Source organism: Coenobita brevimanus, chromosome 53 (assembly GCF_032717465.1).
Source record: "Coenobita brevimanus isolate Jiangsu-jjx chromosome 53, ASM3271746v2, whole genome shotgun sequence".
NCBI classification, from domain to species: Eukaryota; Metazoa; Arthropoda; class Malacostraca; order Decapoda; family Coenobitidae; genus Coenobita; species Coenobita brevimanus.
This window is the reverse complement of record NC_137006.1, coordinates 28819208-28891296: the sequence shown is the minus strand read 5'-3', so window position 1 is coordinate 28891296 and position 72089 is coordinate 28819208.

Genomic DNA, 72089 nt, shown 5'->3' with positions numbered 1-72089 from the left:
ACTCCACCCTTCACCTTTCCATTTGCTTCCCACAGCATCCATCTCAGCATTTACTTCAGCAAACAAAGGATCAGGCTATGGCACACCTAAAATCTGACTTGGCTTATACCTCTGACTGGAGTAAAAGTAATCTTGTTGTTTTTACTGCATCAAACACTTAGTTTTTACTTCTTTCAACCCGACAAAATATTCTGTAGGTGTACAACAATATCCAACTAAATCCTGTATCATATTTAATAATACTTGGGGTTTTAGTCTCTCGGGCTTTATCTTAGAGAGATCATGTTACCTCTCCTGTAAAATCTGCTTCTTCACCCCTGTACAATTGTTGACTTTATACGTGGGTTTTATTCGCCCATGTGTACAGTACAACTCTCATGTATGGGGAAGCTCCCCATATACAGCTCGTTTCAAAAAGGTGGTGTCAAAGGCTTTCTGTCTCAATAACTTTCCTCCTATTACTGCCTCCCTTCAACCTCTGTCTCTTCGCCACATAATTGCATCTTTATCTCTTTTCTATTGCAGTTTCATTGGTCACTGCTTCCCTTAACTGTCTGCTTGCATCCCTTCACCTTTACGGCCGGCGTGTAGCACCCATCTAGCAACAAACTCTTATCCCCTTCCCGTCCAGTTGTCTAATGCATGAGTTATCCGTTACTCACAATCCTTCATGTATGCAACAGGTTATTTCTGGAACTGTCTTCCTCTGTATTTCCTACTGCCTATGATCTCCAGTCTTTCGAACACAATGTGTCCAGGCATCTCGAAATGAATGGATCTTGAATTTGGCTCTCTGTTAACCTATTTTTTTTTTTCTTGGTGGGAACAATTTGCAAGCTCCTGGCCTTTGGTTCCTTCCTCCTTGCAGAAAAAAATGGTCAAGGATACATAATGATACAAAATAACTGTGATTATTTTGTGAAGACGAATAACTCTGAAGCAGCTTCATAAAACCTAATAGTATTAAAAAATTTCCATCAACTTTGAAAATCCTACTGACTGAAACACAGTACTTACAGTTCCACATGCATACATATAGGTGTACGAAGCAAGTTCATTCACACAGGGAGAAGCGGGACAATTTAGAAGCGGAGGAGGAACCCATTATCATCCATCCTTATGGCCACCCACATAAGATAGTACATGCTCGTCCTTGCCTTGTACCCACCGAGGTAGCCCACCATCCTTTAACCTTCCCGTAAATCACGCGCAGTTTGGCCGTACCATAAGATGGGGATGGGTGGTGCAGCAGAGTGGGACGACTGCATCGTGTGAACTAGAGGGGTTGTGTTGGTGATGGGAAGGCATATGTTGCAGATTTCTCCAAGAAGCTTCGCATCAGGAGGAGGAGCAGGAAAAAGGGTAAGGTGGTTGGAGGGATATGTGCAAAACAGGCTGGGATGATGGTAAGGGGGGTGAACAGGACGGGAATATTACACCTTGTGAAATGGACATTGTAGGTTGACAGGTATGAGTGTGACAGTTATATTTTTCAGTATTATCTCTCAGTAAAAAACAAGACAAACAACAACAGAAATTAGAATGGATGCTCAGATGGCATCACGACCCTGCACCCAAACCGTCACTATTATCCATGGTTTTGACCTTTGATCGACGGCATCAAAATACAATTACTTCTCATCCCTACACACAACGTATGTGGCAGGTTTGATCCAAGTCGAATCAGGCATTCAAGAGATGATGCCACACCTTAAAATTTTGGCCTTGACTCATGGCCCTGACGTTAGATCGATCTGCACAAACGTACCCACATTCCTCCAGGCCCAACGTGGTGTATATGATGGTTTAGTTTCAAAATACTCTGGTTTTGGCGAAATATTTTCTTTCCATACACACATTCAGAGATACAGAAACCGACTCCATCACAGTAGGCACACTCCACTCTCATACACCTGGGATCTCACTCCTTGCACAAAGACAGGACCTCAGTTTTGCTGAAACTCTAATTGAGTTTTATGGGGGTAATATATCAGAGTGATCAATGGAAAGTTGTTAACACGACCCCATTTTTATTGTCATTTTATGAGGCATTAGCAAGGTGGTGCCCGGGCGTTGTGAGCCTAGGGTCATCATCATCATCATCATCATCATCATGAAGATCATCATTATCCTTATCTTTTGGTGTCTGTTCATCATCATGATCATGGACATCACCATCATTACTTTACTATTCTGTTTTCCCACATCTCTGGAAGGAGCTGACTACTTAGCACTGCTACCTTCGAAACTCTCATTCCGGTAACGGTATGGATCGAATCATGGGGCAGGTTGCTGGTGACACTTCAGTAATGTGTCCATCCACCTACTGAGGGTTGGCAGGTGATATGAGAGTCTAGGGTACCACATAGGTGGGGTAATAGTAGTAATCTGCATGATGCAGTGAACTTGTATTACAGGGTAGCGGTTAAATAACCAGCCGCAAGGTTAAAAGCCAAATATACTGTATGTTGATGAACACTGCCATTAAGCTTCCTGCGTTGCCTTTACTTGGCGGTAGAATGAATAACATGAATGAGAGATAACTGTGCTCAAGTTCTTGGGCATCATCTATACTGACTCTGTCGATATGGATGAGGTAGAAATAACATGCATAAAATCTAAAGGGAATATAGGCTATGCAAAACCAGAAGATGCTCTCAGTGAGTGCAAAATTCTCACCCACCAATCGGTGCAATTGTCCTGCAACCGTGACTTTCGACACATTATTTTCAACATAGACTTGCTTCATTTTCCCCAAATTCTTAATCATTCCATCATTCATGATCAAATCGGATAAAAACTGTATGTCTTGCTTTGGCCAGTAACCCAGACGTTTGAGTTTTCCCTGTGATCTTGGCCAGTGAATGACGATTTTCAAAATCAGATTCCTGTATAATTATTTTAACCCGAATCCTTCCAGTGTTAAGTCTACATCAGATAAAAGTGTTTAGGTTGTCTTGTCGTGCGACCGCGACCTTCTACCTATTGACCTGAGAAACAGTAAGTCAGCCTCGTGGGTGATCTTCAACTCATCCACTATTTTTTATTAAATCAAAGCAAAACAGAAACACTGGTAGAAATTGGCCCCTGTTCTGTGACATCAACATTCGATTAATTATACTTAAAAGTAAATAATTTAATTCTTGTCATTCTCTTAATCATTCCTCCTAGTTTGGTTCAGATAAAATCAAAAGTGTAGCTGAACTTGCCCTTTGAGCTCGACCTTAAGCGTTTTCCCTTGACCTTGATCTCTGGCTGATGGGTTTCAAAATTGATTCCCTTCCTATTTGCTTTGTCCTAACCCTTCCACAGATTGGTTTAAATTAAGTAAAACCTGTTGAAGCAAAATCTTGTTTTGTGATCTTGACCTTTTACATGTTGTTCTCAAGATCAGTAGGTTTACTTCTTGGCTTATCCTTAAACCTTTCACCAAGTTGCCTAAATCAGGTAAAAATTATATGCGCCATTTTATTAATAAACACACATACGGCTGACCTTTATTCTTGCCCAGTGAGCTTGACCTCTGGCTGATCTTCCTGTTTAGAATAAATTAATTCTTGCCATGCTTTGAACTGTTCCTCCAAGTATGCACTCAGATGGAAAGAAACCCTTTAAGCCGATTTTCCTAAACCAAATTTTGACCCTCCCATGACGTTGACCTATAGCCTACAGTATCGTTCGAAAAAAACATTAGTTTTATTTACTGGTTGACACTCACGCTTCCAATAAGAGAACTTGAAGTCGGATACAGATTATTTGAGTTATTTTGTTAACAAACAGACTAACAGAAACAGAACCCCGAACAAAATATAACACCAGCTCTAGCATCGCGAGCGCTGGTATAATAAACTGCATAAGAAAATGTGCTGGAAGCCCCTCTAGACGGCCGAGCAGACGGTTCGCCCCCTAACCTCAACCTGTGTGTGTGTGTGTGTGTGTGTGTGTGTGTGTGTGTATGTGTGTGTGTGTGTGTGTGTGTGTGTGTGTGTGTGTGTGTGTGTGTGCTGGTATGGCTTACCTGACAACATTTACCCAAATCCCCCCCCCCCTTTTTTTTTCTTTCTCCCAGCAAATACTCCTACATACGACCCTCTGTCCCCACTCCCCCTTTCTTTTTCTTCTTTTCTTTACCAAGCTCTATGATCCGTGGGATCTGAATACACAAGCCACACACTTGTTGCTCAAAGGTGGAGGGAAAACACTCACACAAAAACAAACCTGGTGTTGTCGGAAAGGTAACTATTCATCCGATATGAGAGTCCTATTCATCCGCTGACTCCAGTTAATCCCAGTTCCTTTCGCATTTTATCTTCATTATTACCCTTGTTTTTGTGAATTATTTTTAACAAATATTCTTGCAGCTATTCTTATTTCCAGTTAATTCCTCCTTGATCTTTATATATATTCTGTCTCCATTCATCAACATTGTCCCCCTCTCCAGGAAATCATCCCTTTCCTGTGTGTGTGTGTGTGTGTGTGTGTGTGTGTGTGTGTGTGTGTGTGTGTGTGTGTGTGTGTTATTGTTAGTGCTGTTGTTGCTGTCCTATATCCTACCTATTCAATCGTTCTCCTCCTCCTCAACATTCTCATAAAAACTCAATTCGTTTAGATAACGATTTCTTTTGGTTTTGCTAAAGGGTGTATCCGAGTTTCATTATTTGTTATTGTTGTTACTATTGTTATGTTCTTGTTATTGCTGTTGTTGTTATTATATTTGTTGCTGTTGCTGTAGTTGTATTAGTAGTTGTTTCAGTTATCATTATTTTTGTTGTTTTCGTCTGAAATGTTGTTCATCCTCACATCCTTACTGTCCTGAAAAAGTGCTTAGTCGTCCGATACGAGAGTTCTCTGTTGATTACCAGTTATCTGTTTCTCTAAAGCTTTCAAAAAAAAAAAAAAGGGTTGAATGGTTCTGGAATTCTGACGCTGTAACTTGACGAAACACCTGTGTTTAGTCTGTTGCGACACACACACACACACACACACACACACACACACACACACACACACACACACACACACATTCATAACTTTTCCGTTTGACTCTGTGACAAGAATAACACGTCGTTGGCTAGCACAGAAGGATCTGGGACGTATTTCCAGACGACGCTAGATCGATTAACACCAACAGTGGTTACTTATTTTGTTCACGGTTTTTAAATTTAATGGAGTTTTGGCTGAATTTTAAAACTGTTGTTCTTTCTGATTTCTATAATTGTGGTAAAGTGGTTTTCTTCGGTGTATTGTCTAGGCTTACCTCGCTATGTGGATATGGGCCAAATGCATGTAAAATAAAATTAATAAAACTTGCTAATGACACTCGCAGACCAGATTGCTCTCTACACCTTAATATTCCATAATTTCCCTCTTGTTAGATCGCAAGAGAGTCGAAAGAGTTGCATCAAATGTCACTGAGTGTTACTGCACACAAATGCGGCACAACCAGCCATTAATAAGGGCAAAAACGCACCAGTAAAAGAACACATCACCCCTTATTTTGCGGCTATGAACAATTTGGTTTGTCAGCATTATGCTTCAGCAGTTATCCCGGTCTTTACTTGTACTCTGAAGTAAAATCCAGATGTAGAGATGATGATTGAAATGAAAATCATCAGTATCTCAAATAGCAAACTATGTTACAGTTAAACTGACATTTTATTCAACAGCCCATCATGTATCACAACAGGTGATATAAAGACGAATCTGCAGTCAGCCAGCATCCGAGCTGCGTGGTGTTTGCACAAAAATGGCGCCATGTCAGCCAACCAATCAGCAGCTGAAAATAATGGCTGTCCAGTCTCTTTCTATAGGGTCTCCAATGGCGGGTGTTGTGAGACCTCATTATTTGGGGGATGCCGACATGTGATGTCACCTGATAAGTCGGCCAAGAGTGCGCGATGAAATATGTGTGGCTATCTCATTGATGGAATGCGTTGGCTCAATGAGTTTGTGATCATTTGCGTGTTGGAAGGACTTGCAAATCTTCCATTTGTGAGTTAATTGTAGGTTTCAGTTCGGAAATATAAAGTGTTTTCCAGAAACATGAGTCTATGTGGGTCTTTTTCACGGTCAATTATTCCAGTACCTTTTTCAAGGTGCTGACGGGTGAGGGAGGGGTTATGATTCCTGTATTTCTGTAGTGACTTTTTATTGATCCGTTCTGTTGGCGATATGTGAAACGCCTAGACAGTTTAGTCTTCGTCATTTCTACGTAGGTATGATGCCCACAGTCCTCACCTGTGCAAGTATGTCGGCAGATGACGTGATCTTCTTGCATGGACATACTTTTTATGGCAGGGCTGTTCTTGAGTAGTAGATGAGAGATTTTGCAGGTTTTATAGTAAATGACTAGTGTGATACATTTGTTAGGATTTGTGCATTTGATATTTTCATGAATGATATTTTTCCCATTATTCTCTCCTCAGTTTTATACTCTGTAAACATGTAATTTCGATAGTACAAGGTGATTTTTTTTCGTTACTGAGAGAAGGGACGCTGTAGCTCGATTTTTTTTTTTTTTTTTTTTTAATGTGTCCGACTCTGAGCATAGGTTTCACAGCCTGCTCCCAAGGCCCAGTAGTCCTCCTACATACCATACACCTCTACATGTCACCACTTCAGCGCTAACAACCACCGTCCATATTGAGTATATGCTAGGGCTGTCTCATACAGGACTGGTGTACTGGTATTAGCGGTGGTATTTTTATGACATGTTCGCGGGTCTCCTGGTAGATTAGTAAAGCTTGTTAATATGAAATTCAAATCCTTCAATTGTTCCCTGCCCCAGCAGGGATTTGAACCTGGGTCTGGTAGGACTGCAGGCCACCTCTCTACCGACTGAGCCACCGCCTCCCCCGAGTACCATTTGTTCACTGCCTTCTTCACTACGTCTTCCACTTCGCTATGCCGCAATTCTGATATCCACTGTTGACGAGAACTTGCGATGTCTTTTCAACTCTGAACAGTTCATTAAGGAACAGTGGGTGAGGGCACAGCTACACGTAGGCACTGATGGTAGAGCATAAATATTACTAAGAGCATTCGCTTTTGCCGTTGAGACAAAGCCCTTTATTGGATGAATTTATGTAAACTACCGCGCCTGTGGGTAGGGTTTTTTTTTTCAAGAATACTCCCTCAGTATCCCTGCTTGTCGTACAGGCGACTAAAAGGGTTGGTGGAGGGTTAGTGCCCCTCCCTGGAAAACAACTAACTAAAAAGGCGAACAAGAAGCCTCGGACAAGGCCTGACCAAAAGATGACGACCAAGGACCGAACAAAGGACATGGTAATCGGAACATGGAATGTAAGAGGTGCGAATGATGAGGTGAAAGAGAGAGAGATTGTCCAGGTGCTTGAGGGTGCGAAAGTTGATGTATGTGGAGTAACTGAAACTAAATGAAGAGGTGAGAGGGTGAGAGAATGGGACTATGGATGGGGTATATGTGCAGGAGTAGGTGAGAATCAGAGGGCAAAAGAAGGAGTGTGTATAGTTGTGAGTAAAAGATGGAAGAAGAACGTAAGAGAGTATGGATCAGTTGGGTCAAGGATTGTGTGGGTAAGATTGAAAGTTGGAATACAAATGTGGGTGATTGTGTGCGTGTATGCGCCAATGCAAGATCATGAAAGCAGACTGAGAGAAGAGTTCTGGACAAATGTGAAAGTGTGCATGGAAAAGTTTGGAAGGAATGAGAGAGTGTTTTTGATCGGTGATATGAATGGAAAAGTAGGGAATGTGAAGGTCCATGGAATAGTTGGTGAGTGGGGTGTGCCTGCTGAGATAGATGAGAATGGCAGTGTGTTAGTGGACATTTATGCTGGGAGGGGATTGGTGATACCCAATACCCTCTTCAGGCATAAAATGATCCACAGGTATACATGGTGAGTGATGAGAAGGGTGGGTGGTGAACTGAATGAAAGGAAGCAATGATTGATTTTTTTATTTTATGCGAGGAAGAAGGAATCAAAGGCCATGAGCCCGCAGTAACAGTTCCCTCCAAGAGAAAAACAAAATACAATAGAGAGCCAAATTCAAGATCCGATCATTTTGAGATGCCTGGACACACTGCGTTTGAAAGACTGGAGATTATAGGCAGCAGGAAATCCAGACAGAGGGAGACAGTTCCAGAGCTGACCTGTTGCATAAATGAAAGACTGGGAGTAACGGTTAACTCTTGCATTAGAGAGTTGGACAGAAAAGGGATGAGAGTTTGCTGCCAGACGGGTGCTACGCGCCCGTCGTAGAGATGGAGGAATGCAAGCAGACAGTTCAGAGGAGCAGTGACCATTAAAGTAGCGATAGAAAAGAGATAAAGATGCAACAGTGAGGTGAAGAGACAGAGGTTGAAGGGAGTCAGTAAGAGGAGGAGAGTTAATGAGACGAAAAGCCTTTGACTCCACCCTATTGAGAAGAGCTGTATGTGGGGAGCCTCCCCACACATGAGAGTTGTACTCCACACAGGGGCGGATAAAACCCCTGTATAGAGTCAACAATTGTGCAGGGGTAAAGAAAGAGCGGAGTCGGCTTAGCACACCCAATCTCTTGGAAGCAGATTTTACAATAGATGTAATATGATCTTTCCAAGATAAGTCCCGAGTAAATGAAACCCCAAGCATGTTCAAGGATGATGCAGGATTAAGCTGAATATTATTAAACATTAGTGGGTATACCTGTGGAAGATTTTGTTGGGTTGATAGGTGTAGGAACTGAGTCTTAGATGCATTAAAAACAACCATATTATTTTTACCCCAGTCAGAGATACGAGCCAAGTCAGACATTAGGTGTGCCATAGCCTCATCCCTTGTTTGTTGAAGTAACTGTTGAGATGGGCGTTGCGGGAACCGAATGGAAAGGTGAAGGGTGGAGTCATCAGCATATGAATGGATAGAGTTAGATGTACAGTACAGCTTAGAAGATCATTGATGAATAAAAGGAAGAGAGTTGGTGATAGGACAGAGCCCTGAAGAACACCACTGTTGATAGATCTAGGAGAAGAACGATGGCCGTCTACAACAGCGGCTATAGAACGACCAGAAAGGAAGCTAGCGATGAAGGCACAGATAGAAGGATAGAAACCATAGGAGGGCAGTTTGGAAATTAAAGATTTATGCCAGACTCGATCGAAAGCCTTTGAGATGTCAAGTGCAATGGCAAAGCTTTCACCAAAGTCCCGAAAGGAGGATGACCAGGAGTCTGAAAGGTAGGTGAGAAGATTGCCAGTAGAGCGTCCCTGACGGAATCCGTACTGACGATCAGAAGGAAGGTTGTGATAGGAAAGATGCCTTAAAATTTTTCTATTCAGAATTGACTCAAAAACTTTTGAAATACAGGACGTTAAAGCAATTAGACGATAGTTGGAGGGTTGGGAGTGGTCACCCTTCCTTGGGACTGGCAGAATGAGAGCAAACTTCCAGCAAGAATGAAAGGTACAAGTTGACAGACAAAGGCAAAAGAGTTTGCCTAGGCAGGGTGTAAGCAGAGAAGCACAGTTCTTGAGAACAACAGGATGGACCCCATCAAGCCCATATGCCTTGTTAGTACTGAGGCCAGTGACGGCAGAAAATACATCAACTGAAGATATTTTAATGTCAGCCATGAAGAAGTCAGAGGGGGGAAGTGATGGAGGAACAGCACCGGAATCGTCTAAGGTGGAATTGGAGGAGAAAGTCTGTGCGAAGAGATCTGCTTTATCAGTAGAAGAAATAGCTACAGAACCATCAGAGTAGAAAAGAGGAGAGAAGGATGATGAGGTAAAGTTGTTAGAAAGATTTTTGGCAAGGTGCCAGAAGGAGCGGGAAGAATTCGAGTTGGAGAGTTGAGAGCATTTAGTATGAATGAAATTATTTTTAGTAGAGCAAAGAACAGACTTAGCACGATTCCGGGCAGAAACGTAAAGATGATGTGATTCAGGGGTGGGTTGGCTCCGGTACCTTTTGTAGGCCCTCTCCTTGTTGCGGACAGCATTAGATCAAACGTGATTTAACCAAGGCTTTCTTGCGTTAGTCAAAGGATATGAGAAAGGAATGTATGCTTCCATGCCCGAGAGAATAACCTCCGTAATGCGCAAGACACACTCAGATGGCTCACGGCCATGGAAGCAATAATCATTCCAGGGAAAATCAAAGAAGTACTGCCTGAGGGCCTCCCAGTCCGCGGCTCCAAAATGCCACAGACGACGTTTCCCTGGAGGGTCCACAGGCCGTACCAGAGTGATAGGACAGGTTAAGGTAATAAGGTTGTGATTGGAGGAGCCCAACGGAGAGAAAAGATTAACAGAGTAAGCAGAAGGATTAGTTGTGAGGAAGAGGTCAAGTATGTTGGAGCTCTCTCCAAGGCGGTCAGGGATACGGGTAGGGTGCTGTACAAGCTGCTCTAGGTCATTAAGGATAGAAAAGATGTAGGCTTGTTCACCAGGTGGATCCGTGAAAGGAGAGGAGAGCCAAAGGTGGTGGTGAACATTGAAATCTCCTAGAATGGAGATTTCAGAGAAAGGAGAAATGGATAGAATGTGTTCCATCGTAGAAGTAAGATAGTCAAAGAATTTTTGATAGTCAGTAGAATTAGGAGATAAGTAAACAGCACAGATATATTTAGTCAGAGAATGACAGGAAAGCCAAAGCCAGAGTGTAGAGAATTCAGAAGAATCGAGTTCAGGAACACGAGAGCAAGATAAGTCATTGCGTATATAAACACAACAGCCACCTTTGGTTTTAAAATGAGTATAGAGAAAGTAGGAGGATACAGAAAAGGGTTTGCTGTCAGTTGCCTCAGACAGCTGAGTCTCCGTTAGAAAAAGGTGAGGTTTAGAGGAGGAGAGGTGGTGCTCAACAGAGCGAAAGTTAGAGGAAAGGCTGCAAATGTTGCAGAAATGAAGAAGAAGAGAGTCAGACAGTGGTTCCAGGCACCTCGAGTCATCACCGGGAGAGGGGCGGATGGTGGGGGCATTTATGGTCCCCCCTCCTGGGAACTCCGAGGCTTGGTAAAGGGAAGCCATTTTAGTTAAATTTTGAATAGGAAGTGTAGTGTGTACTGTGCATGTAGTTTGGTGTAGATAGTTAGAGAAATTTGTACTGGAGAGCATGCTGGCCTACTCTCTGTGTAACTGAGACACTGAAAAAGTTCAGCAAAGGGGGATGGTCAGGAACTAGTCCTGAGGGCTGATGAAACGGGAGCTCCAGCACTCCCTGTCATCAGCTTTCCATCCAACTCGGGAGTACTGCCCTGCTCGACTGGTGCTACAGTCTACTCCTCACATCACAGTATGTGTGTGTGGATGAAAGGATGCGAAGATGTGCAATGGATGCAAGAGCTTATAGAGGTTGGGGGAGTGGACTTTCTGACCACTACTTAGTGGTGGCCAGAATCAAGATCCAAATAAGATGGAGAAATAGAAGAAGGGAAGGACGGGAAGAAGGAGTATTTGCAAAGAGAGTGGAAAGGTTACAAGAGGATGAGAAAACGGCAGAATATAAGAGAGAAGTGGAGGAATGATTGGGCAAATATGAACTGGAGCAGATGGGGGACGTGGAAGGTGTGTGTAGGACATTCACAGAAGAAATATGTGCAGCATGTGATGTGGTGTGTGGAAGGAAGAGAAGACGGAGGGGGGTGCAAGGAACAGCGTGGTGGAATGAAGAGGTGAGACAGGCTGTGGCACAAAAGAAGAAAGCATACAATGAATGGATGAGAAATAGGGGCGTGGAAGAAGTTGAGAGGCAGAAGAGAGAGTTATATGTAGAAAGAATGAGAGAGGTGAAAAGATTAGTAAGAGAGGAAGAAGAGAGTGGATGAGGAATTTGGAAGGAATTGGAGTGTAAAGTGGAGGGACTGTAAGAAAATGTTCTGGAAAGAGATGAAGAGAGTAAGACAGGGTGGAAGTGAAGTTAGCAGGGGAGTGAAAGAAAACAATGGTAGATTACTAGTGGAGCGGGGAGAAAAAGTGAGCAGATGGAGAGAACACTTTAAGGAATTGTTGAACATAGAGGATGGAAGTGATGCGAGTATAAGTGGCTGGGGAATGGCTGGGAGAAGGAGGGAGGTGAGAAGACAGGAAGAAATCAGTAGGACAGAAGTTGTAGAAGCAATGAAGAAAGTTAAATCGGGGAAAGCCCCAGGAATTGATGAAGTGTGTGGTGAAATGTTGAAGCATGGGGGAAAGATAGTAGTAGAATGGATGTGGAAGATGTGCAGATTGGCCTGGGAGGAATGTAGAGTCCCGGAGGATTGGAAGTCAGGTATAATTATTCCCTTGTACAGAGGAAAAGGGGAAAAAGAAGTGTGTGGCAATCATCGGGGCATTTGTCTTCTTATTATGATAGGAAAAGTGTATGGTAGGATATTTATTGACAGAGTTAGGGAAATAACAGAGGAATTAGTTGGAGAAGAACAGGGAGGCTTTAGGAAAGGAAGAGGTTGTGTAGATCAGATATTAATTTTTAGATATTTAGTGGAAAAGTTTCTAGAGAAGGGAAAGAAGTTGTATGGAGCTTTCATGGATTTGGAGAAAGCATATGACAGGGTCGATAGACAAGGATTGTGGAAAGTATTAAAAATATATTGAGTAGAAGGGAAGTTGATGAATTCTGTGAAGAGTATGTATAACGGTGCTAAGGCTGCAGTGCATGTGGATGGTGAACTGAGTGAGTTTTTCTCTTTGAAGGTTGGGTTGAAACAGGGATGTCATGTCTCCATGGTTGTTCAATCTGTACATGGATGGGGTAATAAAAGAGGTACAAGGTAGGGTAGTGGATGTTGGAGTGGCCCTGGTGAGAGAGGGTAGTGTTTGGAAACTCCCTGTACTGTTGTTTGCAGATGATACTGTGTTGTTGAGTGAAGACGAAGGGGAGCTGCAAGGATTGGTGGATGAGTTTGGGAGAGTGTGTAGGAAACGGAATCTAAAAGTGAATGTAGGGAAGAGTAAAGTGATGGTCTTTGAGAGACGTGAAGTCAGTGAATGTACAGTGAGGTTGGATGGTGAGGAATTGGAAAATGTGAGTACGTTTAAGTACTTGGGTAGTGTGATGAGTAAGGATGGAGGATTGAGGGTGAAGTCCTTGAAAGGGTGCAGCGGGGAAAAAAGGTTGCTGGTTCCTTGAAAGCAGTGATAAAAAACAGGGAAGTGAGCATGGAAGTGAAAAAGTTACTATCCATCCATCCATCATGCAGTCCTACATTGTCCCATGAGGAGCGTAGGAGCCCGGGGCTTTGCAGTTGGTCCCGACATTTAAGATGAGAGTGACCAGCCTCACTCATCCCTGAGTGCCATTACATGAGCAATAAACCCCAACCACCCCTTGGATATAAACCTTCACCGGCTCAATCCGATTGGAGCGCAATAGTTACTCACTAAACCACCAGGCGCCAAAATTAGGTTATATGGTTACCACCCAGCGTAGTAAATGGTTTCCTGGTGTACAGGAAACCATTTGGCTTGCCACTCAGTGTACAGTCACCCACAGGCAGAAGGAAGAGGGAAGAATGAAGGAAAGAAAGACAGAAAAAGTGTAAAGTCACCGGTAGGCAGAAGGACAAGGAAAGAATGAAGTAAAGGAAGACAGATTACTACATGACAGTATTGTGATACCAACTCTAACGTATGGAAGTGAAGTTTGGACGTTGTTGGATGGGCACAAGTCAAGAGTGAGAGCAGTAGAAATTAGTTATTTAAGAGGAGCCTGTGGAGTCACAAGGAGAGACAGGCTGACAAATGAGGATATAAAGGAGCGTTGTGGTGTGGATGTGGATGTGAGAGGAAGCGTTAGGAGGAATACAGTGAGGTGGTTTGGCCATGTGGAGAGGATGGAGGGTGAAAGCCTGACGAAGAGAGTGAATGTGAGTGAGGTGGAGGAGAGGAGAGGGAGGGGGAGGCCGAGGATGAGATGGAGGGATGGGAAGGAGAGATATATGAGAGAGGGGGATGTGAGTTGGGAGCATGACGGTGAAATGGCAGGGGACAGGGCTACGTGGAGGCGATTTGTTTGTGGCCACCGAGAATGGGATTGAGGCGTCTTTCAATAGATAGATAGATAGTTGTGAACCCAGAGTTGCGGGCAGTCACTAGGACATCGAGGAAGGGGAAGCGGCCTTGGAGACTCTTCGGAAATGAAAGTTAGGCCGCATGAGTCGATGTGGCGAGGTTCTGAAGGTTCTGAAGTTCTTGGATGTCCTCTATTCTAACGAAAATATCGTCGACATATCGGCAGTAGATTGAAGGACGGTCGTTGGTCAAAACTGTAGCCTCAATTGTACCCATAAAGAAGTTTGCAAAGAGGACTCCTAGCGGGCTGCTCATGGCAACACCATCTATCTGGCGATATATCTTTCCACGGGGATACCGAAACTGACCGTGAAAAAACCCCACATAGATTCATGTTTCTGGAACCACTTCATATTTTCTAACTGAAACTTAGAATCATCTTACAAGTGGAAGACTTGCAAGTCCTTCCAACAGACAGAAGACGTCAAACACCTGCGGGCAAACTCATTCCACCAATGAGATAGCCTGACACTTTCCACCGTGCGCTCTTGGCCGACCCATCACGTGGTAGCACGTGTTGGCATCCCCTATATAATGAGGCCTCGTTCCACGTGCCATCAGTTTGGTCTGAAGGTGTTCCCTAGAAGGAACGAAAAGTCGCCAAGTACACTAACATTTGGACAGCTACTCGGATTTCTAAGTGAAAATCGACGTAGCTTAGCCCGATGCATGAAAAGCAACGAGCAGATATTAAATAATGAAGAAATGACAGTTGCATTCAGCCTCGTTTGCTTACTATATATATATATATATATATATATATATATATATATATATATATATATATATATATATATATATATATATATATATATATATACATTTGGGATGTATCGGATATCCGCATCCGCATCCGCATCCTCGGAACATCCACATCCATTTCGACATCCGCATCCGCATCCGCACTTATGAAAAAGTATACATCCGCATCCGCGTCCGCACTTATGAAAAATATACATCCGCATCCGCGTCCGCATCCACATTGGCATTTTAATAAGCATCTGCATCTGCATCCGCATTTGAACGAGACACAAAGCGGATGTGGTGATATACTACAGTAAATACAATGCCTTCGTTATAAACAAAAACATTAGTGTTTTTCCGTGATACGACTTGCTTGCTGTGTTTACTGTTTACCCTGGTAGGTGGTCATTAGGGCAATGATTTTGTAGTTATTCTACAGTGGTTTTGTCTGCACAAGACCAAAGTGCTGTGACTAACTCCACCAAGTCGATAATAGTCGTATGGGTAACACGCTTACCTTGGTACTTTGTAGTGTCTAACAGGGTTAAAGGGAATCAAAATGCTTTTATATTGGTGTGTATGGCTATGTGCGTGTGCGTGTGTGTGTGTTATGAAGACTATGGCTAGGGAAGTGTCACAGTAAGTTAAAGAAAGGTGCTGAAAGTACCACTGTCTGAAAACACTGTATTTTTTACAGCAGCTGAGTTCATTATGAATATTTTAAGAGTATGAAAAAATCAATACCAAGGCCGGGATAAGAGATAGGCAGTTGTCTCCAAGGGACGAGCTTTAGTTAAATGATTATGCAACAATTTATCCTGAAAATATCCGCATCCGCATCCGCATCCGCGAGGATGTCATAATTTTTACATCCGCATCTGCATCCGCATCCGCAGTTTCTTGAAACAGACATCCGCATCCGCAAGATACAGAAACATGATAACCGCATCCACATCTGCATCTGCGGATGTTTAAATTCTTACATCCGATACATCCCTAATATATATATATATATATATATATATATATATATATATATATATATATATATATATATATATATATATATATATATACACCCTTAAATTCTACCTATGACCATGCCATGACAGTTGTTCTATGCTGCGTGGTGATACTACTCAAATTTTTCTGCTGGCTTCGGTTGTAAGGTTTGGTGGGCGTCGGGGAACCTCGTTTTGCTCTCTCTGTCTTCAGGTCATAAACATGGACAGAATAGTCATCATCCTGTCTGTAACAAACTGTCCCTAAGGAACCATTTGGTCTGTTGCTATTTGCATTTCTTTGTACTCCTTTATCACCTCCTTTCCCTCTTTCCGTGTCTTTCCATCCCATCCCATCCCATCCGATTGCTTCTTATCATTTCCTTTCGCTTCCCTTCCTTTCCCTTATCTTCTCTCCCCTTCCCAAGCCATCACTTCCCTTCCAGTCACTTCACTTCGCACCCTTTCCTTTCCTATCTTCTCCCTTCCCATTCAGTCCCTTCCCCACTTCCCATTCCTTACTTTCACTTCAATTCCATTCCTTTCCAATCACTTACCTTCCCTCCCCTTCCCATCCAATCACTTCCCGTCTCATCTCTTCCTCTTGCATCCCTTCCTTTCCTATCCCTTCCACATCCTTTCCATTACGTCACTCTCCATCCCTTCCTCCTCTTTCTCATCACATCACTTTCCTTACCTTCACATCCCTTCCTTTCCTCTTCCTTCCATTTCCATTCCATCACGTCTTTTTCAATTCTTTCCCTTCCATTTCCTTTCATTCTCTTCCATCCCTTTCCTTTCCGTTCTCTTATCATTTCACAATTTTCTTCCCTCGTTACTTTTCCATTCTTGCACCATTGCCCTTCATGTACCTGCATTTTTTTGTCCCTCACCCATTCTTCCTCCAATGCTGTCTCTGTCTCTGTCTCTGTCTGTCTGTCTGTCTGTCTCTCTCTCTCTCTCTCTGTCTCTGTCTCTGTCTCTCTCTCTCCAGGGACGGCATTTCGGGGAGCTGGGGGGCCACTCGCCCAAGAAACTCAGCTGGTTCCCCCCAAGGCTTGCTCCCCCCAGGCCCAAGGCCCTCATTTGAGTAAGTCTTCCTAAAGGCTGTAGATCAAAATACCAGAATTGTCCAGAAATATCATGAAATTCATATTCATATTTTATATAAGGTAATTTAAATACTTTAGACTTAAATTTGGTGAAAGGCTGAAAGGTGAGAAGTTCTATGTTTTTCTTTTTGTGCATTAACAATCAAACTTTGATTAACATATAAGAAAACTGTATAATACTGATCTGTACTGATCTGTATGTTAGGAGTAGACTGTAGCACCAGTCGAGCAGGGCGGTACTTCCAAGGTGGACGGAATGATGATGACAGGGAGAGCTGGAGCTCGCGTTTCATCAGCCCTTGGGACTAGTTCCTGATCATCCCTCTTTGCTGTACGTTTTCAGTGTGTCAGCAACACAGAGAGTAGGCCAACATGCTCTCAAGTAAGTTTCTCTAGCTCAGCACCAAACTACATACACATTACACACTACACTTCCTTTTCAAAAAAAAAAATGCGTCTAATAAACAAGCTTCGGAGTCCCCGTGGGGAGGGGGGGACCATAAACGTCCCCACCATCAGCCCCTCTCCCGGTGACGACTCAAGAAGTTGCCTAGAACCACTGTCTGACTCATTTCTTCATTTCTGCAAGATTCGCGGCCTTTCCTCTAACTTTCTCTCTGTCGAGTACTACCTCTCCACCTTGAAACCTTACCTTATATTCTTAACTGAGACTCAGCTGTCTCAGGCAACTGATAGCAAACCCTTCTCTGTATCTTCCTATTTTCTCTATACTCATTTCAAAACCAAAGGTTGCTGTTGTGTATATGTACGCAACGACTTATCTTGCTCCCGTGTTCCTGAACTTGATTCTTCTGAATTCTCTACACTCTGGCTTCGGCTTTCCTGTCATTCTCAGACTAAATACATCTTTATTGTTTACTTATCCCCTAATTCTACTAAATATGAAAAAATATTCGACTATCTTACTTCTACAATGGAACACATTCTATCCAGTTCTCTTTTCTCTGAAATCTCCATTCTAGGAGATGTTCTATGTTCACTATCACCTTTGGATCTCCTCTCCATTCACTGATCTACCTGGTGAACAAGCCCACATCTTTTCTAGCCTTAATGACCTAGTGCAGCTTGTACAGCACTCTACCCCTATCCCCGACCACCTAGGAGAGAGTTCCAACATACTTGACCTCTTCCTTAAAACTAATCCTTCTCCTTACGCTGTTAACCTTTCCTCTCCGTTGGGCTCCTCTGATCAAAACCTTCTTACCTTAACCTGTCCTATTGCTCCAGTATGGCCTGTAGACCATCCAAAGAAAAGTCGGTTTTGGCACTTTGAAGCTGCTAACTGAGAGGCCCTTAGGCAGTACTTCCTTGATTTTCCCTGGAATGATAATTGTTTCCGTAATCGGGAGCCATCTGAGTGTGCCATTACCATTACGCGGGGTTTTCTCTTGGGCATGGAAGCATACATTCCTTTCACATATCCTTTGACTAATGCAGAAAAGCCTTGGTTTAATCACGGTTGTTCTAGTGCAGTCTCCAACAAGGAGAAGGCTTACAAAAGTACCAGAGCCAACCTATCCCTGAATCACATCTTTCTTATGTTTCTGCCAGGAATCTCTTAAGTCTGTTCTTCGCTCCACTAAAAATATTTTCCTCTGTACTTAATGCTCTCAACTCTCCAACTTGAATTCTTCTCACTCCTTCTGGCACATGCCAAAGACCTTTCTAACAACTTTACCTCATCATCCTTCCCCTTCTTTTCTACTCTGATGGCTCCGTAGTTATTTCTTCTACTGATAAAGCAAATATCTTCGCTCAGACTTTCGCTTTCAATTCCACCTTAGATGATCCGGTACTGTTCCTCAATCACTTCCCCTTTCTGACTTCCTCATGGCTGACATTACAATTTCTTCAACTGATGTATTTTCTGCCATCACCGGCTTCAATACTAACAAGGCATATGGCTTTGATGGGGTCCCTCCTATTGTCCTCAAGAACTGTGCTACTGTGCTTACACCCTGCCTAAATAAACTCTTTCGCCTTTGTCTGTCAACTTGTACCTATCCTTCTTGCCGGCAGTTTGCTTTCATTCAGCCAGTCCCCAAAAAGGGTGACCATTCCCAGCCCTCAGACTATTGCCCAATTGCTTTAACATCCTGTGTCTCAAAAGTTTTTGTCTACTCTTATGGTTTCTATCCTTCTATCTGTGCCTTCAACTATAGCCTCCTTTCTGGTCATTGTATTGCTGCTGTTGTAGACGGCCACCGTTCTTCTCCTAGATCTATGAACAGTGGTGCTCCTCACAGCTCTGTCCTACCACCAGCTCTCTTCCTTTTATTCATCAATGACCCTTTGAGCTGTACATCTAACCCTATCCACTCATACGCTGATGATTCCTCTCTTCACCTTTCCATTTTTTTTCTGGCAATGTCCACCTCAGCAGTCACTTTAACAAACAAAGGATGAAGCTATGGCGCACCTAATGTCTGATTTGGTTCATATCTCTGACTGGGTTAAAGCAATCTTGTTTTTAATGCATGAAAGACTCAGTTCTTACATGTGTCTACCCGACAAAATCTTCCACAGGTGTACCCACTAATGTTTAATAATATCCAGCTCAATCCCACATCATCCTTAAACCTACTTGGGGTTTCATTCTTTTGGGATTTATCTTGGAAAGATCATATTACATCTTTGCTTCTAAGAGATTAAGTGTGCTAAGCCGACTCTGTACCTTCTTTTCCCCTGCACAAATGTTGACTCTACACACGGGTTTTATTCGCCCCTGTTTAGAGTACATGTCTCGTGTGGGGAGGCTCCGCACGTACAGCTCTTCTCAACAGGGTGGAATCAAAGACTTTTCGTCTCATTAACTCTCCTCCTCTTACTAGCTCCCTTCAACCTGTCTCTTCACCACACAGTTGCATCTTTATCACTTTTCTGTGGCTACATCAATGGTTACTGCTCCTCTGAACTGTCTGCTTCCATCCCTCCACCTCTACATTGGGCAAGTAGCACCCGTCTAGCAACAAACTCTCATCTTTTTTCTGTCGAACTCCCTAAAATGCAAGATTTAACCGTTACTCCCAGTCCTTCATTTATGCAACAGTTCAATTCTGGAATTATGTACCTCTGACTGTATTTCCCACTTCCTATGATCTCCAGTCTTTGAAATGCAGTGAGTACCGGCATCTAGAAATGAACGTATCTTGAATTTGGCTCTCTGTTGTTGTTTTTTCTTAGAAGGAACGGTTTCCGGGCTCCTAGCCATTGATTCCTTCTTCCTTGCATTAATAATAATGTGTGTGTGACAGAGACATTGCAGCAGCTTGTGGTCTGGTAGAAACGAACGAGACCCGATCATGTTTTGTTTGTGCTGCTAGGCGCCCGGGCATAGCTGAGGGTCCCAGTTTTTGCCCAGCCACTGGAGTGGTATCACTTTCGTTACCTCGTGCTGAGGAGACGTGTCTAGGCCATGGTATAAGTTGGTTATTGCATAGTAACCTACAGTTACACAGTAAAATCATGAAACATTTCATAAATTCAGAATCACAGAGCAGTATCTCAGCCTTTTTACTGAAAAGACGAAAAAACGAGACAAATCTCCAACTGCGCCACATGCTTGGCCTACTGAAAATGAGAAAGAATTTCTCTAACCATAAGAAAGAGTACCCAACCAACCTGACTCTAAGAGACAGACAAATGTCACTGCCACTACATCAACATCAGGGATAGTCAGCAACGTTGAGAGGTAGGGTAGGCCTATATGTAATTTTTATTTAATATTTTCTACGGTGAAATGTATTAACCCTTAGAAGGCCGCAGCCATCACCCCCTGTTGTTGTCAGTGACAGCACGGTCCACTGACCAGACCTCCCAGAAGGACCTGGGAGTCATTAAAAAAAAAATCATTTTCACCATTTTCACCGACGCTATGGTCATGATTTCCGACTACAAAACAACCCTATGAGTGTCGAAATGTGGAGTTATTCTTCATTATATAGTTTTTCCTTTTCTCAAGTAATTTTGCGTATGATCTGTTTTTCATTATATATATATATATATATATATATATATATATATATATATATATATATATATATATATATATATATATATATATATATATATATGTAAAGTTGAAGAACATGATTTCCTGATGTGCTGTAGTAACATTTCATTCATCATCATCATTATCCGGACCTCCTTTTCCTACCTAGGGCAGGGTGAGGAGTAGCAGTGTCCAGACAGCCCAAATTTGCTCAATCCAATGGGACACGCTTCCATTCACTCATTCAACCCCCCGGAATCCTGGCTGTATCGGATACGCCAGAAACATTCACCACGTTCTGTTGCTTCACATAAACGTATCCGATTGAGTCAGTTCGGACGTTGCCACGTTAAAAAGGGGTGCCAAATCTCTGATCATGCACTTCTCCTCACAACATTCATCCAGCCAGCTCGATCTCTTTTCAGTCCCTAGCCTCACCGATTTCCAAACCTCTCTTCCTCACACACTCATCCACCTTATCTCTTCGCCTTCTCCTTGGCCTACCTCGCCTCCTCCCTCCTGCAGATTCGCTCAGTATACCTTTTTCACCACTCTATTGTTATTCATTCTCTCCACTTGACCATACTATGTCAGTATACTCTACGATTCTGGTGTCCACCGAGTTCCTCACTCCACATCTTGCACGAATCACATTATTTCGTATCCTATCCACCCTCTGTACTCCACATACATTCCTCAGCAGTCCCATCTCCACTGCTCTTACTCTTAATTTTTCATTTTCATGCCACACCATAGTCTCACATCCATATGTTAAAGTTGTCACTAACACTCCTTCATGTAATCCTCGTGCAGCTGCAGCACTCAAGCCTCTGTTTCTTATCAAGGCCTTCATTGCACCAGCAACATTTCTTGCTTGTGTCACTCTACTTTCAACTTCTTTTGCACAATTTCCTCTTTTCTGTCACTGTACCCAGGGACTTGAACTCACACCAATTTCAGTCTCTCTCTATTCACTACAACATCACACTGAGAGTCACCTTCTCTCTCAATAACCATCACTTTACTCTTTTCTATATTTACTCTCAAGGCACGACGCTCACAGACATCAGCAAATCTCTGCAGTAGTCTACCAAGTTCTTGTCCGGTATTTGCAATAAGTACTGCATCATAAGCATAAAACAAATCTAAGATATTCCATCCATCTCCGTTCATTACCAAAGCCATTACAAAAATAACACACACACACACACACACACACACACACACACACACACACACACACACACACACACACACACACACACAGATGTCAACGATTTTTTTTTTTTTTTTGACGAAAACACACAACTTATTTGTCGTCTTTAGGATTTTTTTTAAAATCAAAGGTACTAACGACACCTGGGCTGCATTTTTCAGAGGCTAACGGAAGCGTACGAATGAGAACTGTTTTGCAAGAGTGTTTTGGTGGCTAAAAAACGACATGCCTGCCGAGAACACAAAGCAATAACAGAAAGGCTGCTTTGTGTGTCGTGAGCTTGTTACCAGATACCTAGCTCTCATAATTTCATGGCAGAGTTAAAAATAGATATGCTTATAACGGCACCCCACCTCACCTTCTTTTTTCTGAGACTCAGCTGTCTGAAGCAATTGACAGCAGGTCCTTCTCTATATCCTCCTACTTTCTATATACTCATTTCAAAGCCAAATGTGGCTGCATATATATATATATACATATATATATATATACATACATATATATATATATATATATATATATATATATATATATATATATATATATATATATATATATATATATATATATATATATATGCAACGACTTATCTTGCTCTCGTGTTCCTGAAATCGATTCTTTTGAATGCTCTACACTCTGGTTTCGGCTTTCCTGTCATTCTCTGACTAAATATATCTACGCTGTTTACTTATCTCCTAATTCTACTGACTATCAAAAATTCTTTGACTATCTTCTATGATGGAACACATTCTGTCCATATCTTCTTTCTCTGAAATCTCCATTCTAGGCGATTTCAATCTTCACCACCACCTTTGGCTCTCCTCTCCTTTCACTGATCCACCTGGTGAACAAGCCTACACCTTTTCTATCCTTAATGACCTAGAGCAACTTGTACAGCACCCTATCCATATCCCTGACCGCCTTGGATAGAGCTCCAACATACTTGACCTTTTCCTTACAATTAATCCTTCTGCTTACACTGTTAATTTTTTCTCTCTGTTGGGATCCTCTGATCACACCCTTATCACCTTAACCTGTCCTATTGCCCCAGTATGGTCTGTGGACCCTACAATGAAACATCGTCTGTGGCACTTTGGAGCAGCAGACTGGGGGGCCCTCAGGCAGTACTTCTTTGATTTTCCCTGGAATGATTATTGCTTCCAAGTCCTGGAGCCATCTGACTGTGCCTTGCGTATTACGGAGGTTATTCTCTTGGGCATGAAAGCATACATTTCTTTCTTATATCGTTTGACTAATGCAAGAAAGCCTTGGTTTAATCGCGCTTGTGCTGATGCTGTCCGCAACAAGCAGAGGGTCTATAAAAGGTACCGAAGACAACCCACCCCTGAATCACATCTTTTATACTTTTCCGCCCGAAACTGTGCTAAGTCTGTTCTTCCTCTGCTAAAAATCATTTCATCCATACTAAATGCTCTCAACTCTCCAACTCGAATTCTTCCCGCTCCTTCTGGCACCATGCCAAAAACCTTTCTAACAACTTTACCTCATCATCCTTCCCTCCTCTTTTCTACTCTGATAGCTCTGTAGCTATTTCTTCTACTGATAAAGCAGATCTTTTCACTCAGACTTTCTCCTCCAATTCCACCTTAGACGATCTCGGTACTGTTCCTCCATCACTTCCCCCCTCTGACTTCCTCATGGCTGACATTAAAATGTCTTCAGTTGATGTATTTTCTGCCATCACAGGCCTCAGTACTAACAAGGCATATGGACCTGATGGAGTCCATCCTTTTTATCTCAAGAACTGTGCTTTTGTGCACACACCCTGCCTAGGCAAACTCTATCACCTTTGTCTATCAACTTGTTCCTGTCCTTCCTGCTGGAAGTTTGCTCTCATTCAGCCAGTCCCAAAGAAGGGTGACCATTCCCAACCCACTAACTATCGTCCAATTGCTTTAACATCCTGTATCTCAAAGTTTTCGAGTCAATTCTTAATAGAAAAATTTTAAAGCATCTTTCCTATCACAACCATCCTTCTGATCGTCAGTAAGGGTTCTGTCAGGGATGCTCCACTGGTGATCTTCTCACCTACCTTTTAGACTCTTGGTTATCCTCCTTTCGGGACTTTGGCAAAAGCTTTGCCATTGCACTTGACATCTCAAAGGCTTTCGATCGAGTCTGGCATAAATCTTTAATTTCCAAACTGCCCTCTTACGGTTTCTATCCTTCTATCTGTGGCATCATCTATAGCTTTCTTTCTGGTCGTTCTATAGCTGCTCTTGTAAACGGCCATCGTTCTTCTCCTACATCTATTAACGGTGGTGCTCCTCAGGGCTCTGTCCTATCACCAACTCTCTGCCTTTTATTCATCAATGACCTTCTAAGCTGTATATCTAACACTATCCACTTATACGCTGATGACTCCACCCTTATCTTTCCATTTGGATCCCGCAACATCGATCTCAGCAGTTACTTCAGCAAACAAGGAATGAGGCTATGGCACACCTAGTGTCTGACTTGGCTCGTATCTCTGACTGGGGTAAAAATAATCTTGGTGTTTTTAATCCATCAAAGACTCAGTTCTTACACCTGTCAACCCGTCAATATCTTTCACAGGAGTACCCACTAATGCTTAATAATATTCAGCCTAATCCTGCATCATCCTTGAACATGCTTGGGGTTTCATTTACTCGGGACTTATCTTGGAAAGATCATATTACATCTCTTGTAAAATCTGCTTCCAAGAGATTAGGTGTGCTAAGCCGACTCTGTACCTTCTTTACCCCTGAACAACTGTTGACTCTATACAGGGGTTTTATCCGCCCCTGTGTGGAGTACAACTCTCATGTGTGGGGAGGCTCTTCACATACAGGTCTTCTCAATAGGGTGGAGTCAAAGGCTTTTCATCTCATTAACTCTCCTCCTTTTACTGACTCCCTTCAACCTCTGTCTCTTCGCTGCACTGTTGCATCTTTATCTCTTTTCTATTGCTTCTTCAATGGTCACTGTTCCTCTGAACTATCTGCATGCATTCCTCCACCTCTACAACGGGCACATAGCACCCGTCTAGCAGCAAACTCTCATCCTTCTTCCGTCCAACTATTTAATGCAGGAGTTAACCTTTATTCCTCGTCCTTCATTTATGCAACATGTCATCTCTGGAACTGTCTCCCTCTGTCTTTATTTCCTCTTGCCTATGATCTCCAGTCTTTCAAATGCAGTGTGTTCAGGCATCTCGAAATGATCGGATCTTGAATTTGGCTCTCCCTCTCGTATTTTGTTTTTCTCTTGGAAGGAACGATAATAACGGGCTTGCGGCGTTTGGTTCCTTGTTCCTCACAAAAAAAAAAAATCGACGTTATACAGTCTCCATAACAGTTTTATTGCATGCATGAGCTAAAAGAGTAATGTGTTACCATTGGAAGTTTCGTGGATTCGCATAGATGGTGCAACCCAGATACACCCTACCCTAAGCCTTCTCGGCTCAGTCGATTAATCATTTTTAACCCTTTCACGCGCGGATAAGTTTTTAAGTTTTCCCGGCTCTGACATGCAGGCTTTTCTCCCGTCCCCCCCCCCCCCAGCTGCCGTGTACTCCAAAAATGTGTATTGGATTATTTTCACCACCCAAACATATTTATTTTACCACAAAACCCATATATTCCTATTCGCCGATGTTTGTTCTACACTTTAAGCCAAAAAAATTAAAAAAAGCACTAAAAAAACACACTATAAGTACGTTAGGGCGCTCGGAATAAACATTCGGGATCATAGATTCCAATTCCCAACATCACAAGTCGAATGTTTAATAATCAATCTCTACATGTTATACAATCAATCGAAAGAGAATTTTATTAGCTTTCGAATGGGTCAGGTCCCAGTTTGATACGATGTATGGTCTTCGAGCAATTAACGGGAAAGTAAAACCCATTTTTGACAGAAAACAACTTTGTTATTCGGGGAGAGTTTGTGAAGAACTTTCTGTGGCACCCTTATGTTCTTATTTCATCATCCGATGCACAATTTCATCCTCTTTCTTCTCAGTAAAGAACGGTGATCCTAGGCCTCATAGTTTTCAAGAAAAATGCAAAAAACTATGACGTATTTTGCCGCAAGCTGACCCGCCATCAGCCGGTCTCACGCTAGTTTCCCGTAGCGTGCTAACACTTTTATGCTTGCTAACTTCGCTTTCTTTGGTTGTATACCAACAACTATTTCATATAATTATTTCTGTTTTGTTTTTAGTTCTCTCAGAGACCACACATGAACACTAAACCTGTTGCTACCAACTGAAACTGAAGCTGTACTTATTTCCCTGTCATTTGTGTTGAGGTAAAAAACAATACTGTATATGTATATGTAAATATACTGACAAATAAAGGTAAGTATATAAATACAAAAAGAATATCACGTACTTCTCCAGTGACGATGATCTTCCTGCAGGACCACATAGCCAAATATATCAGTACATAGGAAACACAGTAGATTAAAAAAAAAAAAAAAAAAAAAAAACATACATGTAAATGCACGTGTTCCAAACCTCGCGTTGCATTTTGCTACCTTTGTGCTAGCTCAGGTGTACGACACACACTCTTCCTTACGAGCACGTGGCTCACTTTTTCACTGTCTTTTCACATAAAACAACCAAATCTATCAATATATGAGATAAACAGTACATTACACCACAACAAGTACAAGTATGTGGCCCTTACCTGCCTCTTAAGGTGTAGCAGATGATGTTTCCCTTACCATAAGACGCTGCAGTGTTTACGATTTCATTTCAGAATACATATAATCAAATCCATCATTTTATAAGACATACATGATATTTCACCACAACAGTACCTGATCGTGCTCTGTATGTCACATCTGCGATACCTAAGGTATCGCAGACGATATTTTCCGACGAGCACGTGGTGCAGTGTTTACGTTCATCCACACAAGCATACGATAAACATATCAATAACACTCATGCTTTATTTCACACAGAAAGCATACGGAATAAATATAACAATATGATAAAATCAAATATCCCTATAAACCTCCTGTACTTTACCTCCTCCTGACAACGGCGTGCCGTGGCCAGGCATACGTGACTCCTGCCCTAGCCAATATTTCATCATGTTCACTCGCTGCACTACACTTCTATCTATTGCACAATAACACTATCCACCATGTATCAGCATAAAACACAGAGTTCATCAACATCTTGGCAAATATTCCCTTCAAGACAACACCGTGTCGTCAGGCAGTTTCCTGCCTCCCTCAGCTAAACCTTTCACCATGTCCTTGCTCACTGGCTATTGCACACTATGTTCACCTGATTCACTGTCACTATTATTCAGTGGCTGAATACTCACACTGGGTGCTGGGTAGAGAGAGTGTAGTTGTTGGGAACTGCCAATAAGCAGGGTAGGCCTACCGCAATCTTTGTTGGGCCAACGGCAGAATAATGGCCACGAATGATTCACAAAAACCTAATTCCTTATTGCAAACACCAAATCTAATCACAATTGTGCCCAAAAAGTAAACACAAACACTATTGGTATAGTGGAATATGACACACATCCCGGGATGGGGTAAATAGAGTAAGATTTAAACGCCAAGCCACGCGCTACCTTCTCCCTCGACAGCTGATGCGGAACTAATCAACCTGGCTGGGCTGCCATGTGTCTCGGGCCCCGAGGATGCCAAGTCATTACTTTTGACGAGACATGCAGGAACTATGATGCATCCAAAAATGATGCCAATCAGCTGAAAACTTTTTCTTTGACGTAAGTTTTTATGCTTTTATGACGACAAACACGTCTTCGCGTATGGTCGCAGAAACTTCTGAATGACGACAAGTGCGTCATCTTGGGCGAAAGGGTTAATCTTAAAGACTGGAAACACTATTGACAAATTAGATTTCTGATTACCCATACAAACAGTGTCATTGCCTTCAAGTTCTTCTGCCCCAGTCCACAGTGTGCATTACAGACATGCCAAAATCAAGTAAGGTCTTGTGCACCAACAATGTAATGGCATATCTCTGTTGGACAGACAGTGGACCAAGGCTAGTCTGTTGTCAGGAAAAAGTTTGCCAGTTTTACGGTTTTTCTAGCCAAATTGGTTATTATGGCCCATATTATTTGAGCAAGTGACGTATGCTGTGAACATTTATCTTGAGAAGTAACCAAAACAATTAATAGGTTGTCTGACTCGAGATTCATGGGTAGGCTATACTAAGCCTATAGGGTACACGATTGGTTGAGTCTTATACTGTATGTCTGTGGACTGAATAAACCTGGTTCATTGAATATCTTGTGTTATCTCTATCGTTTCACCAAACAAACCCGAGATTACCAATGCAAAATTAATCAAGGACCAAATTCACTTGTTAACAGCACTAATGTGAGTTAACAGTTGCGAGATGACAGGACCATGTTTATTGTTTTATCATAAATACATCCAAAATACATCCTTGAAGTCCCATCTACATTCTGTTTTTTTTAGGGTAATAATACTTGTATGCATTTTGAATATGTGACAATAGTTGAAACAGCAGAATAATACTTAATCTAGTGGTTTTTGCCTTTGTTTGGATGGTCATCTTTGATTTCTAAGTTTTGTTTACAGTTAGCCGAGAGTCACCTTGGATTCCCACTCGCACACTTTACATTTCTCTTCACAACGATTTGTCTTAAAAACTGCATAGTTACGAAGCAGTATCAGGCGCCAGAGAGCGCTATGCTCTAAGAAACGCAGCCCTGGTTTCTTGCATACTGTGGATAATTTATTGTAATTTTGCAAAGAAAAGTGGATTGTATCCAGAAAAAAAAATGTAGGTTGAAAAAATGATAAAACAATTAAAATAAAAATCATTTAAAATTTGCAACACAGCTAGTAGAATAAGGCTTATGTTGCTTATGGATTGATTCAGGTTTGTGTGTGTGTGTGTGTGTGTGTGTGTGTGTGTGTGTGTGTGTGTGTGTGTGTGTGTGTGCGCGCGTGTGTTTAAAACTGACGAGTTATAAATCTTAACATGTAGCCTGTTCTATACATTCTGCATTTCTGTTGCAGGAAACATATTCTTCCATCTGTCAGCAGTAATGTTGCTAGTGGTACTTCTCTTTTCGATATTAGCACATCTTAACTTGAAAATTCCTGTACAACCCAACCTTAAAGCATTCCCTAAAAAAAAAAAAAAAAGAGAGAGAGAAGGTTCAATGTGACATATTACAAAAGGCATGAGTGCATTGAATATTCTCAGCTATAGGAAAGTATCTATTTTTTTCGTGTAGACACTTCAGCAGTAATGTAATAAGAAAACATGTGATTTATGGTAAACGAACATTTATTGATATCAGATTTTGTAATTAGAAGGACTGTTGAAAATTATCTGAAAATCATGTTTAAAGTGAAAGGCATGTAAGTTCTATGAATGTGTGGTTGAACTTGAAAGCTGTAGTTAGCAAAAAAGACACTTCTATCAAGAATAAACTTTGTACATACCAACAGTGCAAATGATATAAAGGAGAACAGAGAACATGAGAAATGTGAGCCATGTATTACGAGTTTGCATGGTAGATCAGGTTTACCATTCCGTAGTCATGATGAAAGTGGAACGTTAGCAAATAGAGGAAACTTTATTTAAATACTAGAAATGCTGGCCGACACTTAAGAAACTCTGCAGAAAATTATGGAAATAATATATGGCCAGTACTTGTCCCCTGAATATGAAAATGATTTAATATATGTATTTATTTAAAAAAAATCTGAGTCAAAAATCTGCACAAATAAAGCTAATATTTTTCAATATTAGTGGATGAGGCAAAAGATCAGCCATGAAAAAAACAATTAAGCATAGGTATTAGATATTTTGATGGTGAAATGTTTCAGATCTTGTGGCACCTATCACATGCAAAAACTAGATGCACAATCCCTAACAAACTTCATATCGAAGAAAAGAGAAGAGTTGGGGTTGGAACTGTCGGAGTGCATTGCCATTGCTAGGATGGAGCGAGTGCCATGAGTGGATGGGCTTCCGGAGTTCAGGCTCTTATTATGGAGAAAATTCTGCATGTCTTCCATGTATATTGCTATGCACATAGACTGAACCTAGTGCTTATCAACTGTATCAACAACCGTGAAGACTTTGTGGATTTCTTTTCAGCTGTACAGACAGTATATAATTCCATTTCAAACAGTAACACAAGACATGAACTTTTTTGTCAAATCACAAAAAGAGCTCAGACGGGAGATGTTAGAGCTAGAAAGAACGGTGACAACAAGATGGTTTTATTGGTACAAAAGTATCCATAAAATTCACATTCGTTATGAAGTTATTCTTGCTGTACCAGTTTCTCTGTCAGAGTCCAGTAACGAGGCGTGTATGGAAGCCTCTGTCTGAAATAGTAACTGGAATCTTGGAGATTTATTGTTTGCCTTTTTATTTCTGAGAAATTATTCATGCAAACAAATTCTTTGTCTGAGCAGCTTCAACAGGGGGAAAATTTATTATTCGAGCTGTGGATCTAATTACAGCAACAAAAGCAAACTTAGTGAAAATGAGAACCGATAGCGAATATGATCAACTGTATGATGATGTAAATGAGTTTGTTAGAAAACTCGGAAGAGATGAGCCAGAGGTAGCTTGTAGCAAGAGAGTAAAACGAATATCAAATAGCTTGAAAGACTGTTTAAGCAAAGTACCCTCAGAAGCAACTAGAACAATTAGAACGTGTACAGAAAATCAGCCTAAAGCAGCAGTTGAAGGGACATTTGCATTTCTCAGTAGTTGACAAGTGCAATGCTAAGTACGATTGTAGGACTAATAAGAACAATCTTTCTCAGACTCTCTCCTCGTTTGATGTTTAGTCAAAACAGTTTCTTTGAAGAAAAGCTAACCTTGTTTAACAAGCATTACACTGTGCATATTGATTTAGTCATGTTGATTTCCTAAGTTCATTCAGTAAGGGTATTCCTAGAACAAAAGGAACATGAGATTGGCGACCTGTTTGATGTGTATAAAATTCTGTACACATTACCTATCGCCCTTTCTGAGATACTGTGTTGCTGATATTACTAATCATTCCAGTTACTTCTGCCAGTAATGAGCGATTTTTCTTTCTGTTCTGAAACACGTGAAAACCCAGCTGCGTACAACTACTGGGGATGACCGTCTATGTAGCTTTTTTTTTTTTTTTTTTTTAATGCGAGGAAGGACCTAAAGGCAACGAGCCCGCAATAACTTTTCCTTCCAAGAGAAAAACATAATAAAAAAGAGAGCCAAATTCAAGATCCGATCATTTCGAGATGCCTGAACACACTGCGTTTGAAAGACTGGAGATCATAGGAAGCAGGAAATACAGAAAGAGGGAGACAGTTCCAGAGTTGACCTGTTGCATAAATGAAGAACTGGGAGTAACGGTTAACTTTTGCATTAGAGAGCTGGACAGAAAAGGGATGAGAGTTTGCTGCTAGACGGGTGCTACGTGCCCGTCGTAGAAGTGGAGGAATGCAAGCAGAGAGTTCAGAGAAGCATTGACAATTGAAGTTGCGATAGAAAAGAGATAAAGATGCAACAGTGAGGCGAAGAGACAGAGGTTGAAAGGAGTCAGTAAGAAGAGGAGAGTTAATGAGACGAAAAGCCTTTGACCCCACCCTATTGAGAAGACCAGTATGTGGAGAACCTCCCCACACATGAGAGTTGTAGTCTACACAGGGGCGGATAAAACCCCTGTATAGAGTCAACAATTGTGCAGGGGTAAAGAAGGAATGGAGTCGGCTTAGCACACCTAATCTCTTGGAAGCTGATTTTACAAGAGATGTAATATGATCTTTCCAAGATAAGTCCTGAGTAAATGAAACTCCAAGCATGTTCAAGGATGATCAAGGATTAAGCTGAATATTATTAAACATTAGTGGGTACACCTGTTGAAGATTTTGTTGGGTTGATAGTTGTAAGAACTGAGTCTTTCAGGCATTAAAAACACCAAGATTATTTTTACCCCAGTCAGAGATACGAACCAAGTCGGACACTAGGTGTGCCATAGCCTCATCCCTTGTTTGTTGATGTTGCTGAGATGGGCGTTGTGGGAACCGAATGGAAAGGTGAAGAGTGGAGTCATTAGTGTATGAGTGGATAGGGTTAGATGTACAGCTTAGAAGGTCATTGATGAATAAAAGGAAGAGAGTTGGTGATCGGACAGAGCCCTGAGGAACACCACTGTTGATAGATCTAGGAGAAGAACGATGGCCGTCTACAACAGCAGCTATAGAACGACCAGAAAGGAAGCTATAGATGAAGGCACAGATAGAAATCGTAAGAGAGCTGTTTGGAAATTAAAGATTAATGCCAGACTCGATCGAAAGCCTTTGAGATGCCAAGTGCAATGGCAAAGCTTTCGCCAAAGTCCCGAAATGAGGATGACCAGGAATTTGAAAAGTAGGTAAGAAGATCTCCAGCGAAGCATCCCTGATGGAACCCATACTGACGATCAGAAGGAAGGTTGTGATAGGAAAGATGTTTTATAATTTTTCTATTAAGAATTGACTCGAAAACTTTTGAGGTATAGGATGTTAAAACAATTGGACGATAGTTAGAGGGTTGGGAATGGTCACCCTTCTTTGGGACTAGCTGAATGAGAGCAAACTTCTAGCAAGAAGGAAAGGTACAAGTTGATTGACAAAGGTGAAACAGTTTGCCTAGGCAGGGTGTAAGCACAGAACCACAGTTCTTGAGAACAACAGAATGGACTCCACCAGGCTCATATGCCTTGTTAGTACTGAGCCCTGTGATGGCAGAAAATACATCAGCTGAAGAAATTTTAATGTCAGCCATGAAGAAGTCAGAGAGGGGAAGTGATGGAGGAACAGCACCATACTCGTCTAAGGTGGAACTGGAGGAGAAAGTCTGAGTGAAGAGATTTGCTTTGTCAGAAGAAGAAATAGCTATAAAGCTATCAGAGTAGAAAAGAGGAGGGAAGGATGATGACGTAAAGTTGTTAGAAAGGTTTTTGGCAAGGTGCCAGAAGGAGCGGGAAGAATTCAAGTTGGAAAGTTGAGAGCATTTAGTACGGATGAAATTATTTTCAGTAGAGTGAAGAACAGACAGCACGATTCCGGGCAGAAACTCTTATTGTTAATGGCCACTGAACAGAGATTGGTTAAGCCATTAGATCTAGAGGCACTATTGGACGATTTTGCTCATCTTAAGCATCGTCGCTATCATTTACTGTATTGTAAACAAGTGGCAGTGGCTCCCTGCAACAATGAGTTAAGTGATATGCAAAAATACACCAAAGAGTTATGTAACATACTAGCATAGATACCCAGCCTTGCCAGACCAAAAAGAAGAACACTCTAATCCTATTTACTCTAGTTAACTCTTTCTTTCCACACGACAGAGGCCATGTACCTCTTATGCTTTTGAAGAGGGATTATAGGAGGTCCAGAAACTTTCTATTTCAGCTTTTGCAGACTACTGCAGGGTATTTGTATGCATTTGTTTACTGTTACCGATGACCTCAAGTGACCTATGACTGGTGACCTCAGATTACCTCGGAGGTCAACCTTACATAGCCTATGTCAAAACTGGAGGTCATGTGAGTCTCCATGTCAAAAATTGGGCTGCTGGGTCCTGTTGTTCGAGGCAGTGGCTCAATCGGTAGAGAGTTGGCCTGCAGTCCTGACGGACCCGGGTTCAAATCCCGCTGAGGCAGGGAACAGTTTAAGGATTTGAATTTCATAAAAATCAGACTTTACTAATCTACCAGAAGACCCGCCGACATGTCGTAAAAATACCCCCGCTAATACCAATACATCAGTCTTATACGAGACAGCCCTAGCATGTATTCAGTATGGACGATGGGTGTTAGCGCCGAAGTGGTGACATGTAGAGGTGCGCGGTACGTAGGAGGACTACTGGGCCTTGAAATCAGGCTGTGAAGCCTATGCCCAGAGTCGGTCACATAAAAAAAAAAAATGTATTATCAGTGACCTCAAATGGCCTCCAACTGGTGACCTCAAATGACCTCGGAGGTCAACCTCACATAGGTTATGTCCAAAGTGGAGGTCATGTGAGTCTCCATGCCAAAAATTGGGCATATTGGGGTACTCGGGGTTGCCCGGGCCAAAAAGGCAAACACTCCACCAGTGACCTCAGTGACCCAGATCTGAATTTTGATCCCCCTGAAACCATCCTTGGGTCACCCTGATTCGGAATATATATGGGTCGGGCGGTCTTTGGCCCTTTGTTTGGGAGTGATTGAAGGATAAACAAAGAAACAAACAAACAATGCATTTTATGTATGTCAGATCATATGATTGTCTGATCATATGATTGTGGTATGCAAGATCAAGCTGAGAGAAGTGGGGTGGATCAGGAGAGAGAGGAGCAGTCAGAGAGAAAGAATGAAAGTTGAGAAGTGAGGGTCAAAGAAATGGTAGATGATTACAGGACCAAAGTAGAGGAGGACATAGAATCAGTGCATTGGAATGAAATGGATCTGGATAGCCTGTGGAATGTATATAGGGATTGCTTAATTAGGAATGCTAAAGCGGTATGTGGTGTGGCAAGAGTAACAACAAAGAACAAAGGTATGGCATGAAGGGATGAGGAGGTTAAGAAAGCGGTGGAGGAAAAGAGGAAGAAGTGGCTAAAGTGGTTACAGGATAGGGGTTCAGTTGAAATAAGAACTGAATATACTGAAAGCAAGAAGCACGTAATGAGACTAGTGAAGAGGAAAAAAAGGAGGTAAATGATGATCTAGGAAGAAAAACGAAAGTGAACTACTCTGAAAATAGGAAGTTATTCTGTAAAGAGGTGCAGAAATGTAGAAGTGAAAGTGGAAAGAAATGTGATGGTGTGAAGGATGTAGGTGGTAATTATTAACCCATGCAGATGAAGTAGGGACCAGATGGAAAGAATATTTTGAAAGCCTGATGAATGGGAACAGAGAGAGCAAGGCGGCTGTAAATAATAATTGGTTTTGAGGGGGTGCAGAGAAGGAATGCAGTACCAGGAGACGTGACATTCGCACAGGTGAAGATTGTTGTGAAACAGCTGAAAACTGGGAAAGTAGCTGGGGTTGATGAGGTGTATGCAGAGATGCTTAAGTGTAGTGGAGAGAGTGGAATGAAGTGCTTGTTGGAGATATGTAAGAAGGCATCAATGAGTGAAACTGTGCTTGCAGAGTGGAAAAAGGCTGTGATTATATCCCTGTACAAAAATAAAGGTGAGCGAAGTGAATGCAAGAATTATTGTGGCATAAGTTTATTGAGTGTAACAGGGGAGGTATATGGAAGAATTATGATAGAGAAAGTAAGAGAGGTATCAGAAGTCCTAGTGAGTGATGAACAGGGTGGCTTTAGGAGTGGCAGAGGATGTGTGGATCAAATATTTGCAGTGAGACAGATAGCAGAGAATCTTGTGGGAAGGACCATAAGGTGTTTATGGCATTGATGGATCTGTAAAAAGCATACGACAAAGCGGACAGAGAAGGAGTGTGGAACGTTTTGCACATGTACGGTGTACGGTAAGCTGCTTGGCGCCGTCAAGAGTTTTTATGATGGTAGTGAAGCATGTGTAAGGGTTAATAGGCATTTAAGTGAATGTTCCGCGATCGATGTGGGCATGCGACAAGATTGTGTGATGTCCCCATGGTTGTTCAATATGGATGGGGTGAAGAGAGAAGTGCAAACACGAGTAATGGAGAGATGGATGGCGTTGGTAATGAATGGTGATGGATGGAATATCTCAATTTTGTTGCATGCTGATGATGCAGTACTGCTTGCAAATACCGGACAAGAGCCTGGTAGGCTAGTGCAGAATTTTGCTGAGGTCTGTTAGCGTCGTGCCTTGAGAGTAAATGTAGATGGTTATTGAGAGAGAAGGTGACTCCCAGTGCAATGTTACAGTGAATGGAGAGAGACTGAAATTGGTATGAGAGTTCAAATACCTGGGTACAGTGACAGAAATGAGAGAAAAATGTGTAAAAGAAGTTGAAAGTAGACTGACACAAGGAAGAAAAGTAGCTAGTGCAATGAAGACCTTGATAAGAAACAGAGGCTTGGGTGTTGTGGCTGCACGAGGCTAATTGATAGAGTGTTAGTGCCAAGTTTAACATATGGATGTGAAACTTTGGTGTGGCATGAAAATGAAAAGTCAAGAACAAGAGCAGTGGAGATGGGATAGCTGAGGAATGTATGTGGAGTTGGAGGGTGGATAGGATACGAAATAATGTGATTCGTGAAAGATGTGGAGTAAGGAACTCAGTGGACACCAGAATCAAAGTGAGTATACTGAGATAGTATGGTCATGTGGAGAGAATGGATAACAAAAAGTGGTGAAAAAGGAATACCTGAGCGAATTTGAAGAAGGGAGGAGGCGAGGTAGGCCAAGGAGAAGGTGGAGATATATGGTGGATGAGTGTGTGAGGAAGAGAGGTTTGGAAGTCGGTGAGACTAGGGAACTGACAAGAGATCGAGCTGGCTAGATGAATGCCGTGAGGAGAAGTGCGTGATAAGGGATTTGGTATCCCTTTTTAACGTGGCAGCGTCCGGATTGACTCAATCGGATATGTTTATGTGAAGCTACAAAACGTGGTGAATGTTTTTGGCGTATCTTATAGAGTCAGGATTCTGTGGGCTTGAATGATGAGTGAATGGTAGCGTGGCCCATTGGATTAGGCAAATGTGGGCTGTCTGGACATTGCTACTCCTCACACTGCTCTAGGGTGGGAAAGGAGGTCCAGATGATGATGATGATGATGATGTAAAATATATATATATATATATATAGAGAGAGAGAGAGAGAGAGAGAGAGAGTACCGGGTATATGGATGGAGTTGAGAGGTATATGAGGGAGGGGGTGAGTTGGGGGAGGGGAGTCAAATGGTGGGTGACAGAGTGACTTGGAGGCGTTTTGTCTGCGGCCACCCTTTGCGGGATTAGGGCGTCGGGCTATAGATAGATAGATAGATAGTATATATATATTATATATATATATATATATATATATATATATATATATATATATATATATATATATAATGTATAGATAGATAGATAAATAGGTAAAATATATATATATATATATATATATATATAGTTAGTGAAGGTTTTTCAAAATTACGGACTTGATATTTGTGCTCTGACAGAAACTAGATTAACTGGAGTCGATAAGTTGGATTTGGAGGATGGTATACGTTTATTGATATCTGGCCGACAGGACGGAATGCATTATCAGGGAGTAGGATTGTTGCTGGGTTGTAAGGCAAATAAGGCTTTATGTGAGTGGGATCCTATAGATGAGCGATTGTTATACGCACAGTTTAAATCAAATCATGGCAACATCAGTCTGTTTGTGTGTTATGCACCTACTAATGATGCACTCGATGATAGGAAAGACACATTATATGAAAAGTTGCAAGAAGGAGTAGGAAGGGTACCTAGACATGATGTTTTGATCTGCATTGGAGACTTTAATGCAGTAATGGGCTGTTCAAATGAGGGATTTGAGGCATGTATGGGTAAGATGGGAGTTGGTAGTAGGATGAGTGAAAACGGAGTGAGGTTTGGAAGCTTCTGTCTAGCAAATGACTTAGTCATCGGGGGCACACTCTTACAGCATTGCAATATGCACAAGACAACTTGGGTGTCGCCGTGTGGAAAATATAAAAATCAGATTGATCACATCGCTATCAGCAGGAGGCAGAGAAGTTCTCTGCTAGATGTTCATGTTAAACGGGGAGCGGATATTGGTAGTGACCATCAACTCAGCATTGCAAAAATAAGGTTTAAACTTAAAAATCAGAAGAAGGAAAAATCTGGTATTGGTAGATACGATATTGTTAAGCTTAGAAGGGAAGGAGAAGAAAAGGAGGAATTCAGATTAGAATGTAGAAATAGGTTTTTGGTGTTGGAAACGTTGGAAGAGGGGGAGAGAAGTGTAGATGAGATGTGGGAGGATGTGAACAAAGTTTTGCATGAGACTGCTGAATGTACGATTGGAAGGAGACATAGATTCAAGAGAAAGAAATGGATATCAGAGGAAACGTGGGATATGATAAAAAAGAGAGGTGAGGCTAAATTGAGGAGTGAGATGCAATGCGTTGATGAACGAGAGATTGACTTAGCAAGAGCTGCGTACTGGAGTTTGAATTCAGAAGTAAGAAGGTTAGCTAGGAGAGATAAAAGAAGATGTGTGGATGAAAAGGTTGCAGAGACTGAAATCTTAATAAACAAAAATGATGGACAGAGTCAAAGAATAGCATATGAATCGATTAGAGAACTGAGTGGTAATGCAGGTAAACGCAAGGAAATACCAGTTAGAGACAGGGAAGGAAATTTATTGACCAAAGATGGAGATATTAAAAATAGATGGAAAGAGCATTTTGAGACAGTTCTTAATAGACCAATACCATCAGAAGAGGATATACCGTCTGCTCAGGAAGATTTAAATATAGAAACAGGAGAGTTGAGGCTTGCAGAAGTGGAGAAAGCAGTAAAACAGTTAAAGAATAATAAGGCACCAGGGGAGGATGGTTTATTTCCGGAAATGTTTAAAGTGGAGGGGGATAGATTAATAATGATCTTGACCAAGCTATTCAATAAGATATAGGTGACGGGGTTACTACCATCAGTTTGGAAGAATGGTGTAATTGTTAAAGTTCCGAAGAAGGGAGACCTGAGTGAATGTGGTAATTGGAGGGGAATCTCTTTGTCACCGATAGCTTTGAAAGTTTTCAATAGAGTGTTGTTAAATAGGTTGGAGCCGGTGGTTGAGGGTATTCTGAGGGATGAACAGGCTGATTTTAGAAAGGGACGTGGTTGCAATGATCAGATCTTTATAGTTAGGCATTTGATGCAGCAAGTTAATGAAATGAGAGTACCGTTAAGTCTATGTTTAGTTGATTTTGAAAAGGCTTTTGATAGTGTTTCGAGAGAGACTATGGGGAAGATCATGAGACATTATGGAATACCAGAGGAGTTTGTGAGGGTCATTATGAACATGCATGAGGACACATTTTGTAAAGTGATGGTTGATGGTTGTCTGAGTGATTCGTTTGAAGTCAAGTCCGGAGTAATTCAAGGTGGTGTTCTATCGCCTTTACTATTTATATTGGTAATTGATTACATTATGAAACGCGTTGGAACAGAAACCGGTGCAGGTATACTTTGGGGAGAGAACAGGAAACTTTTGGATTTAGATTATGCAGATGATATAGTTTTGATGTGTGATGGGCCAGAAGAGATGCAGACAGTGTTGGACTGTTTGGTGAGTAAAGGTCGCAAGGTGGGTTTGGTTATTAATTGTGGAAAAACTGAAATAATCAATATGAATATGGAAAATGCGCAGGAATGTGTAACTGGAGGTATGGTTGTAAAGCAAGTTGATAGGTTTAAATATTTAGGTACTTATTTAGCCAAGGATGGTTCTTTGAACTTTGAATTCGAGGAAAGGTTAAAGAAGGCTAATCAGGCAATGGGAATGCTTAAAAATATTTGGAATAATAACAATTTTTCTGTGCATACAAAAATCAAACTTTATAAGGTAATGGTTAGGAGTATCTTAATTTATGGACACGAGTCTTGGTACAGCACAGTGACTATGGAAAATAAATTCTTGGTGTTTGAAAACAAAGCACTTAGAAGAATATTAGGAGTTAAGTGGTGGGAAAGGATACCAAATAGTAGAATTAGAGAAATAACGGGAGTGCAGCCGGTCGATGAATATGTTAGGTTCTCACGATAGAAGTGGCTAGGACATGTGTATAGGAGACAGGGAATAGTACGAGGTACACCAGGGTGGGTGGCACTTGGTAGGAGAGGTAGAGGAAGGCCAAAAGAGACGTGGGTGAGGACAATGAGACGGGAAGCTGGAGATGAGTGTTGGGGAGATCTTGAGGAGTTAGCACAAGATAGGATGTGGTGGTGTGAGTTCATCGAGGCCCTATGCATCGCCGAGGGTGCCACAGGAAATGATTGATTGATATATATATATATATATATATATATATATATATATATATATATATATATATATATATATATATATATATATATGAAGCCTCTGTGGTACAGTGGTAGAGTGTGTTCTCGTACACGGGTGAACCTGGGTTCGCTCTCCGCCAGAGTAATAAACTTTGAGAGTGTTCACCCGGCCACGTACTGCATCGGAGGACACGAGGGGTGCTGTGGTTGAACCAGTGTCGCTTACTGCAAAGTATGCTTGCACCCAGTCTGCTTGCGCGTGCCAATTACACTTGGTTCACAAGCTACACACACATCTAAAGCCACTCCAACCCTACAGTTACACTTACAAGCACTTCTCACCGTACATACAATCTCTACTAGACAGCCTAAGCCACTTTGTAGAGATATATTGGCTGTATCGTCCCGACTTCGGTCGGGATAGGTCGGTCCTGCGATGGACACTCAAACGGCTGATGATATATATATATATATATATATATATATATATATATATATATATATATATATAAGAGAGAGAGAGAGAGAGACAAATAGGTACTACTGTATATATATATATATATATATATATATATATATATATATATATATATATATCATCATCATCATCATCAGCCGTTTGAGTATCCACTGCAGGACCGGCCTATCCCGACCGAAGTCGGGACGATACAGCCAATGTATCTCTACCAAGTGGCTTAGGCTGTCTAGTAGAGACTGTATGTAGGGTGAGAAGTGCTTGTAAGTGTACTTGTAGTGTTGGAGTGGCTTTGGATGTGTGAGTAGTCTGTGAACCAAATGTAGTCGGCCCGCGGAAGCCGACTGGGTGCAAGCATACTTTACAGTAAGCGACACTGGTACAACTACAGTACCCCTTGTGTCCGCCAATGTAGTACGTGGCTGGGTGAACACTCCCAAAGTTTATTACCCTGGTGGGGCGCGAACCCTGGCCCACCCGTGTACGAAACGCACACACTACCACTGTACCACAGAGGCTCCACTAATATATATATATATATATATATATATATATATATATATATATATATATATATATATATATATATATATATATATATATATATATAACAAGACTGGCTAAGTTAGAGTCATTAATTTTTCTTATATTCGTTAATATTTCTAGTGGCGCATATTGTATCCCGAAAAAATATCTATCCATTTATCTACAGTATAGCCCGACGCCCCAATCCCGCAAAGGATGGAAGGAGACAAAACGCCTCCAAGTCGCTCTGTCACCCACAATTTGACTACCCTCCCCCGAACCCACTTCCCCCTCTTTCATATACCTCGCAACTCCATCCCTCCCCCTCGTTCTCGGTTTTCCCCTCCCTCTCCCTCCCTCCACCTCACCAACATACACCCTGTTAGTCTTTCATTCTCCATTCTCTCTACATGTCTAGACCACCTCAGTGTATTTCTCCTAATCTTTTCAACCACATCCACATCCACCTCACAACGTTCCTTCACTTCCTCATTCGTCAACCTGTCCCTCCATGTCACTCCACATGCTCCTCTCAAGTAACTCGTCTCCATTGCTCTTACTTTTTACTTGTTCCCTTCAAGCAAGATCCTTGCCTCGCTTCCATGCGTCAGGGTTGTGATCACAATACTATCATGCAGTGACTTCTTAACTTCGATACTCACCTCCCTATTTCTCATCACTGCTTTCAGTGAACCAACAACCTTCCTTCCCTGCTGTACCCTTTCAAGCATTTCATCCCCAAAAGTTCCATCCTTATTCATCACACTACCCAAGTACTTGAATGCACTCATATTCTCCATATCCTCACCTCACTGTGCATTCTGTGACTTCATTCCTCTCAAAAACATTAACTTAGCTCATGTTGACATTAACTTTCAAATTCCTCTTCCCACACACTGTCCCAAATTCATTCACCAGACCTTGCAACTCCCATTCATATTCACTCACCAATACTGTAGCATCAGTAAACAGCAACACCGGAATCTTCCACATCTCACCCTCATTCATTAGAGCCACCCCTACATCCAATGCCCTACCTTGCACCTCCTTTACAATCCCGTCCATGTATATATTAAACAGCCATGGAGACATCATACAACCCTGTTTCAGTCCCACATTGAGATCAAAGAACTCACTCAGCTCACCATCCACTCGCACCGTGGCCCTAGCTCCTTCGTACATACTCTTCACAGCACTCAACAATTTCCCCTCTGCTCCATATATTCTTAATAACTTCCACATACCTTGCCTATCTATTCTGTCATAAGCTTTCTCCAAGACCATGAAGGCAGCATACACTTTCTTTCCCTTCTCTAGATACTTCTTCACTAAAAATCTTAGAACAAATATCTGATTTACAAACCCTTTTCCTTTTCTAAATCCCCCTTGTTCTTCTCCAGTTAGCTCCTATATTATATGCCTAACTCTAACAATGAGTATTCTATCATATATTTTTCCAGTCACACTAAGAAAGTAAATACCCATATAGTTACCACATGCTTCTCTCTCCCCTTTTCCTTTGTATAAAGGAAAATTATACCTGATTTCCAATCCTCTGGACCCCTTCCCTCTTCCCAAGCCAATCTACACAACTTCCATATCCCCTCCACTACGATCTCACTTCCATACTTCAGCATTTCACCACACACTCCATCAATTCCTGGGGCCTTTCCCACATTGATTTTCTTCATTGCTTCCACTACTTCCTCCCTACTGATCTCTTCCTCCTTCCTCTCATCTCTTCTTCTCCCAGCCATTCCCCAACCACTTATACTCGCACTGCTCTCACTGTCTACATTCAACAAATCCCCAAAGTGCTCCTTCCATCTCCTAAATTTCTCTCTCTTCTCCACCAACAATCTATTATTCCTATCTTTCACTCCCCTACTATTTCCCCTTTCACACTGCCTTACTTTCTTTACCTCTTCCAAAACAATTTCTTACTCTCCCTCCATTTCACACTCAGATTCCTCCCAAACTCTTCATCCACTTTCTTCTTACTCTCCTTCACCAATCTTCACCTCCCTTCTCTTGCTCACATATACCTCTCTCTTCTCTCTCTCATCTTCTCCCCTACCTCTATTCGCTAGCCATTCAGTATATGCCTTCTTCTTTTGTTCCACAGCTCGCTTCACCTCATCATTCTACCATGCTGTCCCTTGCACACCCCTGCATCTCCCCCTCACTCCACAAACCACCTCACACGCTGCGCCTATCTCTTCCGTAAATATCTTACATACGTCTTCCACCCCTTCCATCTGCTCTAACTCATACCTTCCTAATCTTTCTTCCACTGTGCTCTTATACTCTGCCATTTTCTCACTTCCCTTGCAACTTCTCCACTCTTCTCACAGGAGCTGTTTCCTCCTGTCATCCCCTTCGTCTCTTCACCCATTTTCTTTGTAGCCTTACCTTGGCCATCACTAAGTGATGGTCCGAGATTCAGTTCCCCCACCCTCTCCACACTCTTGCATCCAACACTTGTCTTCTCATTCGCTCATCCACACACACGTAGTCTATCATTGCCTTGCCTTTCGTTCAACCTGCCTCACATCTGTTTAAATGTTTTAGCTCCTTTCTTCCGATTTTTCAAAGAGTGTCACGTATATACCTCATTCTCGCAGGGAGGCAGAGAGCCACCCAAATACAATTACATGTCAGTACACTGGATTGGATAATGGTGTGGTAAAGCTTACTATTAATTGCAATATAATAATTGGATTAAACAACTATAAAATAATTACAACCAATAAGATTTATAGTGTGGTCTATCTATCTATCTATATAACTAGGCTGCTTCCCCCAATGAAAGGGAGGTAGCCGAGACAGGACGACACACTCTCCATATACTCATCCATTCAAACACATTCATTCACATCTTAGCCCCAAAGGGGAGAACGGACAGATCCTCACCGCACCACACTGCACAAGGGTCAACTGCGCAATGCAATCAGTGACATCCGCAACAGGGCCCGACAGCAGAACTGGTTTACCCCTGCCACTTCATAACAGACCCATCCCCTTACCCGCACCTGACCTGACTAGTTGATCAGACCAAATGCGGGAGAATATCCCCTCAGGGCTGCGTCATCACTTATTTATTCACAATTTCTCTCCATTTATTTCTGTCACGCACAGCCACTCTTCCTTGCACAACAGACATCCCTCTCGCATCCAGCGCTCTCTTCACACTGTCCATCCATCCTATTCGTGGTCTTCCTCTCAGCCTTACACCTCTCACATCAGATCTAGTTATCTTTTTCACCAATCGCTCATTATCCATTCTCTCCATATGCCCAAACCATCGCAACACCCTCTGCTCAACTCTACCAGCCATCTCCCAAACAACTCCAGTTCTCCTTCGCACTTCATCATTTCGCACCCGATCCATACGCGTCACTCCACACATACTCCTCAGAAACCTCATCTCCATTACATTCAAACTTTTCCTCTCTGCTACACCCATATTCCATGTTTCAGCCCCATATAATGCAGTCGGTACCACAACACCCTCATACAGCCTTCTCTTTACATCCATTCTAAGCGAACGACATTTAAACACTTTTTTCATTCCTCCCAGCACCTTTCCTACTTCGTTTATTCTAAACTTCACTTCTGCATCTATTCTTCCATTCACAGCAACATGTGACCCTAGATATTTAAAACAATCTACCTCCTCAAGCAACTCACCATTCAAAACTATATTCATCCCCCTACCATCTATCAACCTCGTACACTTCATCACTTTACTCTTATTCTCATTTACTTTCAAATTCCTCCTTTCACACACCCTTCCAAACTCATCTACCAACTGTCTCAATCTCTCCTCTGAATCAGTCACCAGTGCAGTATCATCTGCAAACAGCAGCTGCTTCAGATTCCAATCTCCACCATCAACATTTACCAGACTCAGACCACCTAAAACTCTTGCATTCATCTCCCTTACAACACCATCCATGTAAATATTAAACAACCAAGGCGACATCACACATCCCTGTCGCAGCCCCACTCTCACGGGAAACCAATCACTCACAGCATTTCCCACTCTTACACATGCTCTACTATTTACATGAAAACTTTTCACCCCTTTTAGTAACCTACCATCAAGTCCATACAATCTTAAAACAGTCCACAAAGCCTCCCTATCAATTCTATCATACGCTTTCTCTAAATCCATAAATGCCCAAAACACATCCTTGCCTTTCGCTAAATACTTTTCACACACTTGTCTCACAGCAAACACCTGATCAACGCATCCCCTCCCTCTCCTAAAGCCACACTGCTCATCACTAATCACTCCCTCTGTACCCTCTCTAACTCTCATAATTAACACTCTACCATACACCTTACCTACAACACTCAACAGACTTATACCCCTAAAGCTATGGCAGTTCATTCTTACTTAGAGGAATCTGTATTGGTGAAGAATTTGTTCGTTGTGATTTTGTTTCAGGAAAAAGAAATGAATGGAGTTATCATCTGTCTATATCATTTATGTTACTGTACTATTGGCGTCATCTGTTCATCAACAATAGTTACATACTATTTAGTTATGCACAGAAACAGAACTTTGATTCTAAATGTGTGGTACTGTATTAGATACAATCCATTGCATCAGAATTGTTTTTAAAGTACATTTTCACTAAATTTAAATCCTTTTGAATTTTCCCACAAATGTCTTTTGGCCCTTTAGAAGCCAGGAAATGATGTCTTATCTGTCCTAAAATCTAAAATTTTCCAGGGGGGGCATGCCCCCGGACCTCAGCATTAGCCACACATGATTGACCCTTGGCCCTTAACAGCTTTTGCCTTCCCCCGCCCCCCAAGAATAATTTGAAATGATGCTTCTCTCTCTCTCTCTCTCTCAAATCCTTCCTCCTTGTACCAAACTCACCCTGTTTTCCTCCATCTTCCCTATATTTACTCTCCAGTCCCACCCTCCCCTTACTCTGCCTCTCCCCTCTCCCAAGCTATCTTCTTTCTTCCACAGCTATTTCCTTCTCTTTCCTGTCTCCTCTTTAATTCCCTGCTTTCTCTTCCCCGTACCTGCTTTCTACCTCCTCCTCTTCTCCTCATCTTTCGTAATTTCGCATTCCCTTCTCACACTTTCTCCTCGCTCTACCCTTCTTAACTCACTCGTCTCTTCCATCTCTTATGCTTCCCACTTCTCTCCGTCCATCATTCCTTTCTCCCCTCACCTGTCCCACCGCCTTCCCCTCTTCACGATACCTTCCAGTTCCCCTGTCCCTCTCCCTTTCCACCCTTCTGTCTCTCACTCTTCTGTCCTGTTCCTCCCATGCTCCCTCCCTTATCCGTCCTGTTCACCTCCCTCCTCTTTTTCTTGTGTTTCTCCCGACTTCCCCTCCACCATGGCTGGCAGTGACTGGAAAACAATTATTTGGACAACGAATATCCAGGACGCGTGGAGTATGTTTTCAGAAAGACTAAATAAGATCTGTCGAAATATGTGAAACATTGCGCAATAGGCTGCCTGCAAAAAGTTCTAAGCCAAAATGATGGAATAGCAACATTAAGTACAATCTTTCGGCCAAAAAACTTTCCAATTTAAATTATAAAGGAAGGAGTACGAAATAGTTTTGAAAATATATATCAACATTCGTCCAGACGTTAAAGAATATAATAAAGCGAAGCAAATCTTCCCAGTCCTACTATTCAATATATCACTTCGGAATAGCATTGTACCAAACGACTGGATCTTGGAAATGTAACTCCAAAATATAAATAAGGCAGATCTTAACCAGGAAAATCACATCCAGTTGGCTAAACATCAACTGTATGCAGCTTCTTGAAAACAATAATTAGAGATAAATTAGTCAAGCATTTAGAACAAAATAACCTCAACAGAAACTCACAGCATGGACTGCGAAACAAACGATCATGTTTAACCACTCTCCTTACCTTTTTCATGATATCATTGATATGTACCTTAAAACTAAAGCAGTCGATGTAATATATATTGATTTTCAGAATGTGTTTGATAACGTTCCCCACAAGCAACTTCTTCAAAAACTTAAATTCTTAGGTATCAGTGGCAATTAATTAAGACAGATTGGCAGCTTGATTACTGAGCATAAACAATGAGTTGTAATTGAAGGGGGAAATCAGACTGTGGATGTTATAAATAGAGTGTCATAAGGTTCCATTCTGAGTCCCATACAGTTTCTAATTGATATCAATTATTTAGATGAAAGTTTATGTTGTTATGTAGTCAAATTCACTGACAGCACAAAGATCGGTAGCAGAGAAGGCACCTCAAGACAAATATTGTTGGTTCAAAGAGATCTTCATTTACTGTCTAGTTGAACTCAGACATGGCAAATGGATTTTAATATTGACAAAGTGTGCAAAGTTTTAAATGTTGGAAATGAAAATGAACTATATAGGTATACTATGAATAATACCGAGCTCCTGAATGTAGATCTAGAAAAAGATTTAGAAAAAAATATACAAATTATTTAAAACCAAGTCAAGTGCGTAAAGGTAACAAAGAGAGCTAACAAGCTTGTTGGCTTAACAGGCAGTGCATATGAATTCCTTTCCTTGTGTAATTCCAGAGTATGTCCACATCAAGAATTTGTATGCAGAGTTCGTTACCACATTACAAGAAAGACAGTGAGAAATTAGACAGAGTACCGCAAAGATTATCAAACATGATGTCCAGATTAAGAAACAAACAATATTGGGAACGTTTAGAAGAACTTCATCTACTTATGAGTAACTTAACAAAGCGAAGCTTATGAAGAGATCTGATTTAAGTACATCAGATGTTTAAAGGACATGACAATCTGGTAAGTGAGAAGTACTTCACATTAGACCGTTCAATTAACACTAAAGGTAATGATTACAAAATTATAGGCAAACATTTCTAGGAAGATGAAGCAAAAAAAATCCAACAGAGTTGTGAACACATGGAACAAATTGCCTATGTCTGTGGTAAAATGGAAAGCAGTAATAACACTGAAATGTCGCTTGGGTAAATTTATGGCGTCGAGTTCCAGTTTAAATGCATTCATGGCTGACTATGTAAAAAATATAACTAACTCAGTTCCCTCTCTTTCAGGTCATGGAGACTGCAATAGCAGTGCCATATTGTTACTCGACAATATAACTTCCCCTTTGCAAATATATCATGTTGAGTTTTTTTTTTTTCCTCATATTTTCTTTTGAAATTTCCTTGGCGGTTTATCTATGCTGCACGGTGGTCTTCATTTTTTGCTGACGGCTTCGGCTGGAGAGTTTGGTGGACGGGGAGGGGCTTTCCTTTATCATCAAGTCTTTTCTTTCTACTCCTTTTGTACTTTGCATCTGCTTCTCCTTTCCCCTGTATCTTCCTTTCTAGCCATTCCCCTCCACCTGTCTCCTCCTCCCTTGCACTCCACCTGCCACTCCCGTCCTTCTCTTCCATCTGCTTACCCTTCTTTTCCCCTTCACTTGTCTCTCCGCCCTTACCCTTTATGTGCCTCCCCCTCCCTTCTACTCCACCTGCCTCCCCTTCCCTTCACCTGCATCTGTCTCCCTTTCCCTTTCCTTTCGCCTGTCTCTCCCTCCCTTCCCCTTTACCTTCTTCCCCCTCCGTTTCCCTCCACCTTCCTCCCCATTCCTTCTCCCCATCTGCCTCCCCCTCCCTTCCCCTCCACCCGTCTCCCCTTTCCTTCCTCTCTACCTGCTTTCCCTTCCTTTCCCTCCAGCTGCCTCCACCTCCCTTCCCCTCAACGTGCTTCCACCTCCCTTCCCCTCAACATGTCTCTCCCGCCCTTCCTCTCCACCTGCTTCTCCATGTCTTTCCTTTCAATCAGCCTTCCCCTCCCTTCACTTCTACCCTCATCCCCCTCCCTTCACTTCCACCTGCCTATCCTGACCTTACCATTTGCCATCAGCTACAACCCTTCTCCACCTGTCTCTCCCCTCTATTTATTTTTCCCTCCCTTCCCCTCCTCCTGCCTCTCCCTGCCTTTTGCTCCTCCTCTTTTCTCTCCTCCTTTTCCCTTTCCATCCTCATTCTCACTACTAGTAGCTTTCTCCGTCTATCTGTCTATCTATATACCTAGGCTGCTTCCCCCAAGGAAAGGGAGGTAACCGAGTCTGGACGACACACTCCCAATTTACTCATCCACTCAAACACATTCATTCGCATCTTAGCCCACAAAGGGGAGAATGGACAGATCCTCACCGCACCACACCACACGAGAGTCAACTGTGCAGTGCAATCAGTGACATCTGCAGCAAGGCTCGACAGCAGAGCTGGTTTACCCCTGCCACATCATAATGGACCCATCCCCATACCCGCACCTGACCTGATCAGTTGATCAGACAAAATGTGGGAGAATATTCCCGCAGGTCTGCGTCATCATTTATTCATTCACATTTTCTCTCCATTCATTTCTATCACGCACAGTCACTCTTCCCTGCTCAACAGACATCCGTCTCGCATCCAACGCGCTCTTCACACTGTCCATCCACCCTATTCGTGGTCTTCCTCTCAGCCTTACACCTCTCACATCAGATCTAGTTATCTTTTTCACCAATCGCTCATTATCCATTCTCTCCACATACCCAAACCATCGCAACACTCTCTGCTCAACTCGATCAGCCATCTCCCGAACAACTCCAGTTCTCCTCCGCACTTCATCATTTCTCACTCGATCCATACACATCACTCCACACATACTCCTCAGACACCTTATCTCCATTCCATTCAAACTTTTCCTCTCTGCTACACCCATATTCCATGTTTCAGACCCATATAACGCAGTCGGTACCACAACACCCTTATTCAGCCTTCTTTTTACATCCATTCTAAGCGAATATAAAGACTTTCATTATTCCTCCTAGCACCTTTCATACTTCATTCATTGTAAACTTCACTTCTGCATTATCCACAGTAACATGTGACCCTAAATATTTAAAACACTGTACCTCCTCAAGCAACTCACCATCCAACCTATTTTCATCCTCTTACCATCTACCAACCTCGTACACTTCATCACTTTACTCTTATTCTCATTTACTTTCAATTTCCTCCTTTCACACACCCTTCCAAACTCCTCTACCAACTGTCTCAATCTCTCCTCTGAATCAGCCACCAGTGCAGTATCATCTGCAAACAGCAGCTGCTTCAGATTCCACTCTCTACCATCAACATTCACCAGACTCAGACCTCTGCCTAACACTCTTGCATTCAACTCCCTTACAATACCATCAATATAAATAGTAAACATCCAAGGCGACATCACGCATCCTTGCCGCAGCCCCACTCTCACAGGAAACCAATCACTCACAGTATTTCCCACTCTTACACACGCTCTACTATTTACATAAAAACTTTTCACTCCTTTTAGTAACCTACTGTACCATCAAATCCATACAATCTTCAAACAGTCCACAAAGCCTCTCTATCAATTCTATCATATGCTTTCTCTAAATCCATGAACGCCCAAAATTCATCCTTACCTTTCTCCAAATACTTTTCACACATCTGTCTCACAGCAAACACCTGATCCACGCATCCCCTCCCTCTCCTAAAGCAACACTGCTTATCACCAATCACTCCCTCTGTACCCTCTCAAACTCTCTTAATTAACACTCTGCCATACACCTTACCTACAACACTCAACAGATTAGTGCCCCTAAAGCTAGTACATTCATACTTATCATCGTTTTCGTTTTCGTTTTTAAAGGCTCCAACATGCTTGCATGTGTCGGCCTTGGTCACCTAATGGCGGCTTTCCATGCTGCACGATCCATTGCAGCCTCCCTGTTCAGTCCCTTAACCCTAAGGTCACACTTAATGACCTCGTCCCATGTCTTTCTCGGTCTACCCCTCATAACCCCACCCCCAGTATTAACACTTCTCACCTTCCTCACCCAATTATCATCCCCCATCCTCTCCACATGTCCAAACCACCTCAATCTACCTCTCCTCATCACAACACCAATACACTCCAGTCCCATCCTACCTCTCAACTCTTCCATTGTAAACTCAGCTCCTCCAGGCCTTGGAAGCAGGGACGCACTGCACATCCACCTAATCATTGTCATTTCTGTACGTCTGAGCCGGCAAATGTCTTCCCCCTTCACTGTCCAGGTCTCACTGCCATACAGCATTACGCCATCACCCTTACCTTTATACAAAGGGACTACACAAGAACTTGCCCAGTCAACTGGCACCATACCTTGCACAAAGCCCACATTCAGCAATCTTACTAACCAGTCAACAATAGTCGCTCCACCACCTTTCACGCATTCCACAGCACACCCATCCATACCTGCAGCTTTCCCTGTTTTCATCTCCTTTACTGCCTCCTGCATTTCCTTCATCGTGATTAAAGAATCATTTAACTCTCCCAACACATTTATTCCTTGCACCCTTCCATCTGCCACAATCTCAGCCTCCCTTCCGTCCTCTACATATAAATCTTTCGAAATACTCCACCCATCTCTTCCTTACTGCATCCATCTTAATTAACATCCTTCCATCCTCTGCTCTTACTTGCTCTTCCTTCCCAGACTCTCCCTTTCGCACCCTTTTCACCTCCTTCCAGCTTTCTCTGTAGCTGATTAAAATCGTCAACTGGCAGCAGCAACAAACACACAAAACATCATTCCATGCACAGATTACTGCATATACAGTAATCCCCCCACTATCCGACGTAACAGAGCCAAAGGCATGTCTGGAAGGTGGTCCTGTCCGGATAGTGGGCACCAGCCTCCTGGACCTGTACTTATGGACCCTAACTCAGAAAAACACCTATACAACTCCCTCTGGACATGCATAGCACCTATTTAAGACCCAAATCACACCAATAAGGGACATAAAAGACTGAAATAAATGCAAAAGAACCATAAAATGAGGTTTTTGAGGTAGGTTTATACAATATTAAACATTCTGGGTACTTACAAGTCCTTGGCTCCTGGACTGGTAGTTATGGACCCTAACCTAGCCTAACTCAGAAAAACACCTCCCTACTGCACATGCATAGCACCTAAGAGACTACATATTCACACCAATAAGGGACATAAAAGAGTGAAATGAGGTGTCAGAGGTGAGTACAGTATGGAAAATACAATACAGTACAGTATGAAACATTCTGCGTACTTACAGCAAGTCCCTGGCCATCTCAATGAATACCCGCCTCCTCTCAGACTTTGACAGTAAGAAGGATTTCCTGAAGCACTTGCAGTACACTGCTCATGAAGTCTTGCACTTAACTTAGTCATTCGCACTCCGAAGTCCATTCTCTTTACACTGCACACTCTTGTCTTACTTATGCTCCATTGTAACTTAATAAGAGTTGCACTCTGCACTTTAAGTCTTTCCACTCATAAAACCATTTTCTAAACAAAACACTCTCAAGTTAATTTACGTTAAATTTACAGTCCAAAAATTATTCGTCTTTTCACTCAGATTTCTAATTCCTTAACAATACTATATGCACTGTTTTTCTTTGACTGCACAATACTAAATTCCCGTGTGGTCTAGTGGAGAAGTTCTTGCCGTTTAATCACTGTCGGAGTCTAAGAGTAGCACAGGGAGGTGACCTAGGGGTGCGTCACTGGGTCATGGTGATGGCGTACCCACTGCAGACGTCTCTGAAGATAGGCGCAAGCTCACTTCGAGCGGTGACTCCACCATGGCTGATGTGCTGGGCTGTGGCTCGGAGCATGAGGGCCTGTCTTGGGGAGGCAACGGAGTGGAGCCAGAGCTGGGCACAGCGGGGGTCACAGGCCTGAAAAAGCTGTCAATCGTTGATCAACGCAAGGAACGACGATTCTGACGATTAATGATGTGCTGACTGAAAGCACGCACTTCCTCCACAAGTCCCAAGGGCCCAATCTCCCTGTCGCAGTCCAGGTGTTCCAGGTAGTCCAGAAAGAACTCTAGGTGTTCCCAGAGTGCGCTCAGCTTGGGGATCGCTGGAGTAGTGTCATGCTGAGAGGAGTCTGCATCATCGTCGCCGTCCTCGTCGGAATCTTCAAGCTGGGTACTGACACCTGCAACTGAAGATGTGATCTCGATATCAGACAGGGTCTGATACCCAGGATCGCCCTCGTCGTCATCCAACCACTCATGCACTTCGTCCACATCAACATCGTCCCCATGTGCACGTAGACGTGCATGGAAGTCATCCACGTCGAAACTAGGAAATTGTGCTCCACATCCGTTCCAAGAAGCAGATGAGACCAACCATTTTCTAGAATCTTGACAGGGACTTCCTTTCATGCACTGGCCCAGTTGTAAATGGCAGACTTGATGTTGTAGAGGCGAAGGTTTTGCAAAGTCCGCTGGCCTCGCGTGTCCCGTCCCTCCCTGCGCTCGTCCTCATCCTCGTCCTCAAGAACAACCATCATCTCGTCCAGGAACTTCCGTCGGTATAGTCGTTTCGTTGCCACGATCACTCTTTGGTCCATTGGTTGGTATTAGGTGGCAGAAACATGCAACTAATGCGGCCATTCTGAGCCACCAAGTCCTTGTCGCACGGGTGGGCAGGTGCATTGTCGATGTGAAGGAGGGCCTTTACCTGGTCATGTGAGATTCCCAGTTTCTCCATCTGGTAATGTGTGACCTCCTTGACGAAATGGATGTGGAACCAGTCTTTGAAGATGTAGCCTGTGAACCATGCCTTCAAGGAATGGTACCAGACTACAGGAAGGACATCCATCACCCCACAAAGACACCAAGGCTGCTTTGCACGGCCAACAATAACGGGCTTAAGCCGGTGCATGCCATTAGCATTAGCACAACACAAAGCAGATATCCTTTGCTTGGAGAGCTTGTGGCTAGGTAAACACTTCTCCGTCTCCTCGGCCAGAGTGTTCATAGGCAAAGAGCGATAGAATAAACCAGTTTTGTCAGCGTTGTAGACTTGACCGAGAGTGAGGCCTTCCCTGTCGATCAAGCCCTTCACCTTGTGCCGAAACTCCTCTACTCTATCCTCGTTAGCGTCCAAAGCTTCGCCATGAGACTTACAGTTGGTAAGGCCATGTCGTAACTTGAACACGAATAGCCAACCCTCGGATGCCTGGAAGTCTAGGGCGTCGTGAAGCCTTGCAAACTTCTCAGCAGCAGCCTTCAGCTCCGTACCACGTACCATCACACCAGCAGCACGTTGCTGTCGATACCAAATCAACGTGGAGCGGTTGACTTCAGCAAACTTGGGAGTAAACATCATCTTCCTCTTCATGTTGCGTTTGCTTTTCGACAAGAAGTCAGCCGTATACTGCATGAGTTTGTCTCGGGATCTCTTGATATCAAACAAAGTAGATCGGGCCAGTTTGAACTCATGAAGGATGCATGACGAAGACCATCCAGCATCTACTTTCTCCAATATCTCCCTCTTCTTCTCCAGAGTCAAAACCACTCTCTTCCTCTTCTCAGGCGGCAAGGTCATCATCACACACATGAAGGAGAGGCACGAGAACAGCAGGAGAGCCTGCATCAGGTAAGGCACCACCACAAAAGCGAGCACGTGGGCAGTCATGACGACGAGCGTACACTCATGACAAGAGACGGGCGGAATGTGGGGAGGATGCAGGGGCGCTCTAGTAGATGTCGGAGGAATGACGCACCAAAACAAAGCTGTCCCGCTCCGTGTGCACTAAGTTCAAATTACAGGTGGGAAAAAGTCGAATTCTTTTCGATTTTTTTGTGGTTTTCGGACCATTTTGGGAATATTGCATCCCGGGACAATTATGTCCGGTAAGTGGGGATGTCCGGAAAGTGGGCATCTGGATAGCACAGGGATTACTGTATTTCAATCCTGAAACTGAGTTTTTTTTTTCCTGAACTTGTTAAAACCCATTATACTTTAGCACAAATAAAACCAATAAAAAGTATCATTGTGCTTATGGGGCAAAGACCTATCAAATGCAGGGAAAATTTTTGTCGATCTCGTATAAATTCTCTGTTTGGGTCGACACTGTTCACTAGTTCCTTAGACACATTGCCATTATGCAGACTCTCAAACGTACAGTCACGGCACATAGTCCTTGACTAGGGTGTAAGGGAAAGTCAATGCCACCACAGGGCTGCAGTGTGTCGGAACACGTTCCCTTACACCGCCTGCCTCCTTCCCCATCACCCCCTGCAGGGGGTGTAAGGGAAAGTGTTCCAACACACTGCAGCCCTGTGGTGGCATTGACTTTCCCTTACACCCTGGTCAAGGACTATGTGCTGTGACTGTACAGTCAGAAACAAAACTTTGTCTGCTGTTTCCACTACGAATATTCCATACTTAGTACTTCTCCGTTACTTTTCTCCCTAACACTTATGAAGTTAATGTTTCCAATATTCCCCTTGGCGAATATCAACGTATCTATGAACCACTCGAGCATAGATGGCACGCATAGTTACTTTTATATGTATGCCAGTACGTTTCAAGATTTTTTCTGTATATTGAATATGAATCTGAAGTCATGCAAACTGTAGTATATTAATGCAATACACTATCAATACATCATATAATTTACGTCTCAAAGACATCCCTTCCTCTCTTCGTGCCAGTTGCCTTTGCTATATCAAACCCCTCCCTTTCAAAACCCTCTTCTAAGCTGAATAATAGTCTCGAAACTATGCTTGACATTTCGCCATCGGATTCATGGAATTACATACATGTCCTTAGTCAAAGAAATTAATCTCTGAGGGAATTGCCAGAGACCAAAGACCTCCACGTCATCTTCCACCAATAGGCTGCCCTTTCTTCAACTTACACTTCAACTCAGTCATGTACGTTTCAACCTCATCCCTCCAGTTTTATTATCTACATCTCAAAGACACCCAGTCTCTTCATGCCCTTATCAGTAATACGTTTTTCTCAGCTATTTATTCTGCACATTACATCACATCTTGTAGGATATTCTTGGAACCATCGACATACATATAATATAAATAACATATAAAAAATGTTAAATTATAATACACAAAATAAATCATTTAGGAAGAGGTGCCACGAGCCCTTCTTCTTTACTTCAGTTATATTCAAATGTCCTCCTCCAAAAATAAGTTGCAAGAGCACCAGTAGTTCTTGTCTGCAAGATGTTCGTCGACTCCAAGAAATCCTCTGATTTTGCTCCTGTGTTCCACAACAATAGTAGACAGTCACAAGACAACTGCAGTTTTTATATTTCCTGTGCATCTAATTCCAGGGATAGCTTAACCCGTTCCCTGAGGCCCAGCTGTGCTCCAGTGTGCAGTAAAGGGGGGCACACACCTCTTTTCATCGCTTTCTTTGTGACTAGAAAAAAAATCTAAAACGATTGTTAAGGAGAAAGAATGGCAGAAATGTATAGACACGAGATTTAAAAAAAAAAAAAAAAAAGAAAGAAAAAGAAAGAAACAAGAGACCATTTAGGTTGGGAGGAGATTTGGAGACCTTAACTCATTACTACATTCCACACTTTAGCTACAGACTTGTAGCTAGTGGAATGTAGTAATGGGTATAGGTTTCCAAATCTCCTCCCATCCTGAATGTTCTCTTGTTCCTGTACTTTTTTCATCTCTTGTCTGTGCACTTCTGCCATTCCTAGTTCTTAACAATCATTTTAGAAGATTTTTTTTTTCTAGTTTATGATCTTTTTTGTGGAAATAGGATTATTCATAAAGCAAGTGTTAGATTTGGATTGTTACATGCATAACATACTGAAAGACTAAAACGAGGGTGCCTTCCCGTGAAAAAAAAGTGTTTTGGTATGTTCCTTAACTGTAGGCGAGCTGTAGCTAACCAATATTATTCAAAATGGTGTACTTACAGGTGACCGCGATGAGGTTTTCATGCCGTAACTCGCGAACCGTAGCCTGAATGCATTTCTAACATGAAAGGAAACATCTGCACTAGACAAGCAGCGTTTTGGTGTAGAGCATGCTCATGTACGCCTTTTTGTTATGGAGTTATGACTGATGAAGAGGAAAGAAAAATAAAAAGAAGAACAAAACCGATGTTTTTCCGGTTCGATTTTGCGACTCCTACGAAGGTTAGCCCCTTAATGCGGGGTGTCACTTTCGTGACGCTCGGCCACAATGGATCATACCGCGGGGCATCACTTTTGTGATTCTGTGTTATTTTGAATTATCCCGGGCTCTCAAGTGGTGGCTTGTATCATCTATCAGTACTGCCAATGTCCAACACTAGTCAGCACTCCAAATCTCATCTGTACTCCCATACATTGTTGACATTTTAGCGATTTTACCCCCTTCGTGACTCCCCTCCCTACCTGCCCTCCATTACCCTCTCCTCTCACCTCCCACACCGCGCTGCACTACGGAAATTTCCCCCTGATTTTTCCACAGATTTCATCCATTGAAATAAGCCCTATGCCCTATATTTATACCAAATAATATATACCAAAAAAAAACAGGTAAGTGATAGTGTTATACTCCAGAAATTGGGTAATTATCACCTGACAAAACCTCACATGCATTCATTCGCTACATTACCACGGTAATTTCCCCTTTGATTTATGCCTTGTAATCGATGTCTGTAATAAAAATATATATCAGAAAGGAAGGGAGAATCCTAACTGACATTTACATTCACCTGGAACTACCTATTTCTTTATTTATTGCCGAGATTTTCTACCTATAAAAAAATTAGCCTGTAAGTTAGCAGCAGTCAGCCTAAAGTGTCATTGTCAACCCTTCCCTTCTCAGATAAGCCGCGGCATTTAGTTCCTTGTCCTCCGCTGTAGAGAAAACATGTCGCACTCGCACTCCGCCATTCCTGCCGCTTCTGCGCCCATTGCAAAGGGCCCCGTGACCTCTATTCCAAAGAAAAGTGTTGAGGCAAGCAGGAAAGGCCTCAGTGACTCTGCAGTGGCACGAGAACTTGCAGAATTGTCCATGATAATGATGGACAGTGACTATGGCGATTCGGGTGAATTGTGTGATGAGCTGGGTGAGGTTATCGCGCCAGAAACAGCGACAACGAGTGCTTCAACAAGTGAATCAGTGTCTAGCTCCAAAAGAAAGGAGTCTTTAGTGCAGGAAGGACAAGAATTTGGGATGGGAGTGAAAAGGCGGCATGTTAGCCCCAGAACAATGTCCCCATGTGACCCAGCCCGCCATGAGTCACGAGTGCATTCACCTCCCCGTTCCCCAAGCCCCGCTTTACTCATCTCGTCATCATCGTCAGCTGAGTTATCTCCGGAGTCTTCATCGTCGGAGTCACCACCAGCATCAACAGTGAAGGCAGGCCGTAGAGGTAGAGTAGATCTAGGAGAGTGAAAAGTAGTGTAGCTAGTAGGGTAAGGGCTGCTAGTGCTGTACGGCAACCTAGGGTCAGTGAGAGTGACCTTGACAGAGATAAGCCTCCCACACAGCCAACCTCCACCACCACCACCACCACCCGCCCTACACCGCCACGACAGGGAATCCTGGACGGAAGGGTCAGATTTTGTCCCCGAAAATCTTATTTTCGATGAGAGCTCCTCAGGAGTTCAGCCTGCCTTCACTATGGACGAAAATGCTGAGTGTGTCGACTACCTTTTGGCCTTCCTAGATGACGAAGTCATGCAGCACATATGTGATGAGACCAACAGGTACGAATCACAACGTGCTGCTAGTGGTACAGGTGCAGCCAAGATGCAACAGTGGTCCATGCTGGGAGTGCAGGAGCTGTATGTGTTCTTTGCCCTCATGCTTCTTATGCCACACTCCAAGAAGCATGAGTTGGAAGAATACTGGTCCATGGACCCCTTACTACCCTCACCCACCTTCAGTAGGTACATGGCCAGAGATCGCTTCCGGAACATCATGGGAAACCTGCACTTTGCCGACAAAGATGTACCTTTCCAAACCGACCCACTCTGGAAGATCTGGGAGATTCTGAGCAGAATGAAGGATAAGTTCATGTCATTCTTCCACCCATTTCAGAAGGTTGTCATTGATGAATCCTTGGTTTTGTTCAGAGGACGTCTTCGGTTTGTTCAGTACATTCCAAGCAAACGCCATCGCTTTGGAATTAAGTTCTTTGTACTGTGCGACTGTAAGACGGGGTACATCCTTGACTTCGTCATATATTCAGCCAGCACTGTCGATCTCGATAAAACTCACCCCCTTGGCTTCTCAGGCTGTGTAGTGAAAGTGCTCCTAGAAAAGTATTTTGGTGGGAATCATGTGCTGTATACAGACAACTACTATACAGCACCGAAACTTGCCAAATACCTTTCTGAGCATGGCATTGGCTCCTGCGGCACTGTGAAAAGTAATCGTGCCAACTTCCCCAAATTCCCAGAGGCGGGAACCTCGCAGCGAGGAGACGTGCACCTACACAAGTGTGAGAAGATGCTGGCAATACGGTGGCATGACAAGAGAATCGTGCACATGCTCACCACCGTACATAAGGGGGAGATGAGAGACAGTGGGAAGGTTGACTGTAGGACAGGCGAACCTGTGATGAAACCTGATGCTGTGTTGGACTATAATATCAACATGCGGCTGGTGGACAAGTCCGACATGATGATTGGTGAGATCGACTGCCTCAGGAAGAATACTAGGTGGTACAGGAAAGTTTTTCTGCATCTCATAGATATGACGATGCTGAACGCCTTCATCCTGTACAAGATGAAGGTCAAGCCACCCAAGTCCTTCTCCCTGAGGTTGTTCGCCAGGACTTGTGTCCAGCAGCTGCTGGAAAGATATGGTAGGGTGCAAGCAGCAACTCCAAGGCGCCAGCCAGTAACACTTCCCGACCGACTTGAGCAGAGGGCGTATATGGATCGGCACAGACTTGAGCTAATGCCTGCCACAGGGAAAAGGAAGGCTGCGATTCGCAGGTGTCAGGTATGTGCGCATACCACACGCCGCACACCTGAGCATAAACGCGCCTCTTGGCAGTGCGCTGAGTGCCAGGTTCCCCTCTGTGTTACCTGCTTCTTCGATTATCACAGCCAGAAGCAGTTCTAACAGTGGAAGTGTGGAAGCAGAATTATTTGGAAATAATGTGTAAATAATGTGTAAATAGCAGGTGAAAGCAATGGATGTTCAGTTCATATGATTGAACAGTGTATTATAGTTTTATCTTACTGAAAGTGACAGTGAATAACATAGTGTAAGTAAAATAGCAGGGTAAATATTGAAAATAGAATAGAAAATGTAAATAGTAATGTAAGTAATTAGTAATGTAAGAATATGAGTACAAATAATTTATGTTATAACAGTGAGAGTGAATCCGTGGCTCTCTACGTATTTTACTGACTGAAAAATTGAATGACTTCAGTGACAATAAACTAATACGACTGAAGGAAACTTATGGAGAAAGACTCCAGATATATATAAGTGTGATATAGTAATAGAAATATAAAGTGTGAGGGGTTTTATGAATAATAAATGACAGAGTGCCTAGAGCGAACTAGCGCAAGTGCGACGATCAGACGCGCTCGTAATTTCCATTGCTTTCACAGTGTTTTTTTTTTTAGTATGGATCCCAAACTACTCGAAAATTGTAGAATAGTGTTTATAGTGTTTGTATCTGGCTGTGGTAATCATATTACGGGTTGTCGGGAAGTGTAAAGTGGAGACTTAGTTACCCTAATTCAGAGGTCTCCACAAGTCCTACGGTAACCGACGAAGGCTCAACAATCATTCCAGGAGAAAGCTGAAGGTATGTGCCATAAGCATATGTAATTTTATTATTCTAGGACTAATAACTGATTTTTGGTAAATATTTTTTGAGAGTCTGTCGGAGCCCAAATAACTCCGCGGGACACGCAAGTCATTGGTAAACAAGCCCGCGGTGTAGGGGTTAGTAAGACTTTGCGAGTAGTTTTGCATTTGAATAGCGAAGGTCTTTTAGCTCATAAGCTTAGAACTAAGCTTTGCGACCGTTTTTGCGAAAATGCTCCTATACCCTACAGGACGAAAACCAGTTTGAACCTGTGCCATTCCTGCTTATGGAGCGCTACTGCACTCCGTGATATGAAGTCCACGAGTTCCAGCAATCGAGAGTTGATTGATAATTGTAGAAAACTGGGTCCTGTGTTCTGGGCCTTCATTCACTAACCTTTCCCTTCTTCTTGGTTTTGTACACACGAGTATACAGTATTCTGTATGTATGTACCAGCGAGTTTCTACGCCCCTGACTGGGCGGAGAGCTGGAGGCTACTGTTGTTCGGTAACCTTCACTTGACGAAGATTTTCGTAATTTTGCGTATTATATTCGTTTGTTCAGTGGCTAAATAAAACAGTATGGCTCTTCGTCCTTTCCATAGCATTTGTGTGTGTGTGTGTGTGTGTGTGTGTGTGTGTGTGTGTGTGTGTGTGTGTGTGTGTGTGTGTGTGTGTGTGTGTGTGTGTGTTTGGCACCATAGTCTAGTGTTAATATCATTTTACAGACCAGCATTCATAATGAAGAGATAATAATTTCAGGATACGTTAAAATGCAAGGAGTATATGTTGTGTTGTACGGTTCATAAAGGGCACCTGATCTGTATGGCCGATAAATGCTACATCTGTCAATGGAGATGTGACCCACATACTGAAAACGTAGAATGCTCTTGTGGTATAGGATGAGATGTGAGTATAGAAGCCTGTGTTACTGGAGTGGCTGTGTTTGCGGATGACAGTCTGTATATATAATCGAGGGGGGCACATAAAAAAAGGCATATGGTATTGCGTCCTCTAAAAAGTCCATCCTTGGGTGAGGTCAAAACCAGGTCAGGGAGACTGGTAGACGCAGGCGTTACTGATCAGACAACCACAGACTCAATGAAAGTGAAATGCTCCGCCGAAAGTGCACGACCTCCGGAATGACTTGAAGCTTAATTTATTAGGTTTGCTAAGCAGGAACCTTTTAAGTCATCCGTATATACACGGCAATTACATTAATAACAAATACTGGCTTTCCTTAACTTGCTAGCTACAGAACATTTTATCCAGCTTGGGAAAGTCCCATTACAGTGAAGAGAACGACCATGAATACAATGAACCCCAACTGTTCGGAAAAGCATGTCCACTAAACTGAATAAATATTCTGTAGTAGAAATAGAAAAGGCAGTCATAGTGAAGGGACTGGGGGATATCTGCTGTAGTAAAGGGGTTAATCAAGGCTAAATCTTTATTCTGCTGTTTGAAAAGTTTCTCTTGGTGTATAAAACCATTTAGATGTACAAAAAAGCTGGCGTCATGTTACTGCTAGGAATAATGTTCTTAGGCTCCCATGACTCATCCCTAACACAGTATAATCGCTTATAGGTACTTGGATTTGCATAATATAGTTACTCTGATCATAAGAAGGCCAAATATCCTGTGACTTGGCGTCTGTTTAGTCAAGTAATTGTGAACGACAACTGAACTAATTACTGGAGCTGACAATATTTTTTATAGGCAGGCAATACTCGTCTAATAATTGGTTATCGTAGGCTTAAGAGTAGGTTAAACGGAGAAGAGGAGGGTGCTGAGAGGGGTAAAGTGAGTGGAGAGGGAAAGCTTGCGTTTGGCATAGTGAGGAAGGGGAATGGAGATTCTGAGTACATGAGTGGGAAGAAGGGGAAGAGGGTTTCAGAGATGAAGTGGTATAGTGTGGCATAGATGGGAGGGAAAAAAGAGTTTCTGACTGCAGGAGTGGGGAGTGCTTGAGTGGAATGGCTCTTGTGGATTTAGTGATTGGTTAAATCTTTCAGTCCGATGACGTATTACTCACCGGAGTCACGTCACTATGAGACAAATTTAGTCAAGTCAGGAAGTGTGCATCTAAGCAGTGAAGGGGTCAGTGAAAGGGAAACTTCACTCCAATTCCAAAAGTATACTAGGCTGGTAAACGGATATAACAATCGAAAATACGCTATCCTACTTACGAGGTTAAGTGGGACGGGAGGATGTTAAACTGGCACAGCTGAGTGGCATGCAGAGTGATTAGAGCTCATTACAGATGAGAGGGTTTGCTGAGGTAAGCAGAGAGAGAGAGAGAGAGAGAGAGAGAGAGAGAATCACACTCAGGAAGACAGGGCATGAATGGAAGATGCAAGGTATGGAAAGTCGGATGTCCTTAATGCCTTCGTTTTCTTGTTCATTATCATCATTATCATCATCAAAATTGTCTCATTCTAACTTCCCATCATTAAAGGGGAGGTAGGATTGGAGAACAAGAAAAAAAAAAGGTAATAATAAAAGTAAAGGGACTCATTAACTGTGTGACAAACAACGACAGAGTTGGAAAAAGTTTCGTATAAAAGTAGTGTTTTTTTCCCCGCTGTGAAGGTCAGTAAAGGTGCACGTGTGAAGCAGAACAGCTGCATCTTAGGGTGCTTGGTAGGCTCACTGATCTCCACCTTGGCGATGTGTTTTATCATGATCTTGTGGGCTAGGGGAGATCCCTAACACCTCGTTCTTAACAAAATACTGCATCATATCATTAAACTGTTGTATATACTCTCAGAAGGTCTTACTCAAGTTTAGGAGAGACTCCTCCGAAGTGAGTGATTAAATAAATTGCACTTGTTAAATATACTTCCAGGAGGAGGCCAGAAAGCAGTGCTTGTCTCTTCATTTAGGCAGCGGCCACGCAGCGCCCGTCGAATACACACTCACTCCTTTCCTTCTATCTCCAGTGCAAGAGGAAAGGGATTTTCTCACTCCTCTGGAAATGTCTATCACAGTTGACTCTATGTTCACCGCTCCCTATGACTTCCAGTCTTGGAAGTAAAAGCGTGCAGGAACTTCTAAATGCATGGATCGCGAAAATATTTTTCAATTGTCGGAATTTCTTAGCGACCCTCCCCCCGAAAAAAAAAAAAAAAAAAATACTGGATTCAATCCTTCTTTCTCCTTTGAAATGAGTTAGAAATTTGTATGGCCATTTTAAAGCAATGAAGTGTTTTAGCAATACTTGGGATAAACATTAATAATACATGTGGCTGATTAACAGGGCACGTATGTTGTAATTATCAAGGTGAACAAACCGCGTATTTCATAGTTCCTACCAACGATTACAAGAACTGGGCGAGTGGCAGGATCCATAATGGCATTAGTTGCTGTTTACGAAGATAAAAAAAAAAAAAAAATCTGTCGTAAGCATGATTTTTTTTTTTTCTTTCAGGAAAGACAAGATCATGAGTCTGGAGAATCCGTTCATATTTCTGGCTGTTCCTTGTAAGCAAATTTTAGTTACGACCTGGAATACTATCATATATTTCTCATTTTTTTCTTTCTAGTTTTTGGAAAGACATGGATATAAGAGAATAAAATAATTCCATGTCTGTATTTCTTACTGCAAAAATCAATCCTGAGTTAGGACAGACCATCTCTGTTAAATATGTTCGAACATCTCACACCCAAGATGCCAGTAACCACAACATCCAAGTGTGTGATAAGGAACCACAAGAGCCTAAGTTGTACAGCTGCTGCTTTCCGGGTCTTTAGGTCGTAGTGGTAGTGAGAAATGGCACGGTTATTCTTACCATTATGATCACCATCAGATTCTGGACCTTACTCCCTGAAATCTAGAAATGATGTAATTGAAAATTAATGCCTGCTGAGTACATGGAGGGTTATTAAGCCAGATAAGCAGTTTATGCTAAGTTTCAGGTTTCCCCTTACATAGGACATGCAACTGTCGAATTTATACCCAGGTAACAAAAGGATTTTTTAACACTTTCACAGTCTTTGGACACAGATCCGTGTCCAACTTGAAAATGTCCAACCCCCTCTTTGGATGCAGATCAATGTCCAAAGAAAGAAATATTCACCATAAATCAGGAATTGTGTCTAGTGTCCTGAAATTTGGTCTGACATTAGCCTGATTGAATTTCCGGTTTGGTGATACTATTTTCATTTATAGGAAAATTACAAAACGACCAAAAAACGCTTAGACAAAAGTAGTACCGGTATAAACAGTCTTATGTGTTGTTTCAACTTATACTCGTAATAGCTATTTTACTTTATGAATTATCATTTTCTTTTTTCTTTCATCATATTCTACAAAGTCTCACCTTTCTAACGGTGTAAAAACAAGTCCGCTATCCAAATATTTTGAGATAAAAAAATGACTGAAATTAAAAAAACTTGAGCTCTTGGGTTTGGTATAAACATTCTAATGCATTCTTTCAACTTACACTTGTCATAATTATCATACTTTATGAAATATCACTTTCTTTTTTTCCTTCACCTTATACTACAAAGTCTCAGCTTTCTATTGGTATAAAAACAAATCCGCTAGTCCAAATATTTCGGGATAAAAAGATGATTCAAATAAAAAAAACTTGAGGCTGTGGATTTGGTATAAACACTCATGCGCTTTTTCAAATTATACTTGTCAAAACTATTATCCTTTAAGCAATACCACTTTCTTTTTTCTTTCATCTTATTTTACAAAGACTCAGCTTTCTAACAGTATAAAACATATTTGCTAATGTAAATATTCCATTATCATCAGAAAAGGAAAAAACTTGAGTGCGGGGCAGGGAAGGAGGGAGGGAGAATGAAGTGGAGAAAAAGCAGGACATCTGGCTGCAGGGGAGTCAGACAACAAAAGTGTTAAAAAAGGCAAACAGTGTGGCCGGGTAAGAGGATCAAACTGGAGGTGTTCCTGCCATGAGCTGGCTGTGCTGCCACCCAAGAGAAGATAGTGTTGCTGAGATGGTTGGAGTCACCAAGAAGAGACTGGAGGTAGACCAAGAGGAAGTTTTTTTTGTGTGTGTGTGTGTGTGTGTGTGTGTGTGTGTGTGTGTGTGTGTGTGTGTGTGTCCGACTCTGGCCATAGGCTTCACAGCCTGCTCTCAGGGCCCAGTAGTCCTCCTACATACCATACACCTCTATTTTACACCTATCAACCTGACAAAATCTTCCACAGGAGTACCCACTAATGTTTAATAATATTCGGCTTAATCCCGCACCATCCTTGAACATGTTTGGGGTTTCATTCACTCTGGACTCATCTTGGAAAGATCATATTACATCTCTTGTAAAATCTGACGCCAAGAGATTAGGTGTACTAAGCCGACTCCATTCCTTCTTTACCTCTGCACAGTTGTTGACTTTACACACGGGTTTTATCCGCCCCTGTGTAGAGTACAGCTCTCATGTGTGGGGAGGCTCCCCACATACAGCTCTTCTCATTAGGGTGGAGTCAAAGGCTTTTCGTCTCATTAACTCTCCTCCTCTTACTGTCTCCCTTCAACCTATGTCTCTTCACCGCAGTGTTGCATCTTTATCTCTTTTCTATCGCTACTCCAATGGCCACTGCTCCTCTGAACTGTCTGCTTGCATCCCTCCACCTCTACGACGGGCACCTAGCATCCGTCTAGCAGCAAACTCTCATCCCTTTTCTGTCCAACTCTCTAATGCAAAAGTTAACCGTTACTCCCATTCCTTCATTTATGCAACAGGTCAACTCTGGAACTGTCTTCCTCTGTCTGTATTTGCAGCTAGCTATGATCTCCAGTCTTCAAACGCAGTGTGTCCAGGCATCTCGAATTGATCGGATCTTGAATTTGGCTCTCTCTTGTGTTTTGTTTTTCTCCTGGAAGGAACAGTTTGTCGGATCGTGGCCATTTGTTCCTTCTTCCTGGCATAAAAAAAAGTTGTGAGCAAAAGGTGGATGAGTATAAGAGAGACGACGATGGCACTGTGAAGGTGAGATCGTACTTGTCTCGCGATGCCTGTGCCTTGAATCCAGGATATGTTTACCAAAGCAATGGCTGGCTTTTAAGCTGGTGCTGCTAGTATGTCCTTTTATATGCCTGCATGGGTTTGCATCATTTAGGTTCCACCAGTAAAATAACCTAGACTCTGACACACAAAAATATAGCCATTACAGCACTTCGACTTTCATTTACATTACTCTTCTTGCAGACACACTACTTCTTTGCACTTCGTACAGTTTGGAAAGACTAATAATGATTATCACTATCCTTCCCAGGAGAAGATTAGGTCCACAGTGGACCTAATATGGACTAATGCAGACAGATTTAATATGGACCAATAAAGATTAGTCTCTCTCTCTCCCTCTCTCTCTCTCTCTCTCTCTCTCTCTCTCTCTCTCTCTCTACGACGTTCTATTTCGTAATGGATGTGCGAATTGCTAACTTAACTATTACCCTCAGGTTTAGTTCTCATTCCCTTCAGCCGAAGGATATTTTCAGTTGTCAGTCTTTTTGGTTCATTGTAACAGCCTTTTCGTGACGATTTTATGACTGTTCACCCTAACTTATCGTAAATTTGTCATTTCTGCATACTGAATGCTGAGATGTAATAAGAGATTAACACTGGTAAAGCAGTCAGGAAGCAGTGCTGTGAAATGACTGTAGAGCTAAAATAAAAATCTTTGGAGACAACTGATATTTAGAAAAAAAAATAATGTACGAACAGGGTAAACCCTGGAAATCCTCACAAAACTGTCCACACAACACACAAGAGTTGGGTTTCATTATGTATGAAACACCCTTTGCTAATATGTACAAAAATTTCTGAAATCACCAGATATTTGGTCAATGAATACGTTGATGCTTTCAATAACGAGACCCAAATTTCCAAAGCGCGTTCGTTAATTTGTTTCATCCTTTTGTTTGAAGATATGATTAAACGAAATTGCCTGTGAAGTTCATGTTTCTACTTTCCTTGTACTTAATATTAACGATGTGTGAGACGCATATAGAGAAAAGAGTGAACTTTAGATCCACATCTACTGAAATATACGAGTACATGCTCTTTCGTAGGATCCCACATATGTACCATGACGATGGCCACGTCAAGTATCCGAAAATTCGGATAAATATATCAAAAGGGAAATACTGGCTGGTGTCATCTCCATCCTTATCTGTCTTTTACGGAAATTACGGTGCCATGGGTCAGTTGTTACTGTGCTGATTATATATATATATATATATATATATATATATATATATATATATATATATATATATATATATATACACAGTATATACTAGCAGGGGTACCCGTTGCCGGGTCAAAAAGGCGAACACTCTAGTCCTATTTGTTCTAGTTCAGTCTTTCTTTGTACATTAGGAAGACCATATATCTCATGCTTTTGAAAAGGGATTTTAACCAGTCACGTCCCGACCAATTTCCCACCTCCGATACCCCCCAGTCCCGAGGTATTTGGGATTTTTTTTTTTTTTTGGCTAAAACCTCCGCTTTTGTTGAGAAACAAAGGAAAATAACCAAGATAAGGCTTGCCGGGGTCCAGAAGTGGTCAGAACAGGTTAGGCACCCCACGTCAGGTATCGTATTCTGTCACTGATGTGTCATGCTCTCACGTTTTCTGTGGTAGGTAATTTTGGAAGAAACAACAAAGAACACATCAACATTTATTGATTTTGAACCAATAAACAATCACAACAACAATATAATGGTTTTCAATTATATATATAGGAAAAATAAGCTTGTACCATCATGCGAGCATAGCGAGTTTGGTCATATTGGTCACACGCTAGTTGCTAAGTTTCTAGTTTCAGTAAACATATAATTTTTTCTACTTGCATAATACTGTTTCAATGACATTTTACCATTTTTGACTGTATGTAAATATTTTCAGCTGTTTTCATTCATTACAATTATATTTAGCATAACTATTGCGCACATCTGCTTACTCAGTGCACTCGCTATGACTCTTCTCTCAACATACAATATTTTTTTTTTACTTTCATAGTATTGTTTTTATGATATTGAACCTTTTTTCATCCAGTGTAAATGTTTTCACTTATTTACATTCCTTACAAGGGTATTTAGCGAAATGCTAGCACTTATTCACGTTACAAGCACACTTGCTACCACTTGTGTTTCAACTTATACTTTATTTCTTCACTCCCAATATACTTCCCCACTTACATTACACCCTTTTCCACCTTATACTACTATTTACATATTTACGGGCCTTATTTATTCCACTGAGCATCAGAATATCGCATCAGTATACCCTCGCTAGGAATGTTTTGACTTAGATTATATTTATATACTTACATAATAATTTTCCAATTACATTACACCCATTTCCACTTTATACAACTATTTACATATTTACGGGCCTTATTTATTCCACTGGGCATCAGAATGTCACATCTATATACACTTGCTAGGAATGTTTCGACTTTGAATTTACAAGTAATTATGCACTTACATAATTTTCCACTTGCACCCGTTTCCACTTTTATGCTACTATTTACATATTTACGGGCCATATAATTACACTGAGCATCTCTATGTCGCATTTCTTCCTGAGTATGAGCGTCATATCGCATTCACACCATATCAGAACTGCATCAAGGTGTGATATTCACTGAAACAAGGGTGAATGCAGAGACCTTCGTCACACTCAACGCACTCATAGCGGATGTCTTTTCTCTGAGTGGTGGGTCTCACACGGGAATTACTACACACATGACACCTGCGTTGGGGCCTAGGTCTATTTGGCTGGGGAGGTATAGGAGTGGGGAAATGGTTGGCGGATATTCTCTGGTTGGCGGATATTCTCAGGGGAGTTTGGGCGGTAGGGGCTGTGCGTGTGCGTTGTTGGGGCCTCTCGACCGCATACCTGGCAAAAATCTCACGTGTAAGCTCCCTCACAAACCCTTCCAAGGTTTCCTGCACTCCTGTTGTCATGGCGTGCAGGTGGTGGCAATTGAGGGCAGTTATATCTAGCAGGTGAAAGAAGAGCTTCTTGTACCACTTCATCATGGTCCTGGCACACTCGACAGTGGATATCATGGAGTCTGACTGGTCTACCAAGAACATGTTGATGTTATAATCAAGCACATACTCAGGTTTCCAGATGTGGCGTCTCCTCTCGCTGCGTAAATCCATGGACTCTATACGGTGCATCAATGTGCGGTGAACCGTGGACAAGAGGCTGATTTCTCTGTTGTGGTTCCACACTGTAGCTAGGATATTGTTAGCTTGGAAGAAGACCACCTCATTTTTTTCTAGTTTCCACCCCACACTGACCGTGTGAAGCCAGTTCACCTTGACGGTACCACAGAGTCCCGTGTCATGCAGGTGTAGATAACGAGCAAGAAGAGGGCTAGTGTATCAGTTATCCAGGTAAAGGACGTGACCACGATGAAGGTAGTCTTCAATCATTGTCTTTACCACTGCTCCAGACAGTCCAATACTCCAATCTTCTATTATGTCTGTCTGTGCACCGGTGTACAAGACTGTCTTGCACATAACCAGTCCTACAGTCACATATAACAAAGATCTTGAACGGTGCCTTTTGCTGGGTATGTACTGCCGAAAGGACATATTACCTCTCCACAACACGAGACTCTCGTCTATGACAAGGTCTCTATAGGGATAAAATGAGGAACGGAATGTTTGCCGTAGGTGATCAAAAACCAACCTATTTCGCCTCATCTTATCAATGTCATTTGCATTGGCAGGATCATCAGCATCATATAAGTGGAGGTGGCTTAGAATTTGCTGAAACCGATTACTGCTCATGATTTTGCCAAATATTGGTGTCTGCATGATAGGGTCCCTTGTCCAGAATGCCAGAATTCTGTTTTTATGTACAATACCCATCAAAAGTACCAGGGCAAAAAATAAAAACATTTCTGCAAGGGAGACAGGGTAATCATAAATGATGGAATGCCTGCTCCTTGCGCCCAGTCTTTCACTCTCACGATGCTGGCTGCTAGCAAAATGGTTGATTTGTTCCGCTATCTGCTCCACAAAACCCTCACTGAAGAACAGGTGGAAAAAATCCAGCCTGGTGGAACAACGGCGAATTCCTGGAGCTGTGCAGCCAGTGCGCCCTTGCTCAGTGAAGGGGTGAATGATGGGTGAAAAATCACTGCCATCTTCCCAATTCCAACTCATATAACCCTCGCCCCCATCGTCCCCATCGTAACCTTCATCGGGGTGGGGAGGAGATGCTGGTGGGGGAAGTTGGGGAGGAGCAGTGTGGAGGGCTTCCCCACTCGCACTCCTCTTTGGCCTTTACCCTTCCCCTTTCCCTTACCCTTACAGCCTTGGGGAACATCAGGGGGCTGCGGGGAGGAAGTCCGGGAATATTGGGGAGCATAAGATGTGCTGGGGAGTGGCTCCTCCTCACCTCTCCATCACCACACCATGTGATTCACCACGCACCCTCACTGCCCCACGTGATACGCCCTGCCACCTCACACCAACACGGGAGAGCGATGACTCACTCCCGCCACTTTCACTTTCAATGCTCGCCCCTACACTTTCCATTTCACTCCCCTCTCCCTCCACGCAACTTCTGCCCTCCCCAAACAAAACACTAGGCCCATACCTGCTAGTACGATGTACTGTGTGCTCGGGGCCGCGATGCGTGATAATCTCGTGGCCGTACCACATGGCAGCATGTCCCACGGCTCCATCCTCATCCTCGTCCTCGAAATCGGGCTCCACATCACATAGGGGCTGCCGAGAGGTTGTTGCACGATGTTTTAGTGCAGGCTGACCCTCTATAGCAGCACGACAGGTCACATAGTGCCGCTTCCTGGGGGACGGGACCTCCTCATCACTGCCTCCTCCTCTGGTTGGACATAATCCTTGTCCACCACCTCATCATCGAGGGGCAAATCACTGTTGCCTGTGAAGGCATCCAGGGCAGCTTGAATTTCCTCCTCTGAGAGACCCCTGTGCACCGTGTCTGACCTGGGTCACTGCTAATAGGTGAGTGACCGAGCCGAGGGTGAGCGCGGGTAGCACGGGGTCGCCAAGTGTCCCTGCCTGGTGGCAGGTAGGGGAAGGTCGTGCAACCCTATGTACCCAAAATCAAGCACGAAATTTGAAATTTGTGCAAATGATGAACCTTGCAATTGCGCTACGTACCAGTATGTCGACGGGACTGGCAGTTACATGATGTTGCGACGTAGTCATACGTCGACGGGACACATCGGGTTAAGAGGTCCAGGAACGTTCTTGTTCAGCTTGTGCAGACTGGCATGCAGTATTTGTGTGCACTTATTACTGTTACTGGTGACCTCAAACAACCTCCGACCAGTGACATCAAATAACCTCGGAGGCCAGCTTCACATAGCCGATGTCCGAAATGACGGTCATGTGAACCTCCATGCCAAAAGTTGGGTGCCAGGGGTACCCGT